The sequence below is a fragment of the Uloborus diversus genome, chromosome 9 (genome assembly GCF_026930045.1).
Source record: "Uloborus diversus isolate 005 chromosome 9, Udiv.v.3.1, whole genome shotgun sequence".
In the NCBI taxonomy this organism is placed as follows: domain Eukaryota; kingdom Metazoa; phylum Arthropoda; class Arachnida; order Araneae; family Uloboridae; genus Uloborus; species Uloborus diversus.
This window is the reverse complement of record NC_072739.1, coordinates 55,117,184-55,181,351: the sequence shown is the minus strand read 5'-3', so window position 1 is coordinate 55,181,351 and position 64,168 is coordinate 55,117,184. Positions and strand designations below refer to the sequence as shown.

Sequence of the window (64,168 nt, the reverse complement as noted above, 5' to 3'; positions counted from 1 at the left end):
TCGTTCCAGATTCTCTTTTGAACCAAGGCGCCAGGACCCCACCTCGCTACAACTCAGTGACAAAGCCAGGGTTTCAGTTGTGGGAGCGGGGAGGAGGGGCTGAGGTCGATTTTTTTTTTTTTAATCGTCTTAATGTCGCTTCCATTGAAGCAAAAGAAAAGCAAAAACTTTGGTTTCACTAAGTGCGGGTGAGGAGTGACGCTGCAGCCTCATACACTCATAGCTCCTTCCCTAGATTCGCCACTGTAACTAATCATAACAAGCGGACAAAAATGAAGAAAACTGGTATACCTGCATTGCATAGCCCTTTATTGTTATTCATGATTCAGGAGCGCTGCGGGACATTTCAACAGTTTCATATTTTTTTCTATTATAGTGAAGTAACTGAAAATTACGTGGCGCCGGCGCCTTTATGAAGACTTCACTGCGCTCTGATTTACTCCCCCCCCCGCCCCCAACAGTTTGGTTATCAAAATTAGAGGTAGGAACCATTAATTTTTAATGAGAGATTTTTTTCGTTAAAAATGGTTTATTTTGAATCATTAATTAATATAACGCATGATTACAGTCGAATCCCGACTTACGTGAGGGATGCGTTCCAAGACCCCTCGCGCAAGTCGAAATTTCGCGTTGTGGAATAACGATGCTTAAAAATTTTTTATAAACATACCCAATTATTTCGGACATGTGTTAACACCCCTCACATTGTTTTAAACTATTTCTTGACCGTGTATTACCGTATCTTTTATGAAGAACTGACTTTTTACTGTATTTTAGGAAAAGCGTTACTGTTTAACATAATTTGCTGTTACGAAGCAAAAAATCAATGATTAATGACTGACATGAATTAGAACAGTACGATACTTGCATTATTGTAGCACTGAACAGTTGGTATCTTAAACTTAATCATAATTTTTAAAGTGATGAAAATAATGGTTTATGCAGTGTGGGAACACCCCTCTTTCTGGCCTCTTTAAGCCACAATGAAAGAGCAGCTCCATTTTCATGATGTTTATATTTCGCTCAGACACTACTCTGCGAGCTTCAGTATTAAAACTTAAACTAAGTTCTGAACGTTCATGGATTTCCTTTTCTTGACTTCAAATTTACGTATCGAAGATTCACTCATATCCAATTGCTGTGCTACCTTCGATATCCACTTTTAATTGTTCAAGCATATCGAGAATCTTGACCTTTTCTTTAATAGTCTCTTTGTCTTTCCACGTTTGCCAACTTTAGATAAAAAAAAAAGGGGGTTGGGAACCATTCTATTTTATGAACATTCATACGTGAAATGAAAAAAAAAAACATTAAGAATCGAACCGGTTATTTGTATAAACTACAGCAAAGCGCTGTTTAGACTAATACAGTGTGTGTACTTCCGCTTTCAGTGATGCTAAAGGGATAAATGAAAATCCACTCACAAAACCAATATTTTATGTCATAGTGTCGACGAAGCCCATTCTAATGCTCCGCCGCTTTTTTCCAAAAAAATTCATGTTGGAGGCGAGAAATTTGTGTCCTCAATAAAAAAATTAATTACTCATGAAAAACTCGCGTTATAGCCATTTCGCGTAAGTCGGATCGCGTTGTAGCGGGATCCGACTGTACACAAAATGGTTGTACGCGTATTATACTTCTCATTTTCAACTTACCACACTCAATAGCGTAAAATTTGAGCTTTTTCATAGGGTCAGATTGCCTTTATTTTTAGCCATTTCATTTGACACTTTTCACACTTCCACATACTTTTTATTTGGATTGGTGCGAAATTGAAGATATGATTAAAATGTGTTTTTTCAAACTTGAATGAAAAAGAAAAAAAAAAAAATCGAAAATCAATATGCCAATTAAAATCAGCGGCAACCACCGTTTTAATACCAGAGATATAAGTAGCCCCATTACCACAGCATTGGTAAAGATAAACAAAATTTTCATTTAAAGTACTTCAACTCCGAAAATTTTCAGGGGCTAGCGCCTGGACACTCCAAATCATAAAAGACGGTTTAAAATTTAGTACATTGGATTTGGAAACATACTACAGGACCACCTTAAATTCAGCCCAATCCCAAAATTATAAAAAAATATCTACAATTTCGTTTCGGCACTTCAATTTCGGAAACTTTCCAGCATAAAGTCCCCGAACACCATCCCTTCATCTAAAATTACCATACAATTATGCCATTAAATACTTCAACTGCGAAAAATTTCTATGGAAAGGTTTCGAAACGCATGCCTTCATTTACAGTCAGCAAAAATATCATACAATTGCGATGTTGAACTGCAGATTTCGAAAGCTTTCCGGGGACGAAACACCGAACGCCCTGTCTTCAATTAATTGAAAATGATCTAATGTTTTGTAAGGACCTCAATTTCGAAACTTTTTCGAAATGGCCCTCAGGCTCAGGGCCACCGCCGACATCCACCAGTTTTTCAGAAATAGAGTCACCAATTTCTGAAAGTGATAAAAAGAAGCAAAAAGGGGGGGGGGAGAAGAAAACCTTCGCAATCTTTAAGAATTGAAATAGTAACAATCAATGAACTAAACAAAGGAATAAAATTGACAAAAAGTATTTTCCCTGCCAAATTTAAAAAGAAAATGAATTCTTTGCATATTATTGAGAAACATCCAAGATCCTGCATTATAATTTACCCAACTGAGGTCCGCCGAAGTGAACGTTTCAAACATTTTTGAACGACAAAAAAAAAAAAAAAAAAAAAAAAAAAAAAAAAAAAAAAAAAAAATAGTGCATCGTACAAATCCATTACAAGATTCAGTTGAAAAAAGAAATGAATAGATAAATAAGCATGATAGCATTATATAAGCCTCGTAATATGTTTTAAATAGAAAACAAGTTATAATAGTGTGAGCGAGATGTAAATAATGTAGTGAATTAATAAAAATAAGTTCTAAAGTGTTTGAATTTTGATAAGTGAAAGTAAACCAAAACTTTATCCCGAGATTCAGGATGCATAATATTTAAATTCAAATAAAGTAAAAAAAAAAAAAAAAAAAAAAATGATATCACATCACTCCAAAATGTTAAAAGTTTTCTCTTTGGTGCCGCAAACTCTTGTATTTTAAACAAATAACATCTCAGTCTGGAAATTTAAAATTTCACTATCAAAACACTAAAATGGTTTTAGAAAAGAAAACTGGGGGAGCATTTTCCACTAAATATTTATCAATAATAAAAACAAATATGTAAAATAAGAGAAGAAAGCGGAAGGAAGGGAAGTCCCCGAACCATATCCTTTTGTTTTTGGTCACCAAAGGTAGCCGAGAAGCGTGTTTTTTAAGTTTTGATTTTGAAAAAATTCCGGTGAAAAGTTACCCAACCCCATCCCATCGCCTACCGTCATCAAAGAAGGCCTAAAATTACTTTTTTAGAACTTCAATTTCGAAAAGCTTCCAGGAGAGCGCTCTCACTCATATATTCGAGAAAGACCCCCACCCCATCATTGAAGGTCGCTTAAAATTTCGGTTTTAGGACTTAAATTTCTAAAAATTCCAGAGGTCCCCGAACCTTTTCCCTAATTACACCAAAGATGGTCAATCCTGAAAAGATTTCTGAGAGGAGCTCCCGAACTGCCTAATATCATCATCGAAGATAATCTGCAATTCCTTCCTGGAATTTCAATTTTGGGCAATTTCCGAAGGAAAGCCTCCTAACATCTTTGTCGACCAACATTACCAATGTTCGTCTAAAAACTGCGTGTTTGGAGCTAACCTCGAAAAGTCTTATCACTCGCTCTAAAACCATTAAAGATCGTCTTAAATTTTACTTAAAGGGTTTGAATTACGAAAGGTTTCGGGGGAGCGCTCGCGGGAACATCTCTCCCTAACATCGTTGAAAGCCAACTAAAATTACGTTTCAGAGCTTTATTTTCGAAAAAAATGTCCGTCTTCTTAACGTTACCAAAGATGACCGACAATCGTGCTTTTAAGATTTCAATTTCAAAAAATTGCCGGTCCTTTTAACGTTACCAAAGATAGCCTTCAATCGCGATTTTACGATGAAAATGCGTTACGTTTAAAAATTCCCGTGAGTGGGCCTCCGAAACTCTCCTTCCATAACATCACCACAGATAGTCTGAGTTTTGACCGCTACAGTTTCGGGGGTACCCTTTCTAAAATAATCGGATATAATCCACAATTGCGTTTTTAAAATTTCAATTTTGAAATAGGTCGGAGAGCATCAACGAACATCTTGGGGCCCCTAACATTACCAAAGATAATATAGAATGCATTTTCAAGACTACAAATTAGAAAATTTACCGGGGTTCCCCTCCAATATCTCTCCACCATAGTATCACCGAAGATCATATAAAACAGCGTTTTAAGAGCTAAAATTTCGACAAATTTCCCGGGGAGAGTACCGGACCCCCTTTTATTAAAATAGTTGTAGATAACAATGGAATTTTAATGTTTCAATTCCGAAAAATTAACGAGGGAGCGCCCGTAGCCTCTTCTCTTCCAAACATTATCAAAGATCGTTAAAAATGCATTTTGAAGACTACAAATTCGAAAAAGTTCCAGAGGAGAAGCCCTGGCACCCCTACACCTATTTTTGAGTGAATATTATTCTTATGTTTAGGTTCTTATTGTCAATACTTAGATTTCGTAATGACTCCCTCTGAAACCAGAAGCTGATGACATTCTCTTTCTCTGTATATTAAGATACGTTTGAAACAATTAAGGGTCAGGCAATTTCATTCAGCCCCAGTAGCGGGTTTTAGGGGAAGCATAGAGGAAACACACAGACACGAAGCTTGAAATTGTATGAGTGGAGGGGGGGGAGTGCTTTTTACTGTCGTTGCCCCTCAAAAAACTGTCTCTGTATTCACCCCTGTAAACCCTCGAAATTTTTTACTTCGCGGCAGTCCTTAGAGCACTCTCGACTGTAGCAACACTCCTACCCACATCATTTATAAACTTCTAAAACTGTGTTTCCAAAAGTCATTAATTTTAAAAACTTTGAGGGAGAGCTTCCTATTCCCCTGTCCACGATAATCCTCTCACAAATTTAAAAATTTTATAGAAAATCGTCTGTAAAGTTTAATTTTTAGAAGTTCTAATTTCGAAACCTCTCGTCTCAGAACACCGATCTTTTAACATCACCGAAAGAAATAAAAAACAAGCTTTAGTAGCAAAATGAACTAAAAAGTTAAAAATAATCTTTAGATGACAAGAATATAAAGTAATTGATCAAACACTTGATTTTACTGTAATAGAAAAAAAGTGTGGGGGGGCTGCCTATTTACATTTTTGCATGGATAACAAGTCGAAGAAATATAAGACAACTGATAAGAAGCCCCCACGCTTTTTTTCTATTACAGTAAAATTAAGTGTTTGGTCAATTATTTTATATACTTGTCATCTAAAGATAATTTTTAACTTTTTAGTTCATTTTGCTGCTAAAGCGTGTTTTTTTAGTTTTTTAAACTGTTATTTTATCTTTTACTTTTTAGTTCGTTTTGCTATAAAAGCGTGTTTCATTTTTTAGTTTTTTAAACTATTATTTTTTTATTTCTGAAAGTATAAAATCCATATTACTGTTTTTTTTTCCTTTTAAATAAGATTTAGATACTAAATATTGCTAACACTTGTAATTCTTAAATGAAATCTTTGTGCGTGTGTTCGATTGTTATAATGGAATGTATCTTAGTATTCTATTGCATTATTTGCATCAGACATTTTCAATGCTTTCTGGCAAATTCGTGTGCAAACATTGTTACACTCTGCAGCTCTGATTTGTAGGTTGTAAGTAATTCTAATAAGCCACTGGCTATTTTTCCGAAGGAAAGTCGGACCCACAAACATACAAGTTAAGCTAATAAAAGCGTGTTGATTAGAATAAACTGATAACTTATCGTTAATAAATTAATTTGATTACAGAATATTGCATTGTCATTGTATGAAGTTGCATTCCAAATTTTAAAAGAATCCGATCATAAAAAATGGGCGAAAATTGAGTTGCAAGATTATAAATTTAATTTCGGTGTAGACGGAATTAGAACGTACGCCCAATGATTCTCGGAAGTGGACCTCAGCGAAGCCCGCGCCTTAAACCGCTCAGCCACGAACGCTCATATAGTGATGGAATGTACTAACAGTAATGAGTCACTTGCTCTTAGTCCAAAGGAGAGTTATTCAAAAACATGCAAGTGAAGTTAATAAAAGCGTGTTAAAAAAAAAAAAATCTCTCATTTTGACAAACGGGAAGGGGCACAAAAGCTTCAGTTGTCAAAGGGCGTTGAGAATTATCTACTTCTCTGATAGGAAGTTCGTCAAGTTTAATTTATTAGTTGAATTTGGTGAATGGGGGGGGCGGGGGGGGATTACGAAAATAGAACAAGGCGCCAATAAAGTGTTTTCCCCGGTACACATTTTCGACCCAGTACGCCACTGACCCATAGGCGGATTTAGGCCAAAATATTTGGGGGTGCAACAATAACAGGGATCTGGGGAGGGGGGGGTCTATTCCCGGAATAACAAGGCAGTGGCGAAATCGGAAAATAATTTTAGGGCGGGACACACTTTTAAGTCTAAAAAACGCGATGTAAACCATATTTAGTAAGATTAGGGGATGAGCAATTCTTAACATTTCAAACTGCAGAAAAAGTCTTAAACGAAAGTCGATACTAGAATCAATGGGTGAATCCAGCTACTGATTTGAAATGGGATTCACGCCTCAGAAAAAATTTGAAATAGTAGTTTTGAAAACGAAGTTTTACAGTTCTTGGTGATATTTTAGGGGTAAGAAAGGTACATGTGGCTCCAAGGCTACTTTAAGAAATTTTAATCTTATAAATGTGATTATAGTCCATATTTATAGCTTGGGTTAGGAATGAGACTCCTAGACTGTCACCAATTGATTTTTTGAAAAGCGGATAGAAATACGTACCCCCCTCCCCTCCCCTACGCTACCTCTTTAACTTTTCATAATTGAAGTTTCAAAAATACTACGGAGGACAATTTTTGATGCTGTTACCGGACGGGGTGTTCTGGAGCTCTCCCCTGGAAAATTTTCGAAATTGAAGTCCTAAAAATAAAGTTCTGCAATACTCCATGGTATTAAAAAAAAAGGATTTTCAATCCTAAATATTTCGAAATAGTAGTTTTCAAAACCAAAATATTAACTCTTTGATGATATTAGAGAAAGGGGGTGGGAGGAACTTGTTCGAGTATTTTCCAAAATTAAAGTCTTAAACACATGAGTGTAAGACCATATTTGGTAACGTTAGGGACACTGCAGTTTTTCAAAACTGAAGCTCTAAAAACGCAATTTTAAAAGATTTTTTATGTATTTAGGTGATTAGAGGATCTTCCTTGGAAATTTTGCGAAAGTGAAGCCCAAAAAACGAAATTTGAGGTACTCTATGATAATTTTGGCTGGAGAAAGGGCTTTGGAGAAGAAAAATTTTGAGGACTAATAGAAAAAAATGAAAACGAAATAGAAAAAAAAATGAAAAAAAAGGAGGGGGGAGATATGAAAGAAAGAGGATTGTGCGAGGAGGTGGGAGGAGGCACACAATTCGCCGCCAATAATCTGAAGCTGTTGAAAAATTTAAGTGTCAATATATTTCTTTTTGAAAGAGAAATTAAGATTTTTTCCCAACATTCTTTTTTTTTTCGTAAAATAAATGCGTTCTCCCAAAATGACATCTTTTCTTCTCTTCAATAATAAAGAATATTTTTTTAAAAACATCTACTCAGCATTTTGTGGGGAGGGTCACCAGTCTTGTGCCCCCTCCCCCCTGGATGCACCACTGCAGCAAAATGTCCGGGAGTCCTCCTTCAAAAATTTTTGAAAATTTACCATAAAAATGTTGGTTTTCGGTTGATTTCGGTGTAGATTTTATTGATCAAGTTTCTTGCAATAGCCATGTATTTTTTTTTTTTTTTTTTGAACTTTATAAGCCATTGTTGTTTCAAAATAGAAGAATTGGTATTGATATACGAATAAATACCCAATTACAGAACATGCAATTATTCTATACAATAACAGCACTGAACAATAAATTGTTTCAGAAGTTTCTTTATTTGCATGAAATTATTTATTTGGGCTTTTTTTTTCCGAATGGATAAAATTACTTTAATTCTTAGTATGAGCACAATTATGTTTTTCTTGCACTAGCGACGTGTTGTAATACACTGGATTCAAGCAAATTTATTAGTATAGCAATTATGAATTTTTTTCCCCCAACTGCGTTTCTGAGTGAAATATACTAAACTAATATTTTTCAAAACCCAACCAAAAATTTTGGGGGTGCGGCGCACCCCCTGGCACCCCCGTAAATCCGCCTATGCACTGACCAAATATAGTGTACAGTCGCGTTTTAAAAACTTCCATTTCTGAAAACTTCTGGACAAAGACCTCGCGCCTCAAAACCCTCCTTCTAATATCATCTAAATCGTCTAAAAATGGATTTTTCAAAACGACTATTTGTTGAGGTGCTTAGCGCGCAGTCCTCTTTAAATAGAGTGAGACGATGCTCCCGTATGAGATCTGAAAATAAAAAACTGTAATTTCGAAAAAACTAAGACGAGACCTTTAAACATTTATCCTAGTCCTTATGGCTTAAAAACTTCGCTTTTAGGACTTCTCTTTCAAAATGTTTTTTGGGGAGAACACATATATTTCTTTGGCGACTGTCTTCGCCCGCCTACGTCCTTCATGTTTTATGGTATAATTTTTGAAACAATACAATTCATTTTTTTATTTTGTGATATTTAATATGAACCTAATACTAAAATTTGTGCAAAATTATAACTTTTTGAAATTTTCTAGTTGAAATGTAGCCGCTAAAAACACCTGAGACCGTAGGGAGCGATAACAGGCTATAAAACTTGTTAGATGACTGGTAAATGTACCGGAACTACGTAATCCTTTCAAATAAATAAATGTCTCCCCCCCCTTTTTTTAAAGGAAATAAAACATTAAAGTTTTTCATCGTATCTTTTATTTCATATCACAACTACTCAAATTTTTTGCTCCTCAGGTAAGTTATTTTGTTTTATTTATTTATTAATTAATTATTATTATTATTTTATTTTATTTTATTTATTTTTTTGGTGATTGTTTCATGTTGTTGTAACTTAAAATATTACGATTCATTCGAGTTCTTTTTGTATGATATTTCGTATGATTGAATCGAATATTAAAATTAGTGCAAAACTATAACTTTTAAAAATTTTCCAGCTGAAATGTGGCCGCTGAAGCTAAAAACGTCTAAAGAGGAGCGATAAACTTGACAGATGTAGCTTTGGTTGGGTGAGTGTACCGGAAATGCGTACAAAGGGGGAACGCAATCTAACAGGACCTGACGTAGTTAGACGTGCAGAACGATGCATTACACAGCAGTTGAGCTGGACTGTTCCTGTTCTTTCATGATGTTGCATTTTGTACGACTACTCAAATTAAGTTTCAACTCAAAGCGCATTCAAGAACAATCCATTATATTTCCTTTTAACATTCTACAACTTAAACTGAAGTGCAGCTGTAACCTTTTTTGCTGAAGAAAATATTAAGACGAACATAGCTTTCACAAAGGGTTTAGAATAGAAACAGCAGCAAAAAAGAGAGTGTAAAGAACACATTCTAGCAGAACGACTGGCAACAGTCCAGGAAAACGGCGCGTGTGATGCATCTGGTTCAAAAAGTTTTAATGGAGAAAACAAAGGCTAAGTAGACAAAGTTAAACTTCCGCCGTATTGTTTTGAGCTGAGAATAGACATTAAGTGCCTACAAAAAGCTGCGAAAATGACAAAGACAGCGCATTGGAATTGTTGACGACTAAAATACATTACAGGGAAGGGGAAAATACATTACAGGGAGGGGGGGATGCAGCTGTCTACTGCGTCGATTGAATCATTTCAATTCATTTTCAGTTACAGGTCATAAACACGGTCACCGATTACAGGAGTGTTACGATGCTTGAGCACTTCCACCTCCAGATTGCGAGGGTATATTCAACATAAATAAGAAAAATAAAAAAGAAAATTAAATCAAGAGAAAAGGCTCAATTTTTCGCAAAAATTTAAAATTAAAGCTTAAAACTTGAAAAATCAAAAGAAATTTTGTAGTTAGAAATACTAATACGAATTTGACTTTATTTCGCTTTATCTATTTATGTTTTGACTGAGTTTAGAGCTTTATTCAGAGGACAAGCACTAAAGATACCACTATGCTTTAATTCTAAAGAATTTCTCTTACATTGTCACAACGACTATACTTTAAATTTTATGTGAATTTTTTATTTGCAGTTATTTTTCACTGTAGAAAAACATACCATAATATAAGAATACTTGCATTTCTTTTAAAGTTTCTCTGTGAAAAGTACCCTGATCACGAGCCACTTTGTCCCACATTTTGGAAATTTTTTCATCTTTTCCCAATAATTGTATTTACTATTCCTATTTCTAAGTCGTGATAATCTTTTTTACGCATCTAGAGCACTCTTAATTTATTTATTTTTCAAGCTATCATTTTTTTTCAAAGACTTTTTTATAGTTTTTTTTTTTGATAATTAATACTACCTTTGCGCTTGGATTACTTTGGTCCATGGTGGTTTTCCTGTTTAAAATCAGTGCATAACTTGAACCAAAGTAAGGCTTGTGTTCAGTCATTGTTTTCTCCCTTCGTAACGAGATACGGCAATAGTTCGGCAAGAAAAGAGTGACCACTGGACGAGGAAAACCATCTATCAACATCCTTTTCCCTCAATTATAGTTATGACTGGCTTTAGAAACACGGACCCAGGGTCTTTGAACGGCCGGCTCAGCTAAAATATTTTTTTTCGAAATAAAATTGAGGAAAACGGTACGTGCACGTTGAAAAAAATAAAACGGGCCAAGTTAGGTACGGCCCATGTGGAATTTTCCACATCTCCCTCATGGCCAGTCCTCCCCTGCACGAAAATCTATTGATGTGAAAGAAAAATGCATTTTAAATGAAGTTGGAGTTACACATAAGTTTTAAGGAAAGTTATTATTTTTTAAATATGTGTGTAGGCCTAGTTATTGTCTCACAAATTACCAACGGAGAACAACCAGTCACCTTTTCATTAGTTTTGGAGGTTGAGTAATTTTATTAATCGAACACCATTTGTAGAACGAAGAATCTTTACCCAAGTAGCACTCACGGTGGAATGATGGATGGCTAACGGTAGAAACCGGTGGAAAATGGTGTATTGGCAACGTACGAGGAGCCAACGATGGTTCTACAGTTACTGGGCATCGTTGGGCCAACCGTGAATATGTTCGATGGGCCATCTTTGGGAAATCGTTTGGCACTTCAACAGATCGCTGGCAAATGGTTGGTTGAGTAACGGTTGCCAAAGCGGACATTGCCTACCGTTGGCCAACCATAAGCTCCACCGTTGAATTGACCAAACATCTCCCAACCGATTGTGCTACTAGGGCAATTGACGGCCACGTCCACAATTTGCTGGTACGTTCCAAGTTCCAGGCACTCAACAACAGTTCCTTCTTCCACACCAGCAGCTATCCCTGATGCCATTCCATTCTACTACAACAAATTCCCTAAACTTTCCAACATTCCCAAAATTTGTAAGTAGATGCAATTAGGTCGACTTCTTATGAACCACCAACAACTTCCAATTCCTCTTAATCTTCTGTAGTAAAAATCATGTCAGTGTGGCCTGACAAACTGAGACTGTAATCATTCTCTTTATCCGTTGCTGAGTTAACCGGTTTTCTTGTTTTTTTTCCTGTTCAGATTTTCACTTTTAACGTTTCTGGTCTCTTTAAAATCCCTCTGATGGATTTTTCTTTCAAACTTTTATGCTAGGCCAAAGTAGGTCGTAATTTAGGTTATGAGAACTGTCGTTATTGTGAATGTAAAGACACGTGTTAGCACAAAGTGAGCAGAACAACTGATAATACTCTCTGTAACGACGTTGTAAAATTTAATTTTCGTTTTGTGGTTTACAATCACAACAGTATAGAAACACGATGAAAATAATATGAATATCAAACTCTGATTTTATCTTAATAATCTTTATTTCACAAATACATAACATAGCCCACGGCATGATCAACTTATATACAAATATACACGAGTATATCCACGGCAACAAAAATGTGGAGTACGATAAACATAGGATATGTTATAAGGTAAATTAGATCTCAGTCTTGCTTAAAGATAAATAAATGTCCCAAAATTTCACTAACCGATTTTAGACTATCATCATGGTCGGGATATAAGAGTTCATGCACCGAAGAAAAACTTTTTATGCAAAAGCTTGGTAATAAAATTCTATGTTCCTTATAAAGTATTTTTTCTTTCAAATTAGAAGGAATACACGTTAAATAAGTTTGTAACTAGGTAGGAGGTGCAGGTTTATGCGAGTAAAATATTTAGTACATGCACACTAACAAATCATTATATTTTTCAAGTCCAAATCTTCTTAACTCATTTGTCCCGTTTTTAGAAATGAATGAACAAATTTTATTTCAGTCATGCATAAATCTAGGGGGCCCCAGTGAGAAGTCGCGGGAGATCACTGTGTCCTTAAAATTTCTTATTTGGCAGTTTTTAACTGGAGACCAACAGTATTGAAATATTGCAATTTTTAAATCTTTTTTAATTATACCTATTGTCTCTTTCCATCAGACGTAGGTGTATAGGCAAACATTTTATTTTATTTATTATTTTTGTTACGATTCTGTTTACTTTGGAGTTTTATTCGGTAAATTGAACCCCCCCTCTCAAAAAATTTGTGTTTAGGGCAGCCCAGCGTAAATCAAATCTAAAGCAAAATCCGTCACTGTCGGCAACACGGAAAATTCCATCTTTAGTTCAAATAAGGTGTAACGTGTTTTCTTCTGTTCAAGAAGTTCTGTTCCAGTAAGTTTTTTGAAATGTTTTGGACTCGAAACCAGAAGGTAACGGGCTCTAGTCCAGCGCGAGATACTCCCCTCCAAGGTGCTTTACATCGAAAAATATCGCTCCCCGGTAAGGAAATGTGTCTCCTGAAAACTCAAAATTTGGGGAAAATGTACTCCCTATTCATTAAAAAATGTAAATTACTGCTCTTTCTTGTTACGAAACTCACACTAAGTTAGCTTATAAAACTGGTACCTGGCGGCGAAAAAAAGATATAGTCAAAAGTCACTCATCGTTACAATTTCATAATGTAGAAGGTAAATTTTCGAAGTTTAAGCATGAATTATTAATTTAGTCAACAAAAACTGACCAGTAAACATCGCATCATCATTTTTTGAGAATATTGTAATATTTGAGACGAAATCGCTTAAAACTGCTAATGCGTAAAACCTTGATTTTCTCAAATGCTGCTTTTTTGAGTTGTGTCACTTTCTTTGCCGTGGCACGATACATTGGTGTAGTTAAGGATTTTGAATCATTAATCTAACTGGTCTCCTCTTACGTTATTCCCTAAAATCATGATTTCAGAAACTAGTTAAATGGTATTAAAAAAAAAAAAAAAAAAAAAAAATAGATTGTGTTTGAATAGAGCAACCGGTTAACTCGGATTCCCCGATGACGAACCATAAACGTTCTGTTAGATTGCCGGTTAGCTGAACGTATATGAAAATATTCTATGGACACTCACCGCACAAACCACTGACGTCATGAAATCAATTGCCCGGGTTAACTGGTAACTCTATTCGAACACGACCATAATCTCGTTTGTCAAAATTAATTTTGCACATAGTAAAACATCGATTTTCACTACAAACACTTTCAAAAAATTGTTTTAGTAAGTTTTAGTTTAAATTTTGTGTAACATTTTCACAGTTTCATACACATTTAAAACTGTTTTAATGATTAAATTTTTTCTATTCAGGTTGGGCAAGATTGAGAACCATTTTTCCTTTCTTACACAACAAACAACATGTGACTTATCCTGAGTTGTGGAAATAGGTGACGATTGTCTCGCAAGCACACACCGAAATTCATGCTTGAAAACTAATTTATAGATTTGGCTAACGCATAATGAAAATCATAACATGTGTTCATATATTATTGGTATTTAAACCTTTGGAATTCATTGCGAAAGAATGAAATTGAAGAGGCCGTGGAAAAAAACTCAGGGAATGGAATCTGTTCCGCAGTATGCAGTTGATTAACAGAATTTATTTAAATTCTCTCTTCAGCCTCCATGTTTAGTTCTTTCCTTTACTGATCCTGAAAGTTAGAAAAAAACGATTAATAACTTCAAATTAATATTAGAACAAAGACATCAGATCTGAAAAGATATCGAATGATTAAATGCTTTTGATTAATCTTACCAGATAATAGAGTTATAGCGCATTCAAAGAGAAGTGATAGCGAAAGTAAACAAAGAGGGTTGCTGTTTGGCTCCAACATTTGTTAATTGAATGAACTACTTCTTATTAGTATTAAGGGCTCTTCCACCGTCACGTGCGGGACAATCACTCTCTAATTTCACGAACGTTCCGTTAATGCTTCTTAAAATTTTAATTTAACTGGAGAAAGCACTTTTTTAACCTCACATACTCCTGACACAATTATTCTTTAATTAACAAGTTTTGTTAAAATTTTATTTGCATGCATCACATGCAAATGAAATTTAGTGAATATATTAAGGATTCCAAACATATTTTTGACTTGTGCCTAGGGAGAAAGGGAACCTGAATTCCAAAAAAAAGGGGACCGAAAAAGGACTTTTATCTTAATTTTTAAAGGCTAAAATTAGAGATTCGCTGATTAATGGCATGTAATCAGTAATTTGCTACTTTGCCGATCGTTTAGTATCGGCTAATTTTTACTGATTAATCGGCTGAAAAAAAAAAACATTTTTTTAAAATTTAAATTAATTTTACTTTTGTCTTGAACACCATGAATGTACTTTTCACAAAATGAATTTTTACAACAATCTTAAGGATACTTTAGGATTTAAAATGCTGAACACGAGAAAGGTCAACTTTACTCGCAGCACAGCTAGGCTCTTCTTACCGGAAAACCACACGAATTGCGTAATAACGAAAACATAATTGAATAGGTAGCACTTTTCAGACTGTAGTGATTCCTCGTCTCCTCATTATCGAAATATAGGTTTCTAAACCTACAAAAAGTTCAAGAAAATTCCATAATTTAAAGACTTGTCGAGAAATGGTAAGTAGGGGAACATGGTGCAAAGTGAAATAGCAGGGCAAAGTGAAATGGTGAAATATTTATTCTGCTTTTAACTCCACCTATCTGATATTATTTCAACTATATAGTACCATATGTAGTCTATTAATGACAGGATAAAAATACCGCCGACGGTTAAAGCATTTGGTAACATAGGCCATTTTTTTAAAAATGGTACTCGTATTGTAATATTTTGTTGTAAGTCAAAAGTTATTTTTGTTACTATCAAATGATAAAGTGCTTGTTATTAACATTTTAAATATTAGTTGAGACCTCCTAGTATTCAATGCAGCAGAAATTTAATTAATATTGAGCTTATTTGTATTTTAAATAAATTGTACTATTAGTTAAGTACACGCGGGGCAAAGTGAAATAGTTTGTTTCATTTACTAACTCAATCATTTAATATAAATCACTTACTAGTCATTTATTAATTAATTCATTTACATTCCTTCATTTAGTAATTCACTTATTTATTAATTTATTCACTTATTCATTCATTCTTTTACTCGCTCATTTTTTTCTTCATATATTAATTGATTTATTCATTAAATTATTCGTTTATTGTTTCATTATCTTTTCATTGATTCATTCAAACTTTTATTAACTGATTCCTTTGATCAAACATATGTTTTATAATCAAATAGAAAACATTTCATTTAAAAAAATCTTTTGATTTTCCCTTTGCCCCATGAAAAAAAGGGAAACTTTTCCACTTTTTTTTTTTTTTGAAGACTCATATTAACTGCCAAAATAAAAAAAAAATACTGTTTCAACGCAAGTTTTATTATAAAATACAATGTTCTTTCTTTGTGTACAAATTTAAGATTTGTTCATTTTGAAAAATCTCAGTCATCTTAATCATTTTACTTTGCCCCACATTCCGCTATTACGCGACTGCACCGTTTGCATGTGGCAGGACATCCATCTGCAAAACGTGTGAAAGATCTGTTCTATTTCTCATGGAAGCTTGCTAAATCTGGCGACTTTTCTTAACTCCGAAAAACTTTTAAAACTCATATTTCGATAACGGGGAGACTAGAGCAAATAACGTATGCCTCCCAAAACACGCTTTAATATGCATTTTTGATTGCTAATTTATTTAGTTTTTCATCTTTTCATTTTTACACTATCATATTATTTTCTGGTTAGATGAACATTATCGTGAGTCCATTATAAAAAACAAATATTCCTTACAGAGCTGTTGAGACCGGGAGAATTCGGTGTGTGTCTGCAATTCCTGCATCTCGCCAATTTAATAGTTGTGCTCGGGAATGAAATAGTGGGTTGGTGCCAACGCTGGTATGAACTGAGTCATTTCGGGAACTGCAGCGCTCTGAGTGTAAGCACCACTTTGCTGAAATAAAAAAGAGAAAGGAAAAATGCTTCAGAGCATCTTATTAGTTATTAAGGTACTTTCCCGTTGAAGGTACGTCACTTGGAGAATTTTTCATTTCGGAGATCAATTTTCGTTATATTTTCTGTCACCATGTTCGGTGAAAATAATATCGGAACTACTTGTTGTGGATACCATGCATTATTTTATCTTTTTAATGGACTTAATCTTTAAATGCATGATTTTTAGAGACAATTTTAAATTTTTTTTTGGCTTTAAATTCTGTTTAAATCATAAGATAAATAGTTTTAAAAAATCACTGTTTAATTTAGGGATGGTTTATGGTTAAACAACTGCTTGGTAGCATCGGGCCTTTAAGAGAAAAAACCATAAATAATTTGCCATCAAATGTCCCAAAACATCAATACAAATTGCAAAAATGCCTCCCTAATTAACTAGTAGTAAAAATTATCAGTCATAGAATTAAAAGTACATTTTCAAGCGCATTAAACTAATAAAAAAAAAGTCCTACATTTACGTAGTTAGAAAAAAATGAATCTATTTTTGTTTTCCATCAGACTGGTGCATTTACAAGTTTAAAATTGATTTAATAGCATCAGCAGTGTGTATTTTCTTGGTTACTGGAAATTTCAAAGTTTTAATTGTAGTATTGTTGTATTGTAGCATTTTAGAAGACTAAATTGGGTATGTTGCCAAATAACAGCACGACCCCATTTAAAATTTAAACAAAACACAACCACGGAATTGAACAAATACAAAAGTCAAATGATCTGCAAATAGAAAAAAAATAAAGTTATTAAATAACATGAAAAATCTGGTTAAAATCAACAAATAAATAAAACGGCTTTACATGCTCCATTGAAATATAAAATATTTAGCCCCCCCCCCAAATCGAGTCATTATTAAACATTAAATGTTTTATTAAAAATTATAAAAACAGGAGCAAAGACTGGTGACGACTCAAAAGGTATTTTTCTGTTTTCGCCAAGGTGGAAAATAAACAAGTTACTAAGCCAAGTGACGTACTTGTGACAGAAGAGTACAATTATTATGATTTAAAATTGAAATGTAAGTGAGCTCAGGGCAGCAAGTATTTGATCAGGCTTACTTCGTCTTAATTTTGCATATTACTAAAATGAAAAGAAATCAAATTGAAACTGAGAAGAACCACGAAAATTGCTTGCCTGTTTTGCCATCACACTGTACACGTTGGGGGCAAACTTAACCTGGCAACATTGTGAAGGCTAAGCAGACCCTATCAGCAGCATTCTGCCACTGCCAGGTTGACTTTGCGCCAACTTTAGAGATCGCGTAGAAAACGAATGTATTTTTTTACTAAAAGAAAAAGTTGCAAACGATTATGTTTTGGATGAAAATTATTTATTTTAGTGCATGTGAGATTCGCAATTCGAATAAACTACCATCCTTGGCTAATGGTGGTTTAAAGGGGTAAAATACCCACCCACTTATAGGATATGACATGTCCAAAGAGACGTCTGCCTTGTCCGCGCAAAATTGAAATGTTTTACCACTTTTGCTAAACTCTTACAGTACCACAAGGTGGCGCATGCAACCTCTAGAACTGCCAATGCTTAGTCTTTCAATTATTTTGCGAATGACTGAAAGTTTTTTTAATAGTTATGGTAATTAACTAACTAATTTAAAGTGTTCCTAACAGAAACATAATTAAATGTTGAAATTTACTGTAAAAGCCAAAAAGCCCCTAGCAATTTGAGATATAACTTTCATATACTCTATAACATATTTTTTTTCTTTTTTACAAAAGAAGAAGACATATTTTGTGGTTTGATATTAGTTGTAAGAAATAGAAAAGTATGTTTGACAGATTTTGCAACCAGAGCTAATTGAAAAAAATTGATCTGATGCTAAAAAATATATGTTGGTATACAGGAAAGTAGGCTCGTCTAGCTCTAGACGGAACTTCTTGTTATTATTTAAACGCATCGCTCGTTATTAGTGTGCACTAGAATTTAGGAAGAATTTTGAAAGCAGATAGGTTTTTCATGTCCACAAAGAGAATCGCCGAGCCTAAAGTTTGGCTTTTCCGCCGTGCTTTGCTGTGTATCAAAAAATGAGTTCTACAGACTCAAGTAAAAGTTTTTTCCTTCGAGAGCAAATGCAGTGGGTGATATCTGGTAGCTATCGATAACTCCATCGATTCATCAATATTAGTTTAGTTTACGAGTAAAATAAATAGTTTTCAATAATTTATTTTACTTCCATCTTTTTAAAATTATAATGGGGTTGTTTCCTTCAGTCGAAAGTAATACTTTTAGTCACTAAATTTGATAGAATAAGCAAAAAAAAAAAAAAAAAAAAACTGGATCCAGAAAATTCTTTCATTTTCCCAACAGTTATTTTTTTAATTAATTTTTTTAAGTGTCCGATTTTTCAAACAAGGCGTGGTCTTGATGACGTCACAAATGATGCTTTTTGGCGCATCTTTATATCGCATTTCCACTTTATGATAATCAAGAAGCGAATTAAAATTGCGCTCTACGCTTGCTATCAACCATATCGTTGCCAATGCACGCGAGTAAAGATGCGAATTAAATATTTTGCTTTGTGAATGGCAACACAGAATGGCATTTCATCATTGGTGATGACATCGGAAAGAAATGTAAACAATGAAAAATCACCGGTTTAAGTATTTTTTTAAAAACATTAAACTTAAACAAATTACTTAAAAAATGGTTAGCTCCTATGTTTTTAAGCATGTTCTTTCAGAAAAAATACTTTTAAAATATTGGAAACGACCCCATTCGTAAGTTTAAAACTTGAGTCATTCTCACAGAAACGGCCATTTTCATGCCATAGTTATAATTTACGAATGTTTTGTGACTCATACATATTTTTGGGGGATTAAATACTTTTCAGAATAGAGTTTAACAATGTAATTAAAGTTAAATTTCTGCATTGGTCATTTTCCCTAAACAGCGCAATTTCAACAGGGCAGGGAATGGCACACACTGCGACAAGGGAATGACACCAAGAGGAAATACTAACACATTTTACTGAAGGTATTTTAATTATATTGTCTGGGAAAAGAAAACACTATTTTAATGACTTTTAAATGACCCAATGTAGTGGTCTACAAAAAGTAGTTATTGCCGTCATTTTTTTCCCCTTACGTGGGCCCTGGAAATGAAGTCATGGGAATGACAAAAGTTAAGTTTAACTTACATATTGTCATAACTACATACAGCAAAACCCAATATCACTTAAAGTAAGGTGGAAAAACTCCACCCAAACAAGACAAAAACAAGAATCAGTCACTCATTGAGTACCTATTATGAAATTAAATTAAGTATCAGAGACAGGGTAATGACAGTCATTAAAAATACATAACAAGATTTAACTAACGGATACCCAATTATACTTGACTCTCTTTATTTTAGCAAAAAGAACCAATTTAGATTATTTCTATAATGAGGCCACAATTCAAAGACTAAATAAAAATTACCACATGTGCGAATCATTAATTCCATTCTTCGACAGGGGAATGACAACAAAATCAAAGGACATTAGTTATTATTTTTTTAGAATAATGCAAACTTTGAAGTCTTTGCTTTGATATTTTACAACATTGCACAATAGTTGTTAATAGATTCAACAATATTTTTTTTACAAATATATATGGATTCCTGACATTTTAGAAATAGTTTTGCTTTTAGGTGGGAATAGAGATACACAGGGGAATGATATGTATCATGTAAAAAAAATATTTAAATGAATAATAATAAGAGAGAGTTTGTTTAAACCAATTTTACAAACATCAAAGCTTTTGTTATTAAAGCATTCTACCATCAGTTTGATTTTTATACAATAGGGTGGTTCGAAAAAATCGATTTTTTATTTCGAAATCGCGTTATCTCTCAAAAGTTGTACTTTGGTATCCTCAATTAGGGAAAAATAAAAAATAAATTCTAAGTTGGCATCTTCAGTTCGCGCATGAGGCTAAAAGTTTGGGAAAATGTTAAAAATTAAAATTTTCAAAAAATAATAAAATTAGTTTTTTTTCGTAATGCAACAACCATATAATTGTCAGAATTTTGCGTAGTTTGACCCTAAAAAATAGTTTATAGCTTTTACATAAGATCTTTAGTTCACGCAATATACGCCATAGATTAACTTTCAAATTTCAGGAGATTTTAACCCAATTTAAAGCACATGCGCAAACGAAAGAGCTTACGTAAAGGCTATAAAATATTTTTTAAGTTCAAACTTCACTATATACTGACAGTTTATAGTTGTTGACTAACAAAAATATATGTATAAAAAAACTAACTGTATTATTTTTTGAAAAATTCAATTTTTAGCATATTTTTCAAATTTTTAACCTTATAACAGAACTGAAGATGTCAAATTAGATCCCCCCTTCCCAATTGAGGATACACTTTTAGAACACAACTTTTGAGAAGTAACGCGATTCCAAAAAAAAAAAAAAAAAAAAATCGAACCATTCTATTATGCAAGTTAATTTGTCATTTTTGGAGAAAAAACAAGAATTTCGCAGTTTAGAGAAAATGACCCATATTTACAATTGTATTGTGTATACAATACTTAGAAATAACTAGCTGCGTTACTCGGCTTTGCCCGGTTCACCTTGAAAATACAAATTGTGTCGAGTGACGTATATTAAACAATCAGGCTTAAATAAATAAATAAATAAATAAACATCATGCAAAATCCCCCCCCCCCCCCCAAACAATGACGACAGATATTAAAATACTTTTAAGAAGTTAAATCGAGAAAGATGGATTTAAAAAGCGTAACCATGGAAACACAAAATAAAATAAGTTTAAGGAATTAAAATGCGAAAGAAAATGGTTAACAACTTAAATGGACATGAGATTTTTTGAACTTGATTTAAAAATGCTTGTAACGTTTTTTCCTTTGGATATAGAAGCTCAGGTTTTCGACCGTAGGTCGAGATGGATCTGGAGTAAAAAATATCGCTGTTTCCAATGGTGTCAAAAAGAATATTGTGGAATAATTCCTTCACTTTTTATTGATGTATTTAATAAAGAGAGTAGTGTCTAAATTTCAGCTAAGCCTAAAAAAAAATAGAGCTAAAAACGCAAATAACTCCCGTCGTAATCAAGTTAGAGCATTGAAACGAATTGCGTAGAACGCGGAAAATTCTACCCTTTCCAACGATATGTGATATTAATATGTACAAGTAATTTTTCACCTCCATATTTGGGAATTTATGTAAAAATTGGATCTAAGTTTTAATAAAAAAAGAACTGCTCATCGAAATTTTTTCGAACCAGTCTGCAAACCTTTCCGATGTTAAAAGAAAGATACTGTGAAAATTTCAGTGAAATCGACAGAGTAGTTCTCGAGTTTTGTGCGTTCAAAAAACAGACGCTTTTTGGAGACATCATTTTATACTAGGAAGAGATTGCACTTAAAAAATATATATCAACATCATCATTTTAAAACATTTTTAACAGTGTGTAAAACACTCTGCTCTTCATCTATTTCTTCCTACTTTGACCGATTGTCCCAAGTCACTTCGCGAAGTGACCGACCAAAGCTAGAAATCAGGAAAAGATCGGACAGTGGCCGGTCAGTGTACAGTAACATTGGCCAAAACGCGAATTGGCTGGGCAATTTGCGAACTGGCCGATTTCAAGCCTGCAACATATATAGTACAAGTCGAAACTTCAAAAACTTGCAACACCAAAGCACACATGCTTGCAAATCTTGCTGCAGTTTGTGCGTTAGCTAACGTGTTGCTTCTCTTTTTATTAATCAACTAGTGGTACCCGCACGGCTTTGCTCGTAGTAGAAAATCAAACGGTCATTTGCTTCGCTTGTATATTTACAAATAATGGATGATGAATTTCTCGCTAATTGTCTATGTTCATTCGCTCTTCCCATGTTACGGTTCCACGTCATGATAATTTCCTAATATACTCGTCCATCTTATGATAATTTTACTCCGGAAAAGTTCTTAAAATTGAAATAGAAAAAGAACAAAATCGAATTTTTGAAAAATCGCTTCGAGGTGCACACCCCCATGCTACAAACTAACTTTGTACCAAATTTCATGAAAATCGGCCGAACGGTCTAGGCGCTATGCGCGTCACAGAGATTCGGACAGAAATCCAGATAGAGTTTCAGCTTTATTATTAGTAGAGAAGAGATAAAAATCTTTGCTCTTTAGTTTAGTTTATCAATCGAATTCGAATACATACCGCAGGATGGCACTGGAAAGACTGCTGGGGAAGGTAGACAGAGGACGGATATATCACATTCAAGTTCGCCTGCAAATACCAAAATTTGGACGTTAAAAAGTACCGAAAGTTAAAGAGAACAATCATTGTATGAATAATATCAGTTTTGAAAGAGGAGTGAGTCATCAAGATGAATGAAAAATATGTATCGTTAAAAACTGGTTACGTAGTTTGAAATTTATCAGCAACTTGCGAAAAGTCAGTAGTAATCGGCAAAAATTAATTTTATTTTAAAGATAAACAGCCACATTCAAGTAGGAAAAAAAATGTTTTCTGTTGAATAAATTATCTACTTAGAATGCACTTGCTCTTTCTTTTGGTACTAATATGCAAACATGTTTTCAATACTAAAATTGCGAAAAAATGCTAATATTCAAGGTTTTTAATTAACGACTTCGGTAATTAAAATCTTATGAAGGGGTGATCTATAGGTGAGAAATATCTAGATAAAGTCTCCTTTCGGACAAAAAAAAAAAAAAAAATATCAAAATCGGTTCATCCGTTTAGGACAGTGATTCCCAACCTTTTGCGCCTATTGCCCCTTTCTAGAGGTTGACTTACGCTTATCTCTCCCCCCCTCCCTACTTCTCACTGAAAAACACCATAAGTTGGCGTTATTGAAAATGTTTAATTTTAAGTTGAAGCAGTAAATTAGATTTACATTTATTATCTAACTCTGATTAATACACTTCAAACATTTTAGGAGACTCTTCTTGAAAAATAACTCTTAAAAATTTCATTTCGTTACTTATTACGTCAGCATGATAGTTTATTCATTTGTGTATCAACTCGACCCATATTGGGCAAGTTGATACATTTCACAAAAAATAAATAAATAACAATAATAATAATAATAATATTTTTTTACGAAAAAAGTTATGTCAACAAAGATTTCGAAATCATTATTTGAGGCAGTGAGAAGCAAAGGGATGTAAGTGGGAAAAAAATACAAATTTGGAGATAACCAGTACAAATAGTAGGGCAATTTGTCCTGTCTTGGGGTAAGAGATAGTACTAGTAGCTCTGGTTGGTGTTGCTGTGCAGCATGATTTTGAAAAAAAAAAAATCAATGAAATCCTATCCAAAACGTTATCTTTAAACGCGTTTTATACTCAAAAGTTGAAAATGTCCTCTTACATCCCTTTGCTTCTCACTGCCTCATTTAGTTCTTTTTTAACTTCTGATTCCTACCCTGATCGGTTTCAAAAACGATAAATATTTCAATATTTGGTTGCTCTTGATTTTTATTATTTTGTCTTTTATACACTTATTCCCCTCTATATCCCTTCACGAATTTATCGCCCCTAGACGAGATTAGCCGCCCCTTTGGGGCGATCGCCTTCAGGTTGGAAACCACTGGTTTAAAAGCTATCGTGCCACAGACAGATACAGATACACAACGTATCAAACTTATAGCCCGTTTTCCTTGTTGTGGCTGGGCGGGGTTCAAAAGCAACCCAAACCCATACTTAAAACTTACCTCAATCTATAAAGTAGTTGTTTGACTTTCGCCGCTATCATTTATATCGCACCGTCAAATACTGTATACCGCCTCAATAGACGGTAACGTTCAAATTTATCCATTTGCTGTTTCTAGTGTTATTTCTTGTTTAACTAACTCTAAAAATTCAGTAAATTACCGCCCTGAAGCCAGGGCTAAGGCAGAAATACATGAAATACACCGTCAGCTCAGTCATTCCAGCCGAGGACTGCAGTTTCGTGTTTATTAGCACTTATCAGCCCGGGATAGGCTGTGACTGAGCTGAAGGTGGAAAAAACCTCTTAAGGAAGCCAAGAGAGCCAAACAAACTGGTAGCTAATGTAGAATTAGCACTGACCAGACGAGTGACCGAAGCAATGGTTCGGTTCAACTCAAAGATTGATGGCAAGGCATGGTATATTCAGTAAATTACCACCCTGAAGTCAGGGCTAAGGCAGAAATACATGAAATACACCGCCAGCTCAGTCATTCCAGCCGAGGACTCAGTCACTTTCTATGCCGGGCTGATGAGTGCTAATAAGCACGAAACTGCAGTCCTCGGCTGGAATGACTGAGCTGGCGATGTATTTCATGTAACTCTAAAATGTTTATAACTATATTGCAAGTCGTCAGATCAGGACCGTCATTTGGGCGATCAGGGGGGGGGGGGAGGTCGATTGACCACCTAGATTCTAAAAACATAGTGTAATTCGGCATTTTTCATGTTTTTTGATTTTTTTTTTTTTTTTTTTTCAACGTGGGCATTGAATGTACACCCTTTGTCCTCCCCCAGAAAATTTTTGTCTACTTGAGAAGAGAATGAGATGTTTAAAGAAAAATTTGAGATACGCTCGTCTTGCCACCGCCTTCTTGACTAGGAAGGCCAGTATAGAGGCCAGTAGGCTGGAAACTAGTTTCGCCGTGATGTCATACTAACGGGCGATGGAGTTTTTTGCCTTCTCCTTTCTCGCCTCTAGTCAAGAGGCCAGTGATCTTGCTCGAAGAGACAGTATGAATTCTGTATCTTGGCGCTTTGTTGGGGTATTTGGCGGTGTTATCACAAGGAAATGACAGTTTGCTCCGCCTCCTCGAATGCAGAAGTCAGTTTAGCGCGGGGGGGGGGGGGAGGGTGCTTATAAATCAGACAACTTTAACATTGGCGTACAACTGAATGTTCAAAAAAATCCTAGTGTCCTCTGTGTGTCACTTGCTTTAGTTGTATGCTGTTACTTTCTGTATTCTTAAATTTTAAAAACTGTTTTTGCAGCAAAATGCAATGACCATAAGCCTTATTCCAAAAACTGAAATAAAATCGTCCGACACCACGTGACAAAGGCGGAACCAAGTGCATTATCCTGGTGAACGGACAATACAACTCATCGTCTTCATGTGCAATAGCTTTTTAAAGAAACGTTGCGTCGTCTTACCTGAGGGTTTCCGTATGAGCACATACTTTCTGGTGAACTGAAGAATGTTACACCATTAGGATATGTTAGAGGAATCCCGCCAGGATATAAAATGGTCCCATTTGGTACGGTGGGTGCAGGATCTGAAAAATTAAGGAAATTACTTTTCAGCGTCCGATGCGAACGGAAAGGATAAAAATAGCTCAACGATTAGACTAGCATTGAATAACTTATGTAATTACATAGATGCAGTATAACTAGACGCACAACTCCGTAGTGAAAGTCAAAGGTCGCCAATGGAAGCGCGAAGCTTGAAATAGATGGGCAAAAGCGTAACCTACGCGGGTGAAACGATGGTTGCGGAGTCGGAAAGAAAATGGCCGACTCCGGGGACATTTTGAAACGTCCAACTTCGGCTTTTTTTTGCTTTTGTATTTAGTTATTTATTTTTTTCCTTTCAAATCCCCCCTCCTCATGGGAAGGGGGAAAAACCTCCCTAAACAGAGATTAAGTACTAATTCTTTTTTATGAAATTTTCGCGCAGCATTTTATTGTAAACCTAAGATGCATACAACGCTAGAAATTCTGTTTGAATATCAAATTTCCAATAGTTGCGATTTTAAAAGTGAGAATACTTAAAAATCTTATTATTTTTTTAATTGAAAAAAAAATTGCTCCCCTTTCACGTTTGACTAATAGATGTTGATGAAATCGTGTGCTTTCAATTTTAAAAGCTGTGTCTTGAGAGAACAAAGGCCTTTTTGCTATGTCAAAAAAATTTTCTTGACAGGGGCGGTCTGCCCCAGGTGACACCCATCGAGTGGGTATAACTAGGGGACGACGTAGGTAGTTACTACCATGACTACCTGCGATCTGGGGAAGCCATGATATTGCTTCCGAGTAAGTTCGATAAACAATCAAGCCCACTCCTTTACCTTAAAATTAGTCCGACTCCAACTCTACAGCCCTGGGTGAAACTGTTTGCATCTCACCAGGCTATGGCGAAAGTTGTTGCACTTTTCGGACATTTGCCCATCATATCCATACTAGAAGAACTCGTTGCCATGGGACCTGGTTCTCGTTGTGTGTATCTAGTTACTACTGCATGATATTCAAGCAATAAAATTTAATTAGCATCAGCATGTTACAGATGTAATAAAAAAAAACTGAACCATAACATTTTTCAGTTTTTAAAAAGATGTTCTTAATACCGCCCACTAGGTGTTCCTAATATCGCCTACATGAGAAAGTGCTGGAAAATTTAAGAAATAGTTTAAGAACAAACATCACTTTATTTTTGCCTGCTTCTGCATAGTTTCTACAAAATAGTAGGTTTAAAAGCTACAATTATAGAAAATATAAAATGTTTGTCTTATTCTTATCGTTTGTTAAGTTTCTCAAAGAACCAATGAAAACACAACTTGCATCTTAACCAAGTTACACCAAGTTAGCATTACGAGAAGGCATAATTTTTCTCGTGTTTCGATCCTTTTTGGTTTGATCAGCTGGTGGCTTTTCAAAAAGGACCACGCGTAGGTGTGGTCCATCGTTTATTTACAGAACGGGATGAATTAAAAGAAGGCATTATCTTTCTCCTGTTTCGAATTTTTTTAGTTTGATCAGCTTGTGGCTTTTCAAGAGGGAGTCATTCAGGCGTAGGGCGGCTCATTGTTATCCGCCGAACGAGATGAATTAAGAGAAGGAATTATCTGTCTGGTGTTTGGATCGTTTTTAGTTTGATCAGCTTGTGGCTTTTCAAAAAGGGACTTAATTTTTACGTCTATTTTTTCTCTTTTGTTTTCCTTGGGAGGTTGGCTTTCGCTTCTAGACCATTCCCCCCGAATGCATGCAAGTGCTTCTAAGTTAAATGGGGGGGGGAGCACTTTTTTTTAAATGTTACTCTCGCATATTGTTTCTAAAGTGGGTTAAAGTCTTAATAGGATAGTACCAACAATGTTTGAGACCAAAAAAAATTAGAACAGGATGAAACCCATTGGAAAAGTAAGAAAATATGATAAAATTAATAGGAAAAATAATTACGGGCGATCTGAGTTCGAGAAGGGGGGTGGCGGGGGTTTAAGGGGGGGACGGTTTGTCACGATTTCCGGCAAAACTACGAGTGCTATCGAAAAAAAAAGTAAATGACAAAGTTGTTGGTAATAACAAGAACTACAACTTTTGTATTTGCACTTTTTCACAAAACCTCAAAATTTATGCGAAAAATTCAAAAAACCTACCATTTGGTTTTTTATTTTTATCTCCCATAAAAAACGATTTTTTTCACGAAACTTAGTGAAAAGTTACCTTTTTATGTCTCAAATACACTGAAAATTTTTTTGCTTTAAAATATTTATTTTTTCTTCTATTTTTGATTTAGTAAAAAAATAGCATTGTAATTTTCAATCGAAAAATCTTACGTCAAAATATCTGATTTTTCTTTTGAAAATCGGAGCGTGTTTTCGTTGGAATCTCGACTTTCTGAGGGTATAAAAATATATACAATAGTATGGGAAAATTTCGCAAAAAATGAAAAAACACGAAAAAGTTTGAATTTGAAAAAAAAAAAAAATCATTACGTAAAATTTAAAGTATTTGTTAAAATTTACGCTTTAATTACTCAAAAAATGTAAGTTTCCAAGTTAAACTGCTAAACTAAAATATTGAAAATTCGTGGAACATAGAGATTGCAAAAAACACGCGAAAATAGTTAACGAAATTCGACATACAAGCAGTATGATAATGCGCTTTTACTGCAACTAAATCAGGCACATTTCTCAAACGAACTATAATGTTTGTATCGAAATCATTCTGTGTGTTTTGTTTTTGAATATGCTGTACTTTGTTTCGTGTTATCTCTTGCATTGCTATTTTAAATAGCTTCACATATTCAATGTTCGGATAAATTAAAAAGAAAGGTATGACAGAAATTTTTGATTAAAAAATGACTTATTTTTTTAGCTGATTGATTCAAATTAAAGTACATGTAGTATTTACCTTACTATGTATATTTCAATAGTTTATTTTAAATAAGTAAATTCGTCACGACTTACTTGAAGTATAACTCAACCTGCACGTGTATGTTTATAAATGATGTTGTTCATTGCTCGAACGATCTTAACAGCTGCTACGAAATAATCAGCAGGAAAAGGCTCAGACCTTTCTAGACTATTTGCCCCTTCTGTACTTTTCAAATTGTAAGAACATGCGAAAATTATTGTTGATTTTAAATAAAAGCGAACTTACCATACACTCTGGCAAATGGCTGAAAAATGAAAAATAAAAAAGAATTATTTATCAGACAATGTATCACTGATATGCATAGTTATGTGTTTTATGAAAAAAAAAAAAAAAACTACACATGAGACATTCTCAGTTTTTGCGGCTCTGCGCCTCCTTTTGAACACTGATGTGAGAGGGGGGTCCCACACCTCCCACACGCTCTCTCTGTATGACCAATTAGAGACGCTATATAAACAGGCAGGCGCATCAGCTTAAGTTTAGCCATTTTGGATCGGATTTTCATTGTTGCACGGCTAGGGTTACCAGAGCAAAGTTTCGGATTTCGCCAAATTGCCCGAAAATCCTACTTTATTTAATAAAAAATTCACGGTCGCTAATAATCGCTAGCATTGAACAATCACCAAACGCGATTACTGACAACTTAAAAGACAACTGGTTATTAAATAAAAATACAGATAATTTCGAACAAAAAATTTAACATTACTACATCCTATGATTTTGATTTAAACATGATATTATTAGAACACATGAAATCAAAGAATAAATATAAATTGCTTTTATGTTAAGCGCACCTTAGGATTGTTGGTGCTTGTTCTCGTACGAGTCCATGTCAAAACCTGGAAACAAGAGAAGCATGGGTTTCTGCAAAGAATCGTTGGAGAAACAAGTATTTTTCGAAATTATAGTCTTTATTACTAATAATAAAGCTGAAAGTCTCTCTGGATGTCAGGATGTCTGTGACGCGCATAGCACCTCGGCCGTTCGGCCGATTTTCATGAAATTTGGCACAAAGTTAGTTTGTAGCATGGGGGTGTGCACCTCGAAGCGATTTTTCAAAAATTCGATTTTCTTCTTTTTCTATTCCAATTTTAAGAACATTTTCCCGAGCAAAATTATCATAAGATGAACAAGTAAATTACCAAGTTATCGTAACATGGGCAAGCCAATTGGCAAGAAATTCACCATACATTTTTTGTTAATATACAGGCGAACCAAAAGACCTTTTAATTGTCTACTACGGGCAAAGCCGTGCGGGTACCACTAGTAAGAGATAAGTATGAATTGAAAACTCCCACCAACTCCGCGTTGTGGAAGTCTTAATATTCTTATTGCATTTACCCTCCCCATTTCCCACAGATTCAATGTTTTCGACTCTTCCACCGAGTGCTAACAATGCTGAGGCGCACAATGTCTAGAGCCTAGTAAGGATGGCATATAATACCAGTCACATTCACGACAACATTGGGAGGGCTGCCGCTGTCTGTCCCTGACATGTTTTTGTATAAGTTTGTAACTGTGATAAAGAGCACTTCAGATCACTTTCAAAATTTTCAAATTTGCTCAATTCAATTTAACAGTATGACGATGAAAACTGCACTGACCCCCCCCCCCAAAAAAAAAGAAGGTGATGTCGAAAACATTTAATGTGACCACAAAAACGTCCCCAGGGGCGCGTGCCTTTCAGGTTAAGTTAACTTAAGCTAGCTTAAAAAGAAATACGATACGTTTATTTAAGATACTGATGTACAAACATATTATAATGATTATTCATGAGATAAGTTGCTCATGTGAGGCAGTAAAAGCAAAGGGATGTAAATGGATATTTTCAAGTTTCAAGTAAAACGAGTTTAAAGATAAACTCCTATTGAATTTTTTTTCTCTAAATCATGCTGTACAGCAGCACCTACTAGTGCTATCTCTTGCCCCAAGACAGAGGAGAGGTCCACCTACCATTTGTTCTGGTTGTCTCAATTTTTTAATTTTGCCACTTACATCCCTTTGTTTCTCACTGCCTCATGCTTTTCTTTATTTTTAAAAAAAATATTTTTTAAGGTAGTAGAGGAATTATTCCGAAATATCTTTTCTTCTTTATTCATGGGCAGAGTTAGATTTTTTGCATCTAGAAGGAGCTAAGCTTCCACCCGAAAAAAAAAAAAAAAACACCTAAATTTAAGGATGCAAGGAACAATATTGTATACACTCAGATAATGGGCAGAAGATGGGGGAATTGAGGCGGTATCTCCAGCAAAAAGCGACCAAACGAGATCCCGTTGTTTGGCTACATAGAAGAAAGAGTGGGAGAAATCATTTATAAAACTAGAAAACAGTTTTAGGGCATCTTTGCAAATTAAAGTGGGGTTCGCTCCAGAGAAGTTTCTCGAAATTGAAAATTAAAAAACGTAATTTTACGCTACCCTTGGATACGTTAGGAAAGTAAAGAGGAGTGGTACCGATCTCCTTCGGAAAATTTTCAGGCTTTCTTTGGGAGTAACATTAGAGAAAGGGTGACAGCTCGCGGACCCTCCATCAAAAATTTCTTTATAATTGAAATTCTAAAAAGACATTACAGGCTTTTTAAATGATTTTAAGAGCTGGTTCAGGAACTATTCCCAGAAGATTTTTTGAGATTGGAGTTTTAAAAACGAAATTTTAAGCTTCAATCGCTAGGGAAGGGGAAGGGCACTGTCATTCGGACAATTTTCAAAATTGAAGGACCAATAATGCCATTAGGATTTGTTTGATGACTTTACTGGAAGAGAGAGGATTCGAGGGCTTCCCTCGAAAAAATTTCCAGTACTCTTAACAACAACGAACGCACAGTGAGCAAATATTAAGAGGGCATAAGAGAAAAAGAAAAACCTCGTAGAATGTTCCGGGTTTTTTTTTTTTTTTTTGATTAATATTTTTGGAAAACGAAACTAACTTTTATTGGTACGCATCAAGAAATGAGGACTTAAACGTCGTTTGTATTTTCTTTCTCTGAGGGGACTAAAAAGTCTTTACGAAAGCTTAGCCCCTTAAGCTCCTCTTTAACTCCGACCATGTATTTATTAGTTTAATTAAGATCATTTCATAAATTCTGTCACTCACATATTAAGGAAACATTCCTGCAGAAGCACATAGAATAAAACTTACCTGTTTTTTAATTGCTGGAGCAATGTTTAATTTTTTGTCTTTTAAAATCACATCTGCCTGAAAAGAAAAAAAAGCTAATGAGTTTAAAAAGTAAGAAATCTAGAAACATGTTTTGAAGGGAAAAAGTTAAAGCTGATGGTAATTAAAAGCAATTTTTAAACTTTTTTTGAAAAAAAATTTCTTTTTTATCTTTAAGTAAATGCATTACCACAACTGAAACACATCAGTTAAAAAAAAATCTCTTTTGAAACAGGCTCCCCCCCCCCCCCAGTCTTCTTGACTGAAACATACATACCGTAAACGCGTGCTACTTTGGCCCTAATCACATTCTTTGGCCCAAATTGGTCCCGTTCTCACTAAACTTTCAGGAAGCAATTTTTCAACATATTTTGACAGAATCCGTTAGCGAGCAGTCTCAAAGACTCAGTAAGGTATACCAAGCAGTTCGCTAGCTCTCCGTAAGGCCAGCACTAATAAACTAGTCGCCTATCGTTGATTATTTTTTAACCTTTTATGAATTTTTACGTGTTCAAAATATCAAATAAAATAGGCATATTTGTTGAATACATTCTACCTAACTGAGAACAAAATTAAGTTTTGAACACACACAATGAAAGCTTAACTATATCTTTAAAATTAATTATTTTTCAATTCCCTATTTTTAGGGATTTTTCGAGTCTCCAACTAGTTCACCGCCTGTCGGGCAAACCATTAACCATTCACGGAAAACATTGACAGGTACTCAGATTTTTACCTCTCCGCATATTTTTTTCTTAATTAAAAAAAAACTTCAACATTAATGCCATAACTTTAGTGTCTGGAGACCATTATTTTGCCTTTGCAGGTTTAAAACATCGAAATACAGTCGAACCTCCATATATCGAACTTCCACATATCAACATTTTCTATATATCGAAATCCCAGAAAATTTCTATGTTCATTACATAGAAAAAATGTTTCTATATATCGCACAAATCTCTATATATCGCTTTTTTTTTCGAGACATTTGTAGATTTTTTTCCACTTTAGACTGTATGTCTCATGAAAAATAAAGGTTAGGGGAGAAAATTATGTTCACTAAAGGTTGCTACGAAACTCAAAAGGAATCTGGGGTTGAGGGGTGTGTAGATAGGTCGTTGTTTCGTTCTAGAATTCTTAAATTACTTCAAGTTTGTTTCAAATATCTTAGTTGTAACCAGTAACATTGTAAAATCAGTTTCAATTTATCCATTTTTTCTATTGATTATCGTTCCTAGTCGTTTTAGCTGCAGTAAAAATCATTCAAGTTACGTAGATTAATTTTTTACTTTTCCTTCGATTTGTCAAAACGAAAATCCCCTAATGTTGCAGATCAAGTTGAGTTGCCGAAGAATGAAGATGTATAAAGGCGCGAAAATGTAATTTCTGTTACTTTTTTAATTATTAACTTTATTTTATCCGATGCTCGTATAAATTTGAAATTAGGTTTCATACACGAAAATTAGCTTTAATTTTAATGTTTTAGAAGATTTTTAGGATAAAATAAGATCGTTTCTAAATATAGAAATTTCTATATATCGATTTTTTTTTCCGGCAATTTGCTACTTCGATACATGGAGATCCGACTGTACTCACATTTGCCGCTTTGTTTTAGAACTAAACAACAAACTTAATACTATGAGTGATTTGTTTTTCTAATGCTCTTTTACTCATAGGTAATAAGAAAAAGCATTACTTGCTTTTACATTTATATCACGTCGTAAACAAATGATAGGAACATTGTACTGATATTTCTTCGAGAAAAAAAAGTCGATTCAATTAAGTCGCCTAGTGTGAACACAACGAAAAACGCCAATCAAATAGTTGACAGTCAACTTTTTCGAGAAATTGATTGAAGTAACCGCCTCACGGCTTTACAGTATCGTTATGATCTTCTCCATCGCCCCTCTAGAGTTTGATCAAGCCAAATCCAAAACGTGCCGATTAATGTCTGAACACCAAAGATATTGTTGTCCACTGCACTTTTACAGAAAACTAGATTTTAAAAATTTTCTCCAAAATTGCTAGCTAACAAATAGTGTATACATTTTTACTGATCGTCTGTATACAAATGTCTATTTCACTGTCAAAAGATGCTAAAGAAAAGTTTCTTACTTCTTTTTGTATTCGACGGGCTTCTTCTTCTGTCTCAAAGGTTACGAACCCATATCTATAAAAGAAACTCACTATGAGAAAATTTTGAAGAACTCAAGCTCAAGCACCAATGTAAAAGGATGAAAGGCTCGTTGAGTTAAATGTTATCAATATCTTGTTTTGGTTCAAATACTTCGCATTTTCATCGAAAGTTTTCAATATATCTACTTTAATATTAGTTAAAGTTGATAAAAGTTGCGTTTTTATATTTTTGGATTTATAACTCGATTACTGACAGGATGCAAAAAATATTTTATTTACAAAGTTTAAAAGTTAAAGTTGTTGTATAATGAGCAAATTTCTCTGAATTTTCGTTGCAGTATTACATGATTTTCATTTCCAGTTTTTCTACAAAGCTCTTAATTTTTTTCTCTCTCTTGATACAATTAACAACAATATTGTCCAAGATGACTCACTATCAGTCTATTTGTCTCTCCCAATTTTTCTGCAAAGACCCATTAGAAGGGTTACTAAAAATATTTTGCTAATCTTGGCCATAACTTACACACATATAACAGTGTTATTGAGCAAGAGTCTTCTGTAGTAAAAAATAAATAAATAAATAAAAATACATAAAATAAAGTAAAAAATATAAAAAATCATATAACTTTTTTTTGTTCACAGAAAAGATTGAACGAAAGTAAACAATCAAGTTGCCAGAAAGTTTGCCGCTATGGGATGCTTTTGGTTTTTTTTTCTCTGGAATAAAAAGAAAAGTTAACTAATAATATTCTTCTTCTCCGCCTGCTTGGTACCTGTTTGTTCTTGTCCAACCCATAAATGTGATTGAGGTCGCCAAATGGTGCATTTATTTGTTTGCATCTAGTCTACCTTCCCGTGAGCGCAATATAGTTAAGATTAGTGTAATAGAAGCTTTTACTGACTTGGTGATGAAATCAGGATAGGACTCCACATGCATCAGTTGTCTGATAAGGACTATTAGCTTTTTTTATGTTTACAAGGTTTGAAATAGATTCTATAGAACTTATGTAAGAAATTTTACTTCTTGGAATAAATTATGAATGAAAGTCCTTGCTTAGGCCATGGACATTATATGTACAGTCTAAAGTCTATTGAAGTTTGTTTAGAGAGTTAACAAAGAATGCGTTAAATCCCACAGAAATCCCCAAATATTTTTTGTGGCAGTTTCTTATACGAAAATGTTATTTATACGCATTAAAAGACGCGCAAGAGAACTCATTTCATAGAGAAAAAAAAGGTAACAATCAAATTTAGTTTTTTTTCCTCTAATGGGGCTGCGTTAGGAGCACTACCTTTTGCAGACCTAGAGCAATCCCCGGAAATAGCTTCCATTCTTTCAAGTGGCGCCACTATCGGCGGATACTTTTACCACGAGAATTTTAACTCTCAGTTTCCTCACCAGATGGAGGCACCTGAGTTCTTTTTGATACGAAATTGCTCTAGGAATTTAATTTTTCGAAGAACACTCTAAGCCAAACGAGTGCTCGATGGATCTTTTAAATGCCGCATAATCATGCGACATGGAGACTGTCGATTTTCTGTATCTTGAAAATCCACCGACAAGAGCCAGAACCGAACCTGCATCTTTGGGAGTAGACCAGCGTCTAACCACTACACCACTCTGTCAGCATAATCAATTTTAATAAGACTGTACCAAAGCCCTGAATCGTAGAATAAGTTGCGACAGTCCGCCATGTTGGGGCTAACGATGCTTTCTGCATGTGTCTGCTACGGTGAAGTAGGGTGTTTTGCTTCTCAATTGTGGTTTCTTATTAACTCCATGTCAATCCACAATCAAGAAGCAAAACTCATTACTTCATTATAGCAGGCATCGGAAAAAAGCGGCATTTATCCCAAGATGGCGGACGTGTCGTCGTGATTTAAGCTGTGATCTAGGTCTTTAGGCTGTGACAGATAGTATCGATTATCTGTGGGTCTTCTATAGGTTTTTAGGAGTAGGAGTTCTGCAGCGTTTATTGTGTAAAATGTTTGTTACTTTTGTGAAGGATAGTAATGACGATAGTAATATCGTCTCGAAGTATTAGTAGGCTTAAGCGTAATTCATACATTGTCCGCACGTCACGTCCGCAACGATTTTTTCTCTCTAAAACCAGTTTTCCGTCGGTGTTGCCATGACAGCAAGGTGTACGGTACCCGTCAACGTGACGAAAAGCTAGATATTTGACGTCCGTCCAGTTGTGAGTCGCATTTTATTGGTCTCCACAAGATAAGCGAATGGGGTGTCTATGGGTGAATACTGCCATATGCTTTACTTGCGTCCGCTATATATGAATTGTTCTCCTCTTTCGGAAAACGTATGTCCGTCCGCTTGACGTCGCGAACGTGATGTGCGGACGATGTCTGAATTACGCTTTAGAGTGCTCTTGGCGAAATTAAATTCCAGGAGTACTTTCGCATCAAATAGAGCCAAAGGTGCTTCCATCTGGTAATGAAACTAGGCTTTAAAATTCTCATGGTAAAAGCATCTACCGATAGTGGTGCAACATGAAAGAGTGGAAGCTATTTCTGGGGAATGCCCTAGGGGGACGGGTCTGCAAAAGGCAGTGCTCCTAACGCAGCTCCATTACAGGAAAAAAAGAACTTAATTTGATTGTTACCTTTTTTTCCCTTATGGAATTCAGTAGAGAATACTAGTGCTGTGAGCAGCAATTTTTAACGGGTCAATTATTGTCTATAGAACTGATGGGATGTCTGGATAAAACGTTATAAATTTTATGTGAGGAAAACACTCGTAGAATTTATTGAAATAATATAGTATGCAATTAATAAAAGATTTACTTGATATCGATGGCCGAAGTCTTATTTAAGTATATTGAGGCTTCTAATAAGATCTATAGAGAATGCCAATTGAGTCGTTAGTTGTTAACCGGATTTATGGGTCACTGTTTTACAATTAAGAATGTAGACTAAATGCATGTATAATCGATTAGAATTCACAAAGGTTGCTAATGGAGTATATAAAAAAAGTCGATTGAGTTGAAAAAAAAAAGTGCAAAGAGTTTTAATAGATTGGGCTCAGTTGTTTCTAGAATTCATGAGCATAACTTATAAATTATTAAAACCATCTGCACCTCTGTAGCCGCTGTTTCCTGAACATTTCCTGGTAGTAGGGGAATGTGGGGCAAAGTTAAATAGTGACATATTTGCCCTGCTTTTTGCTCCACCAATCTAGTAATATTTTAACTATGTAGTAGCAGATGTAGTCTATTGCAGTCAAGAAAAAAATATCTCTGAAAATCAGAGCATATGATAATACAAGCAATTTTTAAAAATCGATACTCATATTGTAATATTTTGTTGTAAGTCAAAAAATATTTTTGTTATTATTAAATGACAAAAATCTTGTTGTTAACGTTTTATATATTTATTGAGACCAACTATTATTCAGTGTAGTATTTATTTGTTTAATATTAAGCTTATTTATATTTTAAATGCTTTGTACAGTTAGTCAAGTGTATGCGAGCAAAGTGGATGGGGCAAAATGAAATAGTTCATTTTATTTACTAATTCAAACTTTTACCAAGCCACTTCCGTATTCAGTCATTAATTCTTCATTTACATTCCGTCATTCATGTATCTTCCTATTTCATTCACTATTTTATTAAATAATTTATTTTTTTTCTCATTTACTAACTCATTTATTTATTTATTCGCTTATTGTTTCATTTCCTTTTCATATACTCATTAATTATTTTATTTACTTATTTATTTCATCAAAAATAATTTTAATAATAAAATAAAAAATATTTCATTTGAAAAATATGTTATTTTTCACTTTTCCCCATAAAAAAAATAAAATAAGTGAAAATTTTCCAGGTTTTTTTTTTTTTTTTTTTTTGGAGTACAAATTTAATGCCAATAATAAAAAATAATGTTTCAATGCAAATTTTATCATAAAATATATTATTCTTTCTTTACTAAAGACGTATCATAATTTTCAGAACAAATTTCGAACTTGTCAATTTCACTTGTGGAGAAAGTCAGTTATCTTAACTATTTCACTTTGCCCCACATTCTCCTACATCATTGAAGGTAACTAAAAAAAACCACTTAGCTCATATGAAGACACAAGGGCAAATATTGCTCGTTTTTGAAACACAGTTTAAAGGATGGAATTAGATTTGGAAATGATGACAATACTTACCCCTTCGAAACACCTGCCCTGTCTAGAATGATTTTTGTGGCTTTTACATTGCCATATGATGCAAAAAGTGAATGAAGCTCCGATTCCGTCGTCTGTGAATAAATAAAGTTTTAGTATAAGATTTATAAGGTATGTGAAGAAATAATATTTTCAGTAAAATGTTAGATGTAATGTATATTTGTAATGTAATATGATACATATTATGTGTAACTATATATTTCAGCACATTTTTATAAAAGAAAGAAAGATAATTGCGAAAAAGAATCAATAAAGTTGGAGCTTTTTTGGGGGCGGGAGGGGGGAGGGCAGAACTTTGGTTTTGTGAATAAAAAAATAATTGAAGAAAAGAAAACTTGACTATGCTTTTTGTTGAAATGATGTCGCAAATGTGCGACAGAAGGAAAGGGGGACATAAAACTTCAAATGTGCGTGAAAAGTCACTCTCTTATATTAGATATTGTGATATGTAGGGGAGAGTGGGGCACAATGAGACTTGGGATACTTGGCAAACAAGGCTTTTTTTTTGGATTTTTAAAGTATAATCGGTAAATGATGCAAGATACCTATGAGCCTCTATGATACCTCTGCAGCAATCGGCAAAGTGGATTCTGGGATATGAAGTTGTTGCTTGTGTTTGCAATCGTTATTTTTAAAGCCCTTTTATTATACTTAGCCTGATTGTCACGGAGTAATCTGAGGCCTGCTTTTGCTTATATCTCGGCAAATAGACCACTTAGAGACTTCGGGATTTCATTAAATGACTTCCTTGATAAGGTACAACTTAACACAGAAATATTAAAATTCTAAAATAAAATTATTATTTCGGTTCGGATGAAAGACAGCAAATTTCATGTAGCTTTCCCATGAAATGATTAAATATAAAACCCATTCTTACAAATATTCGTTGCCTTACAACAGTAATATCAATAGTAATTATAATGAAAATTTTGAATGATGGCTTCTCTGGAGCAAGCATGAAATGTATTCCCTATTACTGATCTCATTAATGCCAATAATCGATAACGGGGCTAAGTAAAGAGACATATTACGATCTTTATCACGAGTAACTTGCATGTTTTGAAACATTAATTAGTTTGAGAAACTTTTAATATTTAAATGGTTTTAATTTAATTTAAATGGTTTAAATAAATTGCCAAACAAATAAATCCCAGAGAGGAATAAAGATTCATTTTTAGTGCCAACCGCTTAAAGTTTTATAAGCACGTATATAGCTTTTTTCCCTTTTAGTACGGAGCATTTATATGAAAAAAATAAGGTGAAGTTTCGTGATGGTAACATTATTCTTCTTCTGAAATACATTTACACTAAAAAGAATAAAATAACAATTTTTTAAAAAAAATACTAAGCTCTTTTCATAATGCGCTCAAAAGGGGAAAAAAAACCTTTCTGGGTCAGAAAGGACAATTTAAGTATTCCTGTAGTTTTCGAAAATTCCAAGAAAATGACACCACAAACGAAGAAAAGTGCGGTTCTAGTCATTTCAAACCAAACTTTCCCGATAAGAAAAATATGCATGTTTCAACAATCTAAGTTAAGATTGAAAGCTAGATAATGTTAAAAAATTCTCTTCGTGACTTGAGTCGCACTTTCCTTCGTTTGTAGATCATTCCTTCGTGGTCATTTTCTTGGAATTTTCGGAAACTACGGGAATCCTTAAATTGTCCTTTCTGACCCAGAAAAGTTATTTTGTCCTTTTGAGTGCATTATGAAAAATGCTTAGTATTTGTTTAAAAAAAATCTGTTATTCTGATTTCAGGCAAGCATTTTTTTTCTTTTTGACTCTCGCATGCATCGATTTTATATTCTTTTGCGCATAAAAATTGGCCTTTTGATCACTTTCATTGTTCTGCAATGAAGCTGTGTGACACGATTTTTCTAACATGAATACTCTCACGTGTATTGAGTTACTTATTTAATTGTAACCAAAATTGCCTATGATAGGGGTGTCTAACACGTCACGTTTCTTATTTTTTTTCGCTTATACTGTGAAAAAAAAAATTAAATCCATATACATTTCAATACTTAGAAGTATAAAACAGTCTACTAGTATGTACTGTGAAGAATATCATCTTCAACAGTTTTCTTCAATGGAATATTTTATTTCAATTAGAATTACTGTAAGTTTCTGAAATGGCATTGCTTAGTTTTTTAATTTACCTCTTATTCCTCAAGAAAATGATTCTTCCACTATTCGCAATTCCAGAGCTCGAATACGTTACCTTTTGGTGATTAACATCACTGAAGAAAAAGGTAAAACATTCCATTCCACGTGTTGTCTTTGGGGTAAATTACAGGCTTCAGACAGTTTATGGTGCAATGGAATTTCAGAAGAATAGAAAAGAAAGCTTCCCACAAATACGATGAAAAATTACTGTTATTCACTAAGCGTCAAAGCAAGTTATAAGTTACGACATTTTTTTGTTTTACCTTTTTCATCCGCCATTAGACAGTGGCTGCAGCGCCCCCTATAGTTTATTGGAGTAGCGAATTACATACCTGTATACAACTAGGTTTGACGAAAAATTTTGTCATGCCTATGGATAAAAATGGCAAAAGGATTTTTGTAGTTGAAAAGTATTTTTTCCAACTTGAGTGATCCTAATTTAAAGGGAGGTATTTTTATCAGTTCACAAATAAGAATGCTTATGAAGAGCAACGAGCTTGATGAAAATCTCACCCGAAACGAACTAGTGGTTTGGTTGTCTCTAAAAGAAATAGCTCGAAGATTTTTAGTCAGTCATGAAACTAAAACTGCCCAATTAGTGGTGAAAAATTTGTTGCAAAAATTGGCAAAGAAGGGGGCGCAGAATGTTATTGAAGATACTTCCTCGCTTCGATTCTTTCCCTCTTAATCTTGCAATGGTGAATATTGAGCAGGGTGAAAGCTTTCATCAAGATATTAAACGCATAGAAGAACACTACGAAGAAAAATGGAATCCAAAATTGTTGGGAGATTACTATCGGTTTCTAATTCAAGAAGATTTCATTACTCAATAGAGGAAAAGTTAATTTTTCATAATTTTCTTTTATAACATGTGACTTATTTTTCTACTCAATGATAATACATGTGCTATTTCTCCTCACAATATCCGCATAAGTGTATATTATCATTATAATTGTATTAAGATTCAAAATATAAGTAGATAAATATGTTAAATATGTTTCGATTACAAATAAAAATTTCAGTTTTTAGCCATTTTTAGAAACTAATTTTGTCATAATTTTAAAATGGTATGTTATACAAGAATTTCAGGCTCAATTTAACATAAATCAGCTATTTTTATCAATGTTATAGAAAAGAAGTAGAATTTTGTCATACAGTGTTATTATTCAAAAAATTTAAGATTAGAAGAAAAAAGCGGAGCTGGGGTACATTGAGACGATCGTAGTTGAGGCAGGGTGAGACTGTCCCACTGTGCCCCATCCTGAATTCTGATTCGAAAGGGATGATTTTTTAAAATTTATTTAATGATCTACGAGCTTTTAATTAGCTGTTTATTTGCTTTACAGGTATTTTTACCTCGTCAAAAATGCAAATTAAACTACGTAAGTCGATAATAAGGACATTTTCTGACGGTTGCATGGGAAATTCATTTGTAACTTACTTTCTGATTCCAAATGGCATTTCAGATAAAGTAGAGCATAATTATCTGTATAATGTAGATAAAACTGATACAAAGGAGCCTTTTCTTGCTCTAGTGTAGCGGTGAGTGTTTTTCTTAGGTTCTTAGAGTTTTGGAAGATATCCAAAGATTGAATAGAGAAACGGTTGAGTAATAAAGAAAAAGCATAAAAAGAGCAAAAGTGTCACTGCAAAATTTTGGAAGAAGAAAACACGAAAACTAGAAAAAATTTAAATACGTAATGTCAAAAATATAGATTTTTTTTGTTTTTGTTTTTATATGATAGAACTAAAGAGGTAGAAAACATTACATGGGGGATCTGATATTTCAATCAGATTATGTTGACATGTGTATGAAATGAAATTTTTATTTTTTTTTAAGAATCATGAAATTTTTATTTAGATGAACGATGAAACTTGAATCTTTTTTCTTCTTTCATTATGATTTAATTTTGATTTAAACTTAGAACATAATATATTTCACTCAACCCTATATGCTATCTCTCTATACCTCGTATACTGTCTCACTGTACCCCAAGCATGGGATACAGTAGGGTTATGTTTCCTTTTTTTTATATTATTTCAAAAACTTGAAAAAATGATGAAGCTTTTTGTGTTTGCTTTGCGCAAGGAAGTAAAAACTCGCTAAAATAGATCCGGCAATGGATATTTTTCTTACTCATGTGTTCATGAGTAGGGCAGTAATTGGCAGGTCACCAGTGATTGGTTCTTCCAACAAAAATGTTCTAAAATAAGATTCGTGTTCAATCTTTTGAAAGTAGAAAGCTATATAGCTACTAAATGTGCATTTACTTTAAAGATTATAACTTCAATTCATGTTACTAAATGGTAGCAGTGCATAAGAAAGAGAAACAATTGTGTCTTGTGTCAAATCAGCCATTTTTTTTTTTTTTTTTTTGCAAAAGCTTCTTTTCTGGCTTATGGGAAGCATGCGCATCAGTCCATTAAAATCTGACTTAAAATATATTTTAAATTTTTGTTGTCAAAAGTTTTGTTCAGTTGAAAGGTGTTACTTTGAGCGGGTAGAAATATATTTTTGTCCCTTTTTGGATTTTTGAAATAATGATGGATGCCATTTAGTGGGGCTTCAGTTCTGCTAGTCTCCAGTAATTGGCACATGTGCCTATAAACACTAATGTGTTGTGCAATACTTTTGCAGCAACTATATTATAGGGTCTGGTGGGGTAAAGTAGTCATAAAATCGTAGGTTTTCAATTTAGGTGGATAGTAAATACAATAAATTATTTAAATACTTCAACTTTTTTTGTTATTATTTTACATTGCATTATTAAAGAACACGTACATTGAATTTCAGGAAAAAAAATATTGATTTAAGTAGTTTTATAACAATTTCATTTCCCTTTGTATTTATGACCACTTTACCCCATAGGGTGGGGGAAAGTGGTCATAGCATGGGGTAAAGTGGTCATAGTTAAAAACAGCTGCAAAACTGTTACAAATAACCCTATTATTTGTATATTTCGGTTACTTTTATAGTTACAAGTATATGTACGAGTATATGCGGGTATGCACGAGTATATACGTGTCGTGTAAACAAGAGTAAACATGTTCACATATGAATAAATACATGTATACATCAGATGCATGCATGCATGTGCCTACTCAAGTATATTCGTGTATACACGAGCATATAAGCATGTATACGTGATTGCCTACAGGAGTGTATACGTGTCTACACGAGTATATACGAGTCACGTGTATATGCGAGCATGTACGCGCAAAACGAACATCATTTGCGTGTTTGCACATGTATCTCGAGTATATACGTGCATACCTGAGTTTCTGATTATATACGTGTATAGTCGACGTATATACGCATATATAAGTGTACATAGATACACTACTGGCCATTGAAATTGCTACACCAAGAAGAAATTGCCAGAATGAAGCTAAATTTTACACACGTGATAATAAAATTGACATTAGAAAGTGATTACAAAATTAAAGCAAATTGATCATTTATGGTTGGAAAAATCTCGAATAAATGGAGGTTTAAGTACCCTGTTAAGCCACCTCTAGCGTGAATGTATCATGTACTTGAAGCGGAACAAGCGGGCATTGAGACATAACAGTCTCCTACGATATCCTGCGTCATCTCGTACCACAGTTGCTGTAAACGTGCCACTCATTTGATCAAAGTCATAAGTGTTAGCACTCACGACGGGGCTCCCAGGAACCATTTTTTAACATGACAATGCGCGGTGAAACGCAGCAAGGGTGTAAAGGGATTTCCTCTTCCGCATTATCACTTTCTCTGGTCTGCGTGATGCTGTGGTCTGCGATTTGTGACTTGTCACAAATTGAGCATATCTGGGATCACTTGAGACTTTAAATTGGACAACCTGTAAGTTTGATCAAATTAGTGGCGCGTTTATAGCAACTGTGGTACGAGAAGACGTAAGACATCGTACGAAACTGCTGTACCTTATTGTTCGACCGTATCGGTTCTTAAATTCCAACTAGAGGTGGCGCAACAGGGTACTTAAACCTCCATTCATGTGAGATTTTTCCAGTAATAAATGATCATTTTGCTTTCATTTTGTAATCGTTTTCTAGTGTCAATGTTGCCATCACGTGTGCAAAATTTTGTTTCATTCAGACTATTCCTTCTTGATGTAGCAATTTTAACGGCCAGTAGTGTATTTACATACATATACGGGTATACACGAGTTAATTCGTGGATATATCCAGTGCGTGTTTGGTACGTGTCTACGCACGTATATATATGTGAAAGCAAGAGTATATACGTATGATTACGTGTAAACACGATTCTATACTTGTTAGACGTATATACGTACATTTACGTGTAAACACCAGTACATGTATCCACATATATCTACGAGTACATCCGCTAAGATACATGTATGCTTACATAGTGAATCCAAGATCTTGGGCAAAATCTAAGTGGTGTGAAAGGGTGGGATAAGAAGCAAAGAATCATAAGGAACTTATGGTCATTGACGCGCTACATGCACACAAAGTCGGAAATCGATGGAATGAAAACAGGTCACAAATTTGGTACACAAAGATGATTTTACCCGACATTTTAGTACTTAAGAAATATTTAGACAGTTGTTAAAAAGTAAGGCCTGTAGTAGCTCTAATACACGCATCGCAACAAAGGCGCAGCGACTGATGAAAGTTTTTCAAGAGTCTCGTAATTGCAACAGAGTGATTGCGACGCATGTATACAGATGCCTGCCGCAAGTTTCATCATTCACTTTAAAACTTTCTTAAGTCGTTGTGTAAAATTGTCTTTTTTGTAATAAATTTGTGACCTGTTTTGCATTCATTAGTTACTGGCTTTGCGTGCATGTAGCGCGTCAGCGTTGAGTTTGTGGCCATATGTTTCTTATGATTCTTGCTTCTTATCCTCCTCTTTAACACCTTTTAAAAATTTCCTAGAGTTTAAACTCACACTGCATACATGTATATCATATGCTAGTATGTAAGTGTCAGCTCGAGTACGTACGCGTATATACGTCGTGTCTACCTGAGTATATAAGTGTTCTTATTTGTACGAGTATAAGCGGGTATATACGTGTATAGTCGAATGTATATCTGTATAGATAAAAAATACTACGAGATACCCAAATACGTGTTTATTGGTGCATTTATGTGAATACGTATATATACGTGCCTACACGAGTATATGCATATGCATGCGCATATATTTAATTTTGTTTACTTTAAAAACAATACATATTAAGTTAAAATAATATTTAATTTATATCTGCCTTATACTTAAAGATTAAGTGATTTTAAAAGTACAATATTCGTTAAGCCTAATATTATGACCACTTTACCCCATCTTACTAAAATTGTTCTAAATAAATATTCAAAATAAGTTCAGCTAACTGCTAATGTGTATGAGTTCTTGAGACATGTAGGAAGCTTCCTGCCCAGTCAATCTGTTCATAATTCTAACAAACAAAATTTCCCAAGGAAGTTAAAAAAGGTGTTTATTAAGGTGTTTTTAAAAAAATCATAATCACACAAAATATTTTTTTTTACCAAATAAAATTTTGCCAGTTGTAAAATTTTATATTCAAAATGTAGTTTCTAACTGCACTACTCTAAAATAAAATTTTCACATTCATTCGAACATTTATTTCTATAGTATAGCCATTTATTTGAATTATGACCACTTTACCCCATTGACCACTTTCCCCCACCAGACCCTATGGGTTCTACTATTGATTTGAATCCTACAGAATACACTGATAAATTTTTAAGCGAAAAAAAAATATATGTTTGACCATCAGTCCGACATTGCGACTGTGGAGAATCGGTTCATTTTTTATGGTCCCTTAGAATCATCCGGTCTATGTTCCTTTTTCTGTGGATACAGCTATAATTCGTAATATTGAAACTGCATACCAACTAACGAAACAGCAATAATCTCGATATTATTTTTCAATGAAACACTCCAAATTTATTTTTAATTCTCTAAAGTACTTTTTCAACATCAAGATGTGTGATTTAACATTAATTTATGAAAATTACTTACTTTAAATTAACATTAAATATGTTTATTACGATGATAAAATTTTTATGTAATTTAAAAGTAAAATATAAAATGATTTTCCAGTTCTATTAACTTGTGCCAATTACTGGATCACAAGGTGTCATACACTGGGGTATCAGGTGCCAATTACTGGTGATTTTGGTAACTTTTTATTCATATATTTTTATAAAAATATTAATTCAAATATTTTTAATATTAGTGAGCTACATAAGTGCACCGATGTGCATTCTTTAATACAAAAATATTTGCAAGTGAATTTTTTTTTCTACGTAATGAATACAGAGGTAAGTTTAAGGACAAACTCTTAAAGTGCCAATTACTGGGGTCGTTACTCTACTAAAGAGAAACTCGTTAAAGCTCTGTCATGAGAAACTGAAAGTTTAGGTTGAAATTTGAGAGGGAAGTTTTTATAAACACAATAAATCTTATACTACGTACAAGAAAGTAAAAAGGAGCCAAAACCTATTTTAACTTATTCCAGGTAATGAATTTTACTGTAAGAATTAGACAAAAAGGATACATACATTTGCGGCTATTCCACCAACAAAGATACGATTTGGTATGAGCGTTCCAAATTTTGGTGCATTTGGTGCCACGGGGGAAGGAGACAGAGAACCTGATCCTTCCGCACTCGATGTGGACTGAAAGTAAATAAGAACTTCCATTTAGGTTTGAAAGGAAAGGGAATGACATTTGGTAGTCACGTGTAAATTGTATTCATGACGCAGGGGTAAGTATATAATAGGGGGATGGGAGGGACCAGAATAGTTGATACATTTTCAGTGTATTTTGATTCTTCTAATTTTTATAACTAATGTTACGTGTCAAAATAAAATTTCATGTTTTTCTATTACTATTTTACCATCAAATGAGGCAGTGAGAAGCAAATGGATGTAAGTGGACATTTTCAATTTTTCAGTAAACTTTGTTTAAAAGATAACGTCCTAGGTAGGCTTTCATTGATTTTTTTTTTCTTTCTAAATCATGCTGTACAACAGCACCTATCAGGGCTACAAGTACTATCTCTTGCCTCAAGACAGAGGAGAGGTTCCGCTACTATTTTCAAATTTTCAGTAAACTTTGTTTAAAAGATAACGTCCTAGGTAGGCTTTCATTGATTTTTTTTTTCTTTCTAAATCATGCTGTAAAACAGCACCTATCAGGGCTACAAGTACTATCTCTTGCCTCAAGACAGAGGAGAGGTTCCGCTACTGTGTATTTGTACAAGTCATCTCCAAATTTTATAATTTTGCCCTTTATTCCTTTGCTTCTCACTGCCTCAAATAATGATTTCAAAATCTTTGTTGACATAACTTTTTTTAGTAACATAATAATAATAATAATAATAGTAATTTTTTATTCATTTATTTTTTGAAATGTACCAACTTGACCCAACATGGATCGAGTTGATACAAAACTTAATAAACTATTATGCTGACATAATAAACAACGAAATAAGATTTTTAATAGTTGTTTTTAAAGAAGAGTCTTCTAAAATGTTTAAAGTGTATTAATCTCAGTTAGATGACAAACGTAAATCTGATTTATTGATGAAACAAGCATATGTATGGGCAGTATGGGTAATTTCTCTTCTTCAGTATGGGAAATACGCTCTTTCAATTATTTTAAAAGGAATCACTTTCCTTTTACGTTAACTCTAAATCGGTAAAAAACAGATACGATTATACGCAACTTCGCTTAGGTAAATTTATACCTCCTAATCAAGGAACACGATATTATGTTGCTTAATATGATATAATTATTTAAACACACTATACGAGAGCTTAAAGTAAACCATAAGAATTTATTTTGGTGCCCAAAAAACAATTTCTTTAGAATAATTCTCAAATAAAAAGAAAATACAGGTTCTCCAGCGTAAGTTAGGTCAAATAAACCAATAACTTCTTCGTGAGAGTCTTATTAGTTTTGAGCACGTACGCACTCGAGAATTAAAGCCCTTGTATCAACTAAACCATCTATCAATTGGACCCGGTCTCCCCTTTACAAAAAATATACAAGCAATTTTAGTTCATTTCTGTTAAGAAGCATTGCCATGAAGCCAAGAAAATAAACTGGATGTTTAAAAGTTAAAAGTCTAAAAATCTTTGAACAAGGTTTATGCTGCAGGAACAAAGTTCCCAACTTCCTTCCCCTCGGCGTGACACAAGGTGGAATTATTTTTCTGAAGCATTTGTTGCAATTTGATGCCCAGAAACATCAAAACTGTCATATATTTGCTTCCATGACCATGATTCAAGAATCAAAGCAAATATTAGAAATTTTTCTAGTTTTTTTCTTATTATCATTTTCTCGGGCGTTACACCAATCAACCTTTCTCTGTTAAATTGATGACACGAGTGTTGGAGGACGTTTCAAAGAGGTACAGACATGCCTTTGAAACAAAACTACGCAAATTTTCAGCTTCAAATCATGAGGGTCTAGGATGCCTCAAAAAGAAAAGAAAAAAAGTGGGCACCAAAATTTTTTTTTAAAATCGATCTTAGATTCTCAGGATTTGGGTCTTGGAAGCTGAAAATTTGTATAGGTTAGTTTCACCGGCATGCAAGGCCGTATCCAGAATTTTTTTTTTGGGGGAGGTGCACGGATTCGTAGATTGCCCTAACACACACACATAATATACATACAGACACAGATACACGCATAAAAATATTTAACATAGAAGGTGTTTTTTGTTTCAAATTTTAATGTTTCCATTGTTGGACTGTTGTTGTTTTTATTTTTATTTCTTGTTATTTTTTTATTTACCCTTGTAGTGGTAAGGATAACAGGAGAGTATCCCTTTAAGTCGGATGTAGGACATCCATAATTTAAGGGGGTCCAAGGGTTCCTCCCCCGATAAATTTTTTGAAAAATAGATATAAAAATCTGTATTTTGAAGCCTTAAATGGCGTAATTGAGACTACAAACATATGAAGAGAAATAGGCAAACAAAGTCTTTAAAAAGTTATGTATTCTTTTGCAAATCAAGATCAATCAAAATAAAAATTGCTTGCTGGACAAATCGTTGACATTAATGGGCAGAGAGGAAAATCGAGAGAGGAGAAAAGAGCAGCACATCGTCATTTGCTCATATCGGCTTTTAGTGTAGTTTGTTTTTGATCACTTCTCCAAACATCCCCCCCCCCTTTCATTAAATACCCTGCAGTATAAAAATTGAGCAAAATTGTTAAAAAGAAGTGGTGTAGAGATTCAGAAAAAAGAAAAAAAAAAAGAAAAAGAGAAAATTAATTTGAATTCTGAAATTTTGAATTCAAATTATGTTTTTCGCAATCACGAACTGAGACAGGACCCTACTCATTGGAGTTATTGTTTCTAGAAACGGCTCCTGTCCCCCCCTCCCCAAGTCTGCCTCTCCTCCTGGGCGGTTACTTGTGCATAGTTGTGTGTGTGCGTAGACCTGTGTGTATGCACGTAGGTGTGTGTGAGTGTATGTGTGTGAAGTCGTGTGTGTGTGTGAAAGTGCGTGTGTGTAGGACATGGACGCCTCCGGCCAGGAGAAGCGGATAGCTCAAAACCGGAGCAGCCGCGCCGCGCTGCCAGCAGAGGACGGTGGGCGGTGATGCTGCAAAGATCCAAATTGAAAAAGGCACGGACACCAAAAACGGTCAATTGAGAACAATAAGCAATCGTGATTGCTCAAAAAAAAAAAAAAAACGAAAGAGTAATATTCTGGCCATTTGGACAATTCTTACTTTATTTTCTCGATCAGAGACAAAATTGAAGAACTTTTCAAGGAATTTCAAAAACCTAAATAATTTTCAAAGACTCTAGAACAGTTGAAATTATTTAAAGCACTTTATTTGCACTTTTCAGAAGTTGATTTCACAGTCTTACAAAATGATTATAACTTTGTAAAACACACCCGTTTTAAGTTAAAAATAAATGTATATACAACGAAATGCTTTTCAAAACAAACAATTTTTGTTTTTCAATCACAAATAGTGCAGAAAAGGAAATAGAATAGAGTAAGTGTTTTTTTTTTTTTCTTCATGCTTAAGAGATTAACAATATGCATTATAAGTAAGATGAAAACAATAACAAAAGAACTTCCAAAATACTGAATTCGGTATTAAATAAATGGCAAGACATGAAACATAGCAGTCACAAAAAATTATCTTGAAACATATGCTACAAACACGCGAGAATCAAATTTTTGCATTTTTTACTCAGGATGTATGAAAGAGCTGAATTTGGCACATTTTGGTAACCAGATACTAACCGAATCGGAAACTAGGGGCCCGGCCTTTGGGGAGTCCCCGGCTCGAAATCGGTGCAGTGAAAGTTTTATAAGTGTTTTAGGAGGAGGAGAGCAGGGGTCTGCGCCTCTGAAATTTCCTTCAAATCAGCGATGGTGGGGGGAAACGACGAGGTCACATGACCTGGAATCACTCAGTTTTTGACGCAACTTTTGCTACCAAACTAGCTTTTGCTACTTTTCCTGCCAAAGCCTGCGAGACTCGGCCTAAAAAACAGCAAACCTTTCTTACCTGCTGTGCTGGGCTTGCGCAGAAATTTTTTGGACCTTTATACTATACGTAGGTCTGGCGCTCATGGGCTTATGCTCTATCATAAGCTCTCATTAAGAGAGGGATGCAAGAGGGAAATAGATCATGGCGTAAAAAGTGCCTTTGAAATTTTTAGATGTGTTTTAGGGGGATGAATGCTTTTAGGGAGGACTCGTTCGCGAAGGAGTGTTCCAAGATCGTAACCAGAGAGGGCGACGTCACTCCCGGCCCCGAAACCCGAAATTATTTCCAACAAACAGAAGCTATACGTAAGGAAAAAAAAACTATCTTTTTAATCACAACTTTGTGAATCAATTTGATTGAAACTGTTTACAAATGTCGACAAAATGTGTATTCAAATCATTGCAGCCATGGGAGCTATCCTCCCTCCCAATTTTTCGGAAGAGGGGCCGTCAATTGCGTCTTAGTGATGTTAAAAAAGACCTTCGCAATGTTAAAAGAAAACAAAAGCAAAGTAAATGAATTTTATATGACAAAATGTGTTTTTTTTTTCCTAAAATTAAGAAAGAAAATGGAACTTAAATTGTTACTTAGGATTTGGATTATCCGCAAGCGCGAGTTTGTATTATTAATATTAAGGACTGCTGAGATGGACATTTCAAACACTTTATTACCTAAAAGAATAAATTCAGTGCATTATGGAAACCCTTGCAAGTCTCAGTTAAAAAAAAAATATGAATCAATAAACTTGATACCATTATAGGGACCGCCAACATATTCATGTTACGATTGTTAGAACAATCCCAAATTGATTGTTATCCTCATTTTACCAAAGCTGATGCTCTGATTTTTTCGTTGTTTTAATATTTATTATCAGAGCAAATTTTCGTCGCCATGGTTACAAATTGTTTGCGTTCACTCAAGGTTTAACTAAGCATAAAACTTAACACTGGGAACTCCACTGTCCACCGGCCTCAGCGATCGAGATCACTCCTGGACGGTGGCACCTATGAACTTCACACACACTCACACATGCGTACACACGCACGCCTACACACACGCATGCCTGCACACACACACCTACACACACGCGGCTGTATACATACACACATACACATACACACGTCTACACACATGCCTACACCCACACACACGCTTGTATACACGCACACACACACACAAAGAATTAAAAAGCGAACCAACGTAAAATATTTTAGCTGTTGTAAGTACTTATTTAGAGGAATTATGAAGATAAAATTTAAAAATGAATATTTAATTAAAAAATAAACACGGAGAAACAATTTTAGCTGAACTTAGAGGGAAATTACATTCAAGGCAATTATATTCAGATTAAAAAGTAATAATAATAAAGCGTGAAATGGAACAACGCTATCTTCTTTTCTTCTTCATGTTTTGTTCTTGCTCCACTAAACGAAACGGATGATATAAAATGATTAAGCTCTTGTTAGTAACATTTCAAAGAGGAATTCAGACCTACTAATATTCGGTGCAAAGTTAATTTATTTAAAACTAAGTTTATTTTAATTTTAAACGTTTTGTACAATTATTCAAGTGCATGCGAAGGAAATTGGATGGGGCAAATAGAAATTGTTCATTTCGATTTCTTATTCAATTATTTTCTAAATGAGTTGCGTATTCATTTATTAATAAATTCATTTACAATCCTCTATTTGATAATTCACTTATTTATTCATTCATACATTATTTTAGTCACCCATTTTTTTCTCTTATCTCTACATAGTATAAAATGAAGCCCCCCAAAAGCGTCTGTGTGTTTGAACTCGCAAAACTCGAGAACTACCCGGCCGATTTCGATGAAATTTTCACAGTTTGTTCCTTTAAGTCCTGAAAAGGTTTGCAGACCAGTAGCTTCTTCCGGATTTTTTCTTAATTGAAATATTTAAAAGTGAGAAAGAAGTGCTTTATTACTGATCTTGAAAAAATTCCGAAGTGGAATCTTACAAGTACAATTTCATGCCACAAATAAAACTATTAATATAGTGGCTAATCCTGATGGGTAATAAAGCTCAGATTAGTGTACGAAAGTAAAAGTAAATCATTTTTAATTTTGGGAAAGCGTTTTTATAGATTTTTTAAGTGACTACTTTGGAAAATGTGGAATGAAAACATGCAAGTCTCATGGAACCCCTGAGAGAGCTTCGTGGAACCCTGGGGTCTCGCGGAACACAATTTAAGAAATGCTGTCCTACATTTAGGTAAACGTGTGGTACTGATAGTGTTGAGAACGACTCTAAGTCGTAAGGGCCGCACGGAAGAAATCAATTTTGAAAAGAACATTCCGCTGGAAAAAGAAATTTTTGGAAAGGATTCGTTTTGGCGGGATTCCAAAAAGAACCTTAGAAGATTCTTGATAAGACAGAGAAAAGTAAAGTGTTATGAAAGTATGCACAAAACCATCTGGAGACCAAAATAAAATAATGAGACGACAATTAGCGCCGAGTCATCACGAATAGAAAAAAAACTTCCCCAATAGTACAGTGACTAATATGGGAATGATATGAAAGTCGCAGGAAGCCTACAGTAGGTTTCCTGTCATGTGATAACCACGAATCATTACTACGAAGTCATCGACACGTTCCAGCCACTTACGAATGACCGTCCGCGAATGGTGACGTCCCAAAGTGACGTTTCAACGACGTCTTTACAACAACACACAAGGAGCGGTTACATTGCCACAGCAGTGCAGCGTCGCAATGAAGTCACATGAAACGTGATGCAACTGCCTCATAGCGTCGTTCCTGTGAGACTTCACACTGGAGTTGCTTCCATCAGTCAAAAGTACTACTTTTAGTCACTTCAGTTGATAGAATGAGCAATATATATATATATATATATATATATATATATATATATATATATATATATATATATATATATATATATATATATATAAAACATGGAACGAAGAAAATCTTTTATTTTCAAAACATTTAATTTTTAATAATTTTTTTAAATGACCGATTTTCAAACAAATCGGGGTCTTTATGACGTCACAAGTAATGAACTTTGGCGCGTTGAATGCTTACGCGTGCTGCCTACCGCAAATAGAAAAAGTTGTGCTTTTTAGGAAAGACTGCTTTTATTACTTGAACAAATAGTCTTCTTGAATTCCGTACACCAATTGTAAAGCATTACAAAGTAAGATCCAAATTAGCAATTATCGTTTAGTAACTGTAAGTGTGCCACTCGTATGGGATGGTAAAGGAATTTTGCTCTGAAAATAATGCGCTTGATGAAAACACGTGCTCTGGCTCCACTGCAATTGGTTTTACCAAAATTAAATAATGGGGTCGTTTCCAAAATTTTAAAAGTATTTTTTTTCTGAAAGAGCATGCTTTTAAAACACAGGATTTGACCATTTTTTAAATAATTTGTTTAAGTTTAATATTTAAAAAAATACTTAAATCGGTGCTCTTTCATCGTTTAATGCTTCTGCCGATGACATCACAAATGATGAAATGCCATTCAGTGTTGTCATTCACGGTCCAAAATATTTAATTCGCATCTTTACTCATGTGTACTGGCGACGATATGGTTGATAGCAAGAGTAGAGCGCAATTTTAATTCGCTTCTTGATTATCATAACGTGGAATCGCGATAGAAAGATGCGGCAAAATGCATCATTTGTGACGTCATCAAGACCACGCCTTGTTTCAAAGATCCGACATCTAAAAAAATTAATTAAAAAATAACTGTTGGGAAAATGAAAGTATTTTCTGGGTCCATGTTATATATTTTGCTTTTTCAATCTATTTCAGTGACAAAAAGTACTACTTTTGACTGAAGGAAACAACCCCATTATGATCCGCAATAATTTAATCATCTACTGAAATAGATTTTTCTTTTCTTATGCTGAGTTTTGCTCAAGAACTACAAATTTTGGACAGACACGATGCCTCTTGGATATGTTTTGCTGTATCCAATTTAACTTACATTGATAATACCTTTGTTGCTTCATTAACGTTAGTCATTGTATCAGTGAATTTGATTCAAGGCCAATGTTAATGAAGCAACAAGTGTTCAACGCTAAGGGGTGAATACTGCTTGATTTCTCCATTTCACCAAGTAGCAGTCTCAGTAAAAGTGTTTAGATAACTTTTCCAATTTCACCACTCACTTTAAAGAGGAATTCAAAAACATGAGCAGTTTAACCTACTGCACTGTCATGCGAGTTATCCTCTGTTTCATACAAGTTTCTGTTAACCCTTTTAAAGTCGAGCCGAATATATAAATAATATCCGATCTTTCATTGCTTTTCTTCTTTAGAGTGCACTTTTTGTAACTTAAAGGTTTTTAGTGCATTACTAAAGCTTGCAGAAGTGCTTCAACATTGCATTCAGGCTAATCCAGCGGGTTTTGGAATATGTAATACACTTTCTATTTTTTCTAAAGCGTAATTTGCTGAATTTAAGACTTTAATGATGATTTTCGAAAATGCTTATAAGTTTTACGCATTTTCTCAATTGCTGAACGCATAAAAACTGAAAGCTCAAATGAGAATACCAATTAATTCTCAGAAAAATGAACTTTATTTGTTTTGTGTTCCTAAATGGTAAATCTATCGTTGGTCATAAGAGACAGTTTTTCTTGCTCTTCTTGCAGATATACAAAGAAGAAGATTCAAACTTCAGATGATGCTTGTGAAAATAGTCGTTTTATAAGCGGAAAAAGCTGGAACCATATCGTTGCCAGTACATGTGAGTATAGATGCATATTAAATATTGCGCTCTGCACCATTAGCATCAGTGAATGGCATTTCATCACTTCTGATGTCATGTGTAAAAAATAAAACTGAATCTGTGCACCGATTAAAATAATTTTTAAAAAATATTAAACTTTGTCAAATTATCTAAAAAATGGCCCGATCCTATGTTTTAAAGCATGCTCTTTCAGAAAAAAATACTTTTAAAATTTCGGAAACGATCCCATTCTGTCACTTTGTGTCTGTGTTCGTGACTCGTAGTGATGTCACTTAACTTCGCCGTGGCAAGTTATCAGAGTACTGATGTTAGTAAATTGCATATTCTCATGTATGAAATTTTCAATGTATTGAAATTAATATTTGAAAAACGATTTCAAAAATTTGAAGAAATAAATTTTGAGGAAATTGATATAATGAGATGTGAAATTATAATTAATCCTTCTTGAAAAAAGTGACATAGTTTTGAATTTAGGTTGGAAACCCATGGTTTATAATCAGGTTCCTTATTTAAACGGTCTCATATTTGATAGAAGTTTCTGAACGGTGTAGTTACAAAACTATTGGCGTTGTATTAATTTCCGACGAGCAGCTTAAAAATGACTTTATCTTTTTCTAGAGATCACACTTTGAGAAACATATGAAGGGGAATATGGGGCAAAGTGACATAGTTAGCTTACATTTTTCAAAATAAACAAATTGCAAGTTTGGTTCGAAAATTACGGTACAAAGAGAGAAAAATGTATTCTTTACTAATAATAAAGCTGAAAGTCTGGGTCTCTAGATGTCTGTTACGGCCATAGCGGCTACACCGTTTGGCCGATTTTCATGAAATTTGGCACAAAATTAGTTCGTAGCATAAGGGTGAGCGCCTCGAAGAGATTTTTTGAAAATTCGATTTTGTTCTTTTTCTATTCCAATTTTAAGAACGTTTTATCGAACAAATTATCATAACATGAACGAGTAAATTATCATAACGTGTACGAGCAAATTACCATAACATGAGCGAGCAAATAAACATAGCAAATTGGCAAGAAATTCATCATCCATTATTTGCAAATATACAAGCGAACCAAATGACCATTTAATTTTCTACTGCGGGTAAAGTGCGGGTACTGCTAGTAAGTTTACGGAACAGTACTTTCTGTTCCGTAAGTTTTTAATTTCTCGATTAAATGATTTAGTTCTGTCATGCTATGCACATCAATTAAATTCTAACGGATATATGGTAGTAGTTTTCTTTCTAATTGATCTTCCATTATTTCTTTAAACTCTTCGCAGAATTCTGTAAGCTTCTCTCTTACTACCGTTTTTATAAACTCAAAAAAAAAAAAAGTTATGCTGAAAAGTGAAATCTTGCCAAGGGTTCCTTGCACAACTCTAAAACGATAACCCCAAAAAACCCCAAACAATTTTTTCCGTAACTGTTCAGCTGATAATGTGAGTAACCAAGTAAAGTTGGCGCATCATTTTAGCGATTAAAATTCCCAGCTTTTGTTTTTGCTAGTTCAAATTCTAAACGTTCTTTCTCGGTTAAACAGTTTTAATTTTATTTTAAAGAATATTTTTTGCATACTGTTGTTGGAATAACAAAATGCTGCAGTGAAATAAGGTTAGTTAAATTAATTATTTTTGAATAAGGCGGAGATGAAAGAATATATAATTCTTCAGCTAATTCTTATCAAGTCCAGTTTTAAGTTTAAAAAAAAAAAAATCATACGAATACAAATTCACACAAAACAATAAAATAAATGTTACCTGGTAAAACTTGATCCTCTATCAAAAAAAAAAAAAAAAAAAAAGCTTCGAACAGACGAGCATATTCGTTGTTATTTTCATGCCAATGCGAAGTGTGTTAATCCATAGTTTTCTTCTGTTTACACTTTCGTCATTTACGACAATCAACTCACTTTTGAGGGGGAAATAATGGAAACTAACATTATTTCGAGAAACTCGAGAATACCATTTAGGGACAAAACGATTTCAGTTGCTGAGAGCAATCTAAGACACATCGAATGCGAGAATGCGTTAATAAACAAACTGTCTATGCTTACCTCAATCAAACACACGTGGAACGCAATGTGTTACCTTTCTCTTTAATTTTGTAAATCACCGCAAGGTAGCGTATTCGAGCGCTGGAGTTGCGAATTGCTTTGCAGAACAATATGCATGTAAGCATTATTGCATGAATTAAATTAAGTTATTTACGGAACTGAAAACGTTGTTTCCATTTGGTATAAATGTATGATTCTTTCCTGAAGAAAACAGTACACATTAACAAATAGCGTATTCATGCTTTATCCAGTTTAATATGCTTTGCGTTAAAATAAATATAAATAAAGTTTATTTATTTTATTTTTATTTCTTTTCAAATTCTTTCATCTTTAGGCAGTTATACTTTAATGCTTATTGTTGGTCTTTTAAATATTAGATTCGTATGAATACAATATAAATAGTTGATATTTTTTTATTTTATACCCGAGTTGAGAATACGAGAAATATAAAATGGAAATTTAATATGTTAAACATAAGGGTTTTCATCAGATAAAATTTAGATAAGCATCGAGTCATAGAAAGTAGAAGGAAATAGTTATTTTACGTAATATAATACAGTTCATTAAGCTGATAACTTGATTTCAAAATGTATAGCATAAATCTGGATTTTTATGCAAAATTTAAACATCAACTCTTAACAATCGAATAATAATTATAATTGAAAACAGCGTTAGAATTAGGGCTGTAACTAGACTTTTGATTCGAGGAGAATTTTACCAACACACTTCTCATGAAATCTATTATGGTCTGAAATCTATGTTGATTTCATTATGTATTCTACTGATTTTTGTGACAATAAGTTATTTAAATAAGGGGAGGCTACTTTAAAGGTATTAACAGTGGCAAATGTAAAAGGTAAAGTGTCTATTAAGTGAATAAAAAATCTGATGTGTACACTACATAGTTTATTCTTATTAAATATTCGATGTCTTTTCAATATAACTCAAAAAATAAATAAATAAATAAATAAAAATAGATGCGTGTTCTAATATACGCGCATTGAAGTAATGCCTCCTAAATTCATATTTTTTGACACTTGCAAAATGTGTTAAATCTCAAGTTTGACACTTTCAAATTTAAAGAATTTTGATGTTTTTCGTTTGCCTCAAGTAACGAAAATCTGAAAGAAAACGACCAGTTGTTTTATAAGAAATAATTTTCGCAATAACTATAATAAAAATAAGTTCTGGAACTAACTGAGGTTTTCGGCGAAAAAAAGTAGGAAAACAAGCATAGTTTGGAATAGTCTTGAAATTTTTTGGAGAGGGTTTCAATCCTAAAAACCCACCCTTTAAATACGGTCATGATTTGAATGTTTTGTTCAATTACCTGACAAAACTATGTCCTGAAGCTCGAATACAAAATGTTTTAAAAATATTTTGTAAAATTTAATTCACAAAAAAAATAAGACAAAAATTCAATACATTTTATACATTATTGAAAGAAAAGTCAAAAGTCAAATGTATTACCATCAGAAAAGGAAGAAAAAGAAGAAGAAAAAAATAAGGCACTACACTTACCATTATTTTACAAACCACCAAGTATGAGGAAATTTTCTTTGAAATGAAACACTAGAAGACGCAATAAATCTATTTTACGTAATCCAAATCGAATTGATGTCGTTGTATACATCTGATCGCATATTTCATAAAGATATTTCGAATAATACTCGACATAAAAGGTATAAACTTCGAACCAAACGCGTAACAATAGCTTAGAACACTACCAGATTTCGTGGCGATGACGATGGCATGGAATCCTTGAAATTAGTTCACAATTAAAAAAAATAATGTAATTAAAAAAATCGGCTGCGCGAATCGCAGTTTGAGCTTAATGCAACCCAGTTACATCTGGCAACAAGACAGAGTTTCGGTGAAATAAATTTAGAACAGTATTCATTTACTACTTTAGACGATATAGTTGTGTGTGTTTCAGCGCCTAAGAACTGCTACGCAACTGCAAGGACATTTGCCGCGGATTTAAAAATAGGGTTTTTTGCCTGGGACTGAACGCGAACCACACTCAAATACACCATCCTATTCTCCGTCAGTTGTAAGAGCTTCAACGGTTTTTTTTTTTTACTTACCGTGGAAGAAAATAGTTTCCTCCCCACCTGCTTTTCTCTAACGCCACCTGTCTTTGGTATGAGAATAAATCCATTGAATATAGTTACGTAATTTAGTTAATTAGCTGGTTAATGATTTGGTTTCTGCACCTTAAAATCATATTTTGACAATCTTTCTATGGATTAGAAATATTTTACGTTTCTTTTACCTTTAAAGTGGTACGTACTTCTAAAGTTACAAAGTGGATCCTTCAATATTATTGGTGACGAAACCGAGATTTTAATGTTCTAAGAAATCTAAATTTATTAATTTCTAAGTTAAAATATACATAGATATTGTGAAGTAGAAAATCACCCATTAAGATATGACGGGTGAAAATTACTTCTACATTTGAAGGAAGCAATTGCCACAATGAGAGGCGTAGCGGTGGGGGAGGGAGGGTGTCCAAATTTTCAGGTGCCTTGGTTTTAAGTAATATTACCAATTCTATTATTGCATTTTATATACATATCAGGACTGTTATGAATCTCACCTCCCCGAAGGTAAATTCTGACTGCGCTATAGTAACCTCAGTATTTATATTCTACCGTTTGTTTAGATTCAAACCTTATTATCTGTCTACTGTGTGGTATATTGCAACAAGTACTAAAAACATTCTAAATTCTTTTATGACATATGTCTTCAGGTTTTGTATTCTAAGATAATGGTTAGCAAACTAAATAGGAAGGGGTTCGTTGCTGATGCAAATTCCATTACCAAAAGAATTACTATGAATCTTCATAAACTCTTCTCTTTTTGTGAAACGCCCAAGTCATCACAACTTCCTTACAAGAAGCAATATTAATTGCAGTGAATGCTTTGTATTGACATCCCATTCTGCTGTTCCTCCATCAATGTTTCCAAAAAATGATTTTAGTCAAGGATAATTGAAAATTGCGGGGAAACTTCAAAGATATTTTTTCTTAATGCTGTATATAAACTTCAACATCAAATTTAAATTTTAAGTGTCAAATTTGCGCTTTTCTTCATTTGTTTTTTTATTATTATTTTTCCCCAATAGGAGGGAATTAACCTCTAAAGCCGTACCCGTGGACACGGCCCTGGGCGCTGCAGTTTCTGGCAAATGGGGATAAAACCAAGATCTACCAACCTACGTAGGGTATGACCTGTTTAATGACAAGGGTGACCATCCCACCCCACCAAGAGCGATAGCGCTTCCCCTCAAATGCTACAGTGACCCCCTCCCCTCAAAACGAGAACCCTCACTCTAAAATAAGATCAAGAACCACTCAAATTACCCTCTCCTCTAAAAATGTCAATGGCACACTCTACGCCATGGCCAACAAAAAGATGCTCGAACCCTCTACGTAACTATGAAAAATAGCCAGAAATGATGTCTCAAAAATTTCAACTTCGAAAATTTTCAAGAGAAGGCCCTAAATCCAACCCTCTCACGCGAAATCTATATTATAGCCCAAAATGACGTTTTGTGAATTCGTTTTGAAAACTTTAGAATCCAATCTGAAGAGAAATTCATCAAAAGGGTCCACTTTTTGAAAAAAACTTGTTTTTTAGCATTTCCTATATCTTTCAGATGAACTCAATCAAACTACCTTGGTCTCTAGAAATACAAATGGGCCAAATCCTTAAAGGGCAAAGTTTGGCTTTTCAATCAAAAGGTAACGAATCCGCCCCCTGCAATTTTTTCAGGTTATTTCAAACAAAAATGAACATATCCTGACTAAAGCTGTTGAACGAAAACTTTTTTTTTTCAAAGCAGCACATATTCAAAATCTGCGAATCCCTACTTAGTGTTTAAGTTTTTAATTCGAAAAGTGATAAAACATCCACTAGGTGACAGGTGATTCTTTGTATGATTCATGGAAAAGACAAATTTTGCTACCGTTAGAGTGCATTCACAACCTTCTTCGCAAACGTGTCACCAAATAAGGCTCTGAGGAACATGGAAGTCGAGCGGGAATGTCAACGTCTTGACGAAGAAGACATTGATATACGCGTCTAGTTTAACCAGCAATCGGTTTTCAACAAATTGGACAAATTTTTCCTCTTCCCAAATATCGTCTACCATTGTTACTTTACAGTGTTTTTTAAAAAAGGAAATTTTTTCCAGTCTGGTTTTACCAAAAACGAGTTTTTTCACATTTTTTCCGTTTGAATCTTTTGTGAAAATTTTTGAATCTGTGTTTTAAGGGATGGTAGACTGCTTGCTCTTATTACATTTAACCGTTGTTCTATTTTACTACATCCTACATTTTATGAAAGTAAAAGCTAAGAACAATTATTACTTTCCAATCTCACGAATGAAGTTCATAAATTTATGATCATCAAAACTTCAATTGTTCCGTTACGCTAACGAATACTTCATCCACTAATTTTAGGTTCAAGTTCAAGTACTTCGAAGATTAAAAGCAAGGCATGGTATTTTCAGTAACTTACTGAAAATACCGTGCCTTGCCTTCAATCTTCTAGTTGAACCGAACCATTGTTTCAGGCACTCGTCTGGTCTGTGCTAGTTCTATATTAGAGACCAGTTTGTTTGGCTCTCTTAAGAGGTTTTCCACCTCCAGCTCAGTTACTTCCTATTCCGGGCTGATGAGTGTTAATAAGCACGAAACTGCAGTCCTCGGATAGAATGACTAAGCTGGCGGTGTATTTTATGAAAATGGTGATATCTCTTTGATTTTTTTGTATGAAAATTTCTTACTCTAGGATATAATCTGCTATGCCTTTGTGCTCAATTATAAGCACGGGAAATATGAAAAACTATTTTGCTGTAAGTTTAATTCGCTTTTTTTTTTTTTTTTTTTTGTTGACATTTTTGGAAAATGGATAAGTTCTCCTTTGATAAATTAGTCCGCGACTGTAACGATCCGAACCGAACCAAATGGCGTAGCAACTCTTTCTGCCACCCAGGGCGGTCCTCAATTTGCCGCCTTTTTGAAGGGAAATAGTTAATACATTAAAGAGTCAAAAATATTTTAATAAACAAGAAAATAAACTTTTTTTCCCTTCTTATTTTTCTTGCAGAATTAAAAAAAAAAAAAAAGAATTCAGAGCCCCACCAAAAAATTCCAAAAGTTAAGTCGAAATTCGGAATTTTAAGCAATTTTTAGAAACGCTTCATAGAAAAGAGGCTTAGAACTCCCTCCAGATTTTTTTTTCTTGCCAAAATTAAAATTAGTTTTATGCTATACTTTCTTTTGTGGCGTCAGTGCGTCGCGACTTCTCAAAGAAATCTTCCAAAATTGAAGTGTTAAAAAAGCAATTTTAGGCTATCTTTGGATACGTGAAGATATTGAGGAAGGTTCGGGGGCGCTGTCCGGAAAGCTTTTCAACTAAACTGAAAAACATGTAAATGTTTGTTGTATCTAGTGGTGTAAAAGCCTCCCCTAACTCCACCAAAAACTGGACTTTCCTAAATATTTCCCGAAATATTTTCAAACTCGAAATCAATTTCAGTCTATCTTTGATAACGTTGAAGAGAATATGGAACGTTCGGGAATTCTCTGAAAATTTCCCGATGCCGAAGTTTCAGAAACGCAATTGGAGGCTATCTTTGACGACATAAGTTTTCAAATGGTGGGAAGTCAGACGGTTACGGTTTTCTTGCCTCCCCTTGGAACTTATTGAAAAGTAGAAAGTCGCTCGTCAAGGTATGACGGGTGAAAATTGCTTCTACATTTGAACGAAGCCATTACCTGTTTGGTGATATTTTGACAGTTGAAATTGTAACCCTAACTCCAGTGGATTAATTTTTACGTTTCTTCATTCTCCTGAAATGAGTTTTACCAGTAAAACAGTTAAGTTACCGGATCCAGTTCAGCCTTGTCAAGATAAAGCCTTTCCCCCGCATGTTAACCTTACCAAAACATATTACCAAATTATCATGCCGTGGCGCGAGTTTTATTGTTTTTAAAAAATAATTTGGAGTTAACTGTGATGACATTCGGTAATTTCGCGCTCATCTGAGGTCCCTCCCTTAGAATTTTTCTGAAATTTAAGTTTAAAAACCCAACTTTAAGCTATTTTTGGAGACATTGGATGAAATGGGGATATTAAAGTTTGAAGTTGATGACAAAAATACACATTTTAGAATATCTTTAATCATGGTACAGGAAGAGTTGGGGCTTGACCGCCCTCAGAAATTTGTTGGTATTGAAGTTTTAAAAACTAAATATTAGGCTAAAGCATGAGATGTGAAGGTATGGGGTGGGCGTTATCCATTGGAAATGTTTCGAGACTCAAGGCCTAAATCAGCACTTTTGGGTTGTTTAGTGACGTTAAGGGATAGGAAGGTTCGGCTGCTCTTCCATCAAAATGCGGCATTTATTGAGGGTTTAACAACGCAATTTTAAGTTTTAAGCTGTCTTCGGTGGGTCAAAATTCTTCGGCCTCAAAACATATTTTAAACAGTCTCTGATCTTCGTACCCGAAAACTCCGCAGTGCGAAGATGG

The 64,168-nt window shown here is 34.1% G+C and overlaps 1 protein-coding gene across 2 annotated transcripts; it reads right to left on the bottom strand.

Annotated features, from left to right (window-relative positions):
• Nucleotides 1-12,012: 12,012 nt before the first annotated feature.
• On the bottom strand, nt 12,013-59,492 carry LOC129229246 (protein boule-like). Of its 2 annotated transcripts, XM_054863511.1 has the most exons (10): nt 59,147-59,492; nt 46,868-46,984; nt 38,131-38,222; nt 33,945-33,999; nt 31,812-31,868; nt 28,899-28,917; nt 25,677-25,798; nt 22,731-22,799; nt 16,344-16,503; nt 12,013-14,177 (listed from the first exon to the last, which is right to left on the bottom strand). In XM_054863511.1, exons 1-9 carry the CDS (start codon nt 59,147-59,149, stop codon nt 16,402-16,404), a joined length of 636 nt encoding a protein of 211 aa, XP_054719486.1. In that variant the 5' UTR covers nt 59,150-59,492; the 3' UTR covers nt 12,013-14,177; nt 16,344-16,401. The 2 variants fall into 2 exon arrangements, with proteins under 2 accessions (XP_054719486.1, XP_054719487.1); XM_054863512.1 differs by lacking the exon at nt 46,868-46,984.
• Between the last annotated feature and the right edge of the window lie 4,676 nt (nt 59,493-64,168).

Coding starts and splice junctions, on each gene's coding strand:
- LOC129229246 (XM_054863511.1), bottom strand. Junction 22,800..25,676: donor GCTCATACGGAAACCCTCAG/GTAAGACGACGC, acceptor TGGTATTTGCAG/GCGAACTTGAATGTGATATA. Junction 16,504..22,730: donor CTTTCCAGTGCCATCCTGCG/GTATGTATTCGA, acceptor TTTTTATTTCAG/CAAAGTGGTGCTTACACTCA.